At 36.1% G+C, this 72,089-nt stretch overlaps 5 protein-coding genes and 1 long non-coding RNA gene across 7 annotated transcripts; 3 read left to right on the forward strand and 3 right to left on the reverse strand.

Moving 5' to 3' along the window:
* Positions 1–33,925: 33,925 nt before the first annotated feature.
* Positions 33,926–35,923, forward strand: LOC113321560. Its single transcript, XR_003346753.1, has 3 exons — positions 33,926–34,021; positions 34,976–35,087; positions 35,606–35,923. It is a non-coding gene; the product is annotated as an uncharacterized LOC113321560 (long non-coding RNA).
* Positions 35,924–36,486: 563 nt separating this feature from the next.
* Positions 36,487–39,222, forward strand: LOC113323601 (mitochondrial import inner membrane translocase subunit TIM14-1-like). The gene is made up of 3 exons (XM_026571918.1): positions 36,487–36,641; positions 38,216–38,394; positions 38,496–39,222. The coding sequence occupies exons 1-3, from the start codon at positions 36,615–36,617 to the stop codon at positions 38,650–38,652; spliced, it is 363 nt and encodes a 120-aa protein (XP_026427703.1). The 5' UTR covers positions 36,487–36,614; the 3' UTR covers positions 38,653–39,222.
* Positions 39,223–43,190: 3,968 nt separating this feature from the next.
* On the reverse strand, positions 43,191–47,481 carry LOC113322805. Its single transcript, XM_026570958.1, has 6 exons — positions 46,662–47,481; positions 45,385–45,576; positions 45,054–45,293; positions 44,595–44,812; positions 43,994–44,248; positions 43,191–43,828 (listed from the first exon to the last, which is right to left on the reverse strand). Exons 1-6 carry the CDS (start codon positions 47,080–47,082, stop codon positions 43,547–43,549), a joined length of 1,608 nt encoding a protein of 535 aa, XP_026426743.1. The 5' UTR covers positions 47,083–47,481; the 3' UTR covers positions 43,191–43,546.
* Positions 47,482–51,789: 4,308 nt separating this feature from the next.
* LOC113323486 lies at positions 51,790–54,156 on the reverse strand. Of its 2 annotated transcripts, none has more exons than XM_026571804.1 (3): positions 54,071–54,156; positions 53,284–53,469; positions 51,790–52,106 (listed from the first exon to the last, which is right to left on the reverse strand). In XM_026571804.1, exons 2-3 carry the CDS (start codon positions 53,404–53,406, stop codon positions 52,056–52,058), a joined length of 174 nt encoding a protein of 57 aa, XP_026427589.1. In that variant the 5' UTR covers positions 53,407–53,469; positions 54,071–54,156; the 3' UTR covers positions 51,790–52,055. The 2 variants fall into 2 exon arrangements, with proteins under 2 accessions (XP_026427589.1, XP_026427590.1); XM_026571805.1 differs by lacking the exon at positions 54,071–54,156 and adding an exon at positions 54,010–54,059.
* A 9,932-nt stretch (positions 54,157–64,088) lies between these two features.
* LOC113324634 (probable inactive receptor kinase At2g26730) lies at positions 64,089–64,625 on the reverse strand. The gene has a single exon (XM_026572931.1). It carries the CDS (start codon positions 64,623–64,625, stop codon positions 64,089–64,091), a length of 537 nt encoding a protein of 178 aa, XP_026428716.1.
* A 2,555-nt stretch (positions 64,626–67,180) lies between these two features.
* On the forward strand, positions 67,181–69,487 carry LOC113324635 (serpin-ZX-like). The gene is made up of 4 exons (XM_026572932.1): positions 67,181–67,375; positions 68,108–68,317; positions 68,663–68,756; positions 69,090–69,487. Exons 1-4 carry the CDS (start codon positions 67,181–67,183, stop codon positions 69,485–69,487), a joined length of 897 nt encoding a protein of 298 aa, XP_026428717.1.
* Positions 69,488–72,089: the final 2,602 nt, after the last annotated feature.

A 72,089-nucleotide genomic window follows, 5' to 3' on the forward strand; every position in this document is an offset into this window, starting at 1 on the left:
TAGAGACGTAAGGAGCGCAACTGTACCTTGGATCAGTGTGAAATTTATTGGGGTTCAACTACAGTCCAGAACGAAGTTAGTTTGTAGTAGGCTAGTATCTGTAGCGGCTTAATACAGTGTGTGTTCAATATGGACTAGGTCCCGTGGTTATTCTGCATTTGCAGTTTCCTCATTAACAAAATTTCTGGCGTCTATGTTATTTCTATTCCGCATTATATTTTTTTTATATAATTGAAATATCACAGGTTATGCGTTGTATCGATCAATTGTGAAATCCAACCTTTGGTTGTTGATTGGAAATTGATTGATCCTTGGATATTGGTCTTTGGTACCATCCAAGTTTATCTCTCTTAATTTTATTTAGACTCGCAGATTTCTATTTGCTTGAGTATCAAATCAAGTGATTGAGATTTTAACTCCTCGATATACGTTTTATTAAGATTGAGTATGACTGTCTAGTTGATTCTCTTAAATGTATATTGGAGTTTTTCCACACAGATTGCTAATCGAAATATTGGGTGTGGTTTTTAGACCCCCGCTTTTTCAGTTACCACATTCTCATGGTATTACTTGTGATCGGTCACACCAGTTACCAGGATCGGTTACACCAATTACCAGGACCGGTTAAACCAATTACAAGGATCGATTACACACTCTTTTTTGATCGGTCACACCACTTACTAGGATCGGTTACACCAATTACTAGGATCGGTTACACCAATTACAAATATCGATCATACCATCTTAGGTGATTACTTAGGATCGGTTACACTAATAAAAATCATATCAATACATAAGTAAGACATTGTGACTAGTTTTACCTAGATACATAACTAGTTATAATCGGTTCTACTAAATCACACATATTGGTAATCCAAATATATGCAATGAATAACAATACCAATAAGCCTAGCGATTTACCTTTCAATAGATAAAACAAATTCATGAATGTACTTCCTTTAAACTAATGTAAAACATTGTTTCCTAGGACGAAATCTTCACCCATACCCATACACATAATCACAATAGCATTCATACGATTATGTCGATGTCTTATATACGAAGTTCAAAAGATAAGCGTTATACTTCGTATTATAATTCCTTAATACTATGTCTATTAGAGTATAATCATTCACATCTTCGCAGTTATGTTTTCAATATAGCACGACTTGAAAGATACATTGGGAATGAAAAAGTTCAAGTCAAAATATTACTAACCTCAAGAGGAAGGATGATGTCGTTCGATATAGCTTGTTGCTTCTTCACATTCTTCAAGTCTTCGAGTAATACTTGTATGTCTCATCATCCTAATCTTTCTAGCCTAACCTATACGAAGTTGTCCCTAGTACATAATCAAGCGACTCTTTAATTGAGTTTTGATTCATTAAATATGACAACGAAACTTGACATACCAACGCTTGGTGGGTTTAACCGAGCTATGATCTAACATAACGAATTTGTTAGTTAATTGTTTTCTTATATAAGAAAAGCCTGTTTATATTGCATATACTTTGCTTTTGCTTAACAAAATTTGGTACAATTGATGTTTATTCCATTATGTGTGTATGGATGTGTGTGTGTGTGTGTGTGTGTGTGTGTGTGTGATTCAATTGTTTCCGATTAAGAAAGACTATTGTTTTATATCTTTCTTTATTGTTTCTTTTTGGCTTAACAAAATTTTGGTGCAATGATGCGTGTCGTAACAACAAAAAATTAATTAATATTTTTCTCACTAATTAACAAGTAATGTAGCGATAGTAAGGATCGTTCCCACGAGGAGCAAGAGGTTTTAGTTGTCTTATAATGTCACAAAAAAGGGGGGTTTTAGATTTTATAAAGTAAAAGAATAAACAAAGCAATTAAAAAGATAAAGTTGAAATCAATAAGAGAGATTAGATCAAGGAATCCTTCTTCGTTGCAAAACAATGATTCAAATTATGTTTTTCATCCACATGTTATTAGTCACAGATTATCACCAACCGTAGGTAAAGCAGCTAGCTCAGTGCTAAACCCCTAAATCCCTAGTATCACCGGATACGGAAGTTTTCGACTACCGGATTCTATTCACCAAACCACCTAGTAGTAGCTAACTCAAGATGTAATTTAGTTAAACGCATTAAGATTTATGAATTTATTAGGTTGATATTAGTAGTTAGACTCTTAGCTCAAGGTCTATTTGCTAACGTTGTTTTCACATACAATTGCTCCACAGAATCTCTCCACAAGGTCTCGTGTTTTCCACTTGTGTAAAGAGTCAAGAAACGATTACTTATCCCCCTAACTTTCACTATCTTTAGATCAATTAACAAATCAATTTAGTATGCATCCTAAACGACCTATCAATCGACCATAATGTATAAACATTCCTATTAGTAAAAACAAACGATAATCATGTGAAAACTTCAAAGTAGATTTAAAACAAAACTCAAAACATGTTAAGAACTAGGAATTCATTCTCAATCAATAAAATTAGCTACTCATGCTAAGGAGTTCACACAAAGAATAACGAAAAGAGAAGTGCTTTTTGTGTAGAATGTGTGTCAAAAAGTTATAGAGAACTCCTTTATTTATAGGCTTCAATGCTCTCCAATTCTTGTAGGAAAAGAATCCTCATTCCATAATAACACCACTTTCCCAATTTGAGCCTAATTCCAATTTTAAGTCCTATACTCCAAATCTTCCAAGTTTCCATCCAACTTCCAAATCTAAGTATTCACATCCATGAGAAGAATCCACATAAAAAGCTATAATTTTTGGGTCGCCGGAAAATTCCTCGGGATCACCGAAAATCGGCCTGGAAAGTCGTCGCCGGTCACTGGAAATACTTCTCCGTCGACGGAATATTCCGTCACGATGCCGTTTAAGTTAACAGTCAAACTAACGGTCATCGTCAATCAATCGAGTCAAAGGAAGGGATGTCATCCGAGTCAGTTATCGAGTCAGCTTCTAACTCGGCTGACTGGTCTAAGACAAGTGAGCGGGATCGATCGTTGGACTCGCAGTCAACACGCCGGAGTGGAAAATCGGCTGAGTTTTGGCTGTTTATTGAGCATTTCTCAGGACAAATTCTTCTCCCTGCGACAATCCTAAACATACATCTAACATTCATTCTCCATCATAGCTTCACTGCAGCTGCAACATTACTATCCATTACTTCTTCCCTTGTTATCTTAGATCAACTCTCTGCAAACACCAACACAAAACCCATCTTCCTATAGAACTTGATTTCAATTCCATCTACAATTGCATATCGATAACAGACTTGTTCTTCTTCGTTAACAGCAACAGGTCTTCATATCTTTGGCCCCATTCTTTGTATCATCCAATCTTTGAATTGAGACTAAACCCCATTGCAAAACCACCATGTCTGAGCATCAAACCTCACATCTTGTCTTGACCTCCATCTCAACCCATTTCATCTTCACAGCATCACTAATTCTTTCATCTGGTTTCAAATCTGTCTCCAACCCAATTTTGTTCTTCAATTGCAGAAACAATCGAAACCCTTATAAACCATAGATTCAAGACCCATCTGTTGAGCAGCGACAAGAGCTTCAAGTCATCACCAATTATAGACTCAAAATCCATATTTCTTCATCTGAAACTGCTTCTCGATCTCATCATCTCAATCTTTCGATTTAACAGTTGCAGCTTCTTCTCTTCAATTCCTCTGCCTATTTCTCTCTCGGTCTCACAACAAACCCATCCATAATTATCTCAAAATCCCATTCAATCTCAGATTACATTGAACCCATCATCAATTTCTGAGTTCAACAGCAAACCCATAATCAACATCAACAACTTCAATTTAGATTTCTTCTCTTCCTATCTCGATTCACAGATCCACCATGATCATCATTTACGGCCACCAGATTCTCATCAGCAGCTCTATCTCTTAATCCTTCTCTATGAATCGATCATATTGATTCAATTTCAGAACCGAAAGCAAAAACCCCCAATTCCTTCAAACCCTATAAGTTTAAGAAAACCAATATCTCATCAATCTTCCTCTGCAATTCGAGTACACAACATTTCTTCTTGTTGATTCAAAGCATGACAGCATCATCAATTTCTTCTCTTTATTTCTCGATCCAGATATCTCTCGGTTCAACGGCAGTCACAGCTGCTTTTCTTCTTTCTCAATTTCATTTAATTTAGGGGATGGAATAAATGAGAGACATACCTCTCGATTTTAGGGTTAGGTAATAGACTAGAGTAGGATATGTACACCCCAGTCACGTTGATAAGGGTTACCCCTCTGGCAGCCCCCTTAACCTCAGCTGGCATGTCTATAGTGCTCCTCCAAAAGAGTTGGCCCTTAACATTGACTGGGATCTAGATAGGGTTCGCCCATGAAATGGTACATTTGCCATTTTTACTCAAATTGAGTGATTTCTTCTTTTTTTTCTCCGTATGACTCCAGGGTACCTAATAACTCAAAAACACGCGTAAAATACATAATTTACAAGAAAACATAGCAAAGAAAGCATAACTACTACATAGTAAATTAGGTGTTTTAGACACCTTTCAAATTCCCTCATACTTAGACTTTGCTAGTCCTCGAGCAAATCAAACTAAAACTTACAACTTCAAAGCGTTCCAGCGTCCCAAGCATCCAAAGAGTTATGAGGACATATAATTTTTGTATGCTAGTAATAAGAAGTTAGAAATACCAAAGAACATGTTCTCATTCTTAAATGTTGAGTGAGAAATAACCACACCATAATGAGAGAACGCATGTTTGAAAGCGATCAATAAGCATTTCGCCTCGACTTCTGCCTCACCAAAAAGGGTTTTATGAAATTGCACTCAAAGGACGTACTTTTATGGTTCTCACATGTGTGTAGGTAGGAATGAAGAGAGAATTCCTGCAACACGCTGAATGGTGGGAAGGGGAACTTCCGAAATATTTTAAAAACCCACATCTTTTAACGTTTTGAAAAACCATTTTTCTGACGATCTCTAAGAAAGGAAATCAACCACTATCATCGAGGATGAGATTACTTACTCACCTTCACATCCGATCGCCAATGATGATAATACCACTCTCACGGTATCTAATAGAAACGTCTTCGACTCCTCGTTTTCATCTTCTTGGTCTTCGTCTTCGGCTTCAACTATTGATGATAAACTTTTGAACTTCATAGATCCTTGAAAATTTGTAACTCCTTACCTTAAATCCTTGTCGCTTGAAACTTCCTTATAGATTTTTCTTCCCCACGGCTTATTAAATAAAAGATAAAAACAAAAATTTCTCTTGCCATCATTTTTTTTCTTCTTTTCTTTTTCATTTTTTTTTTTACTTTTTTTTTAGAGACAAAAGAAATAAAATACAAAAAAAAGTGAAAATAAAAACAAACCATAGCCGTGGGAAAAATACTTTACCGCTTGATTCTTCACAACTTGTATCGTCACGAAATCATAAACTTCAATAATTCTCACCTTTTTCTTTTCCTTGCTCTTGTAAATAAGTCTTCAACTTGGATATAAAATTATGCTCATTGCTATGTAAGTCTTCAACATGTATATATAAAAATCCGCTCATTTTATGTTGCTTTACTTGGATATGAAATTTACTCTTTTCTTGTTCCGTTGCTTGTAAACCTTGAACTTTTTCAACTTTCCTTGTAGATTTTGATGTCGCTCCCATGTCGATGATGATGGTGTTTCTATGGATCCGTTGTTGTCGAGATAGAGAATGGTTCTAACTGCAAATCGAACTACAAGAAGGAGGCTTTCATCTATAGACGTCACCCTCATGATTGACAAAATTAACACTCAAGAGATCAAAGAGTAGTGCTTTTATTGGTGGGAGGTTGGGTAGCTCACCATTCTACCCGGAATTAACGTACGGTGGCACACACTCAAAAGAAAGCTCTTTAGTTATTTATAAATAAATCTGGTCGGTGCCTCACATGATATAAATAGGGTAGTCTCCACTAATGATTGATCAGCAACTCTAATAATGCATGTCTCCCTGCTCCTAATCTGCATCACCGGCATGATTAAATCCATTATTTAACACTCTAACAAGCAAGAAATCCGAATGTAGTTCCCTAACACTTCCAAGTTCAGTTATGTCGGTCAGAATTCTCTATGTAAACATACCTAGAAGTATGCTAGTGACTCTAAAATATCTACAAGTTGGAGGTTTTATGCAAAATTTTTTTTAAATAAATGCTTAATCACTCCCCCACACTTAAACCTTACATTGTCCTCAATGTAATTGAATCGTCCAAGTAAAGTAAAGGTGGGAAACCCTAACATGATATGGAACAAGAAAAAATAAATAAACATAACAAAAAACAAAAGGATAAGAAATACAAAACCTATGGGTTGCCTCCCATTGAGTGCTTGTTTTAAAGTCGACGGCCCGACTTGGCTCTTGTAAGATTCACTCCTCATACACTAACAATCGGAAAATTTGGGGATCCACCCATACTACCTTTTTTGCAAACAATAAATCCATACAAATGTTAGAACAGGAAAATAATAATAATGTTATCTCTCGATAGAAATTTCCCCCACACTTAGTCTTGTCCACACTCGGAAGTGCATAAAAAATATAGAATTTGGGAACTTCCATGTATTCCTCTTGGCAAACCTGCATAGTGTTAGCATCAAGTGTTTCCAATGGTGGATATCTAGAAACAAAATCATCCAAAAATACTTTCGAAACACATACATTCAAACCAATAAGAGGTAAAGGAGAAGAATCAATATGCAAATGGTTTGACAAACCTTGCACAATTTCTTGTATAACGGAATCCTCTTCATCCTTAAAAAATTCAAGTGAATTACTTACCTCTTGTATATCGTGGTCCTCTATCAAACCTTGCAACCATTATTCGTCGTTTTCTACCTTAACCAAAGTATCGGCATCATTAAAATCATTGGCAAGTTCAATTGGGTCTTCCACAAAATCAATGAATTTGGTTTCATCCTCTAGCATCATCTCTTCAACATTCTCATCATCGGAATCGGGCCATTCACTAAAATGATTTTCAATTGTATAAATTGTAAGATCTTGTGAGGGTGTTACACCGTTTATAACAATAGGTAAGTCACACCCAATCTCCTCTTTTTGAATAAGTGAAGGATCGTTATTATGATCCGGAGTTGGAATAACTTCCTCATTGTTGCAACGCTCATACACTACCGCGGACTCATTTCTTTCCCTAAGGAATTTTTTAAAAGCACTAACTGCATCTTCCTCAAGCTCTACCTTCTGAATAGGTGATTGATAATTATTAAGATCAAGGCTCGAGTAGGCTGCACTAGCGTCATCAAAAGTATCCAAAGGTTGGTCCTTTTCAACACAATCATCTTCACTTTCAGACTCACCATAATAAGAATCTTCATCGGTTTCATAACCTTTATCCAGACGTCGTTTAAGTTCCATATGAATGGTCCTACTAATTTCTGCGACAAGCTCTTCCGAGGTTCCATCATCTTCCAACATTTATAATTTCTGTGCAAGTTTCTTGACGTTCACACGCTTACCACCGTTTGCTACAATAGGTTCTCTTTCCCATGACTCTTCCCTTTGAATGGGTGAATGATCATAACTACGATCCAGAGTCGGATAAGAAAAAGTGTTGCAGAAATTGGTTTGTGCGACGTTCTTTTTATCACAGTCAAGTTGGTCTAGTATTTGTCTCATATCTTGCAATTCTTTCATAATCTGCATACAACTCGAATGAAGCCATTTAGAAATAGACTTATCCCACCTTGGTGCTTGACTTACATACCTACTACAAGGTTGTTGATATGTATGAGAATATCCATAAGGTTTTTTAGGAAATTGATCATAGACAAAAGATTGGTTTTGATTGTATCCTAAAGATGGTTGGAAGTTGCCATAATGTTGAGGTTGAAAACCGTATTGATTGTTGTAATATGCTTGCTCTTGTCCACCGTACATGGAAAACGGGTACCTGAAATAAAAAAATCTAGAAAACAAAGTTAAAAACAAAAATAAAACGAAAATAAAAACAACTAAAGTTGCTCCGCTGCTCCCCGGCAACGGCGCCAAAATTTGATGCTTGTCGTAACCACAACAAATTAATTAATATGTTTCTCACTAATTAACAAGTAATGTAGCGATAGTAAGGATCATTCCCACGAGGACCAAGAGGTTTTAGTTGTCTTATAATGTCACAAAAAAGGGGAGTTTTAGATTTTATAAAGTAAAAGAATAAACAAAGCAATTAAAAAGATAAAGTTGAAATCAATAAGAGAGATTAGATCAAGGAATCCTTCTTCGTTGCAAAACAATGATTTAAATTATGTTTTTCATCCACATGTTATTAGTCACAGATTATCACCAACCGTGGGTAAAGCAGCTAGCTCAGTGCTAAACCCCTAAATCCCAAGTATCACCGGATACGGAAGTTCTCGACTACCGGATTCTATTCATCAAACCACCTAGTAGTAGCTCACTCAAGATGTAATTTAGTTAAACGCATTAAGATTTATGAATTTATTAGGTTGATATTAGTAGTTAGACTCTTAGCTCAAGGTCTACTTGCTAACGTTGTTTTCACACACAATTGCTCCACGGAATCTCTACGCAAGGTCTCGTGTTTGCCACTTGTGTAAAGAGTCAAGAAACAATTACTTATCCCATAAATTTCACTAGCTTTAGATCAATTAACAAATCAATTTAGTATGCATCCTAAACGACCTATCAATAAACCATGAATATATAAACATTCCTATAAGTAAAAACAAACGATAATCATGTGAAAACTTCAAAGTAGATTTAAAACAAAACTCAAAACATGTTAAGAACTAGGAATTCATTCTCAATCAATAAAATTAGCTACTCATGCTAAGGAGTTCACACAAAGAATAAAGAAAAGAGAAGTGTTGTGTGTGTAGAAGGTGTGTCAAAAAGTTATAGAGAACTCCTTTATTTATAGGTTTCAATACTATCCAATTCTTGTAGGAAAAGAATCCTCATTCCATAATAACACCACTTTCCCAATTTGAGCCTAATTCCAATTTTAAGTCCAATTCTCCAAATCTTCCAAGTTTCCATCCAACTTCCAAATCTAAGTATTCACATCCATGAGAAGAATCCACACAAAAAGCTATAATTTTTGGGTCGCCGGAAAAGTCCTCGGGATCACCGAAAATCGGCCTGGAAAGTCGCCGCCGGTCACTGGATATACTTCTCCGTTGACGGAATATTCCGTCACGGTGCCGTTTAAGTTAACAGTCAAACTAACGGTCATCGTCAGTCAATCGAGTCAAAGGAAGGGATGTCAGCCGAGTCAGTTATCGAGTCAGCTTCTAACTCGGCTGACTGGTCTGAGACAAGTGAGCTGGATCGATCGTTGGACTCGCAGTCAACACGCCGGAGTGGAAAACCGGCCGAGTTTCGGCTGTTTATTGAGCATTTCTCAGGACAAATTCTTCTCCCTGCGACAATCCTAAAAATACATCTAACAATTCATTCTCCATCAGAGCTTCACTGCAGCTGCAACATTACTATCTATTACTTCTTCCCTTGTTATCTCAGCTCAGCTCTCTGCAGACACCAACACAACACCCATTTTCATGTAGAACTTGATTTCAATTCCATCCACAATTGCATATCGATAACAGCCTTGTTCTTCTTCGTCAACAGCAACAGGTCTTCATATCTTTGGCCCCATTCTTTGTATCATCCAATCTTTGAATTGAGACTAAACCCCATTGCAAAACCACCATGTCTGAGCATCAAACCTCACATCTTGTCTTGACCTCCATCTCAACCCATTTCATCTTCACAGCATCACTAATTCTTTCCTCTGGTTTCAAATCTGTCTCCAACCCAATTCTGTTCTTCAATTGCAGAAATAATCGAAACCCTTATAAACCACAGATTCAAGACCCATCTTTTGAGCAGCGACAAGAGCTTCAAGTCATCACCAATTATAGACTCAAACTCCATATTTCTTCATCTGAGCTTCTTCTCGATCTCATCATCTCAATCTTTCGATTTAACAGTTGCAGCTTCTTCTCTTCAATTCCTCTGCCTATTTCTCTCTCGGTCTCACAACAAACCCATCCATCATTATCCCAAAATCCCATTCAATCTCAAATTACCTTGAACCCATCATCAATTTCTGAGTTCAACAGCAAACCCATAATCAACAGCAACAACTTCAATTTAGATTTCTTCTCTTCCTATCTCGATTCACAGATCCACCATGATCATCATTTACGGCCACCAGATTCTCATCAGCAGCTCTATCTCTTAATCCTTCTCTATGAATCGATCATATTGATTCAATTTCAGAACCGAAAGCAAAAACCCCCAATTCCTTCAAACCCTATCAGTTTAAGAACACCAATATCTCATAAATCTTCCTCTGCAATTCGAGTACACAACATTTCTTCTTGCTGATTTAAAACATGACAGCAGCATCAATTTCTCTGTATTTCTCGATCCAGATATCTCTCGGTTCAACGGCAGTCACAGCTACTTTTCTTCTTTCTCTTTCATTTAATTTAGGGGATGGAATAAATGAGAGACATACCTCTCGATTTTAGGGTTAGGTAATAGACTAGAGTAGGATATGTACACCCCAGTCACGTTGATAAAGGTTACCCCTCTGGCAGCCCCCTTAACCTCAGCTGGCATGTCTATAGTGCTCCTCCAAAAGAGTTGGCCCTTAACATTGACTGGGATCCAGATAGTGTTCGCCCATGAAATGGTACATTTGACATTTTTACTCAAATTGGGTGATTTCTTCTTCTTTTTCTCCGTATGACTCCAGAGTACCTAATAACTCAAAAACATGCGTAAAATACATAATTTGCAAGAAAACATAGTAAAGAAAGCATAACTACTACATAGTAAATTAGGTGTTTTAGACACCTATCATGCAATTGCGGTGCTATAATGTCTATGTTTGTTTCAATTTCTTCCGGTTAAGATAAATAATTGTGCAAGTCAATTTATTTGGTTTGTATGTACTGTTTATGGCTTAACAAATACGGGATCATTTTCTAGTCCAATTCGATTCCGGATAAGAGAAACTAAGTTAATTCTGATCTTAGTTAGACTTATCAAAGTAAAGGATTCGGTTATTCAAATCTAATCAAATGCCTTGACAAAAATACTAGTTAACTAACCTAGTACTTGTCTTGTCTAAAGTGAAAGGTCAAAGTTATTGTCTGAATAATTAGAGCCTGATGAGGAAAATAAAGTTAATTCTGATCTTTATTTTGGTCTTATCGAAATAAGCGATTGTATTTGTGCAATCGGTTTAGCAAGGGAACTAAGTTTCTTAGTCAATTTCTTAAACTAATAGGGAAAATTGCTTCGGGAAATTATTTCCTTGATAACATATTAACCAAATTACTTGTAGTTTTGGTTTTGATATTGGTTATCTAAAATGGTATGTGAAACCTTCGTGCTTAACTCTTATAAGTTGTACAAGTCTTTTAGATTTGTAAGATCCTTTCGGTTTGACCTTTATTTGCTCAAACCTTTGTCATTTTGTGACAAAAAAAGGGAGAAATATATGGAGTAAACAAGTGATTTGTAATCTAAAGAAAGGACAATTGTGCTTAAACGTTATATCTAACGAAAGAGTAAAGCATTGACTAAGAGGGGGGGGGGGGCAACATATCATATTGATATTGTAGTTATCTTGACTACAAAAGGGGAATAACAAAGATGTTCGGATTGAAAATCTACCTATCTTACCTTTAGGGGGAGTATTAGCTTTGTTATTTAAATGTCAACAACGACATTTATGGATTGAATATATGCAGGTTATTGTGCTGTTGAAACTTGGAATCAAGCGTATGTGTAATGAATTCTTGTAATTTGTTTATCCATGTGTATTAAGAGTTTTGTCACTAAAATTGACAAATGGGGAGATTGTTAGAGCATATCTCGGTTGAACACACTAAGCGTTGGTATGTCAAGTTTGGTAATCATATTTTAGTGAATCAAAACTCATCTAAAGAGTCGTTTGATTATGTACTAGAGACAACTTCGTATAGCTTATACTAGAAAGTCTAGGATTTTGAGACATACAAGTATTACTCGAAGACTTGAAGAATGTGAAGAAGTAAGAATCTACAATGACGACATCATCCTTCCTCTTGAGGTTGGTAATATTTTGACTTGAACTGTTTCAATCCTAACGTATCTTTCAAGTCGTGCTATATTGAAAACATAAATGCGAAGCTGTGAATGATTATACTCTAGTAATGAGACATGATCACATGATCATAGTGTTAAGGAATTAGGATACGAAGTATAACGTTTATCTTTTGAACTTCGTATATAAGACATCGACATAATCGTATGAATGATATTGTGATTATGTGTATGGGTAAAGGTGAATATTTCATCATATGAAACAATGTTTACATTTGTTTAAAGGAAGTACAGTCATGAACTTGTTTTATGAATCGAAAAGAAAATCGCTAGGATTATTGGTATTTTTATTCATTGCATATCTTTGGATTACCAATATGTGTGAGTTGGTAAAACCGATCATAAATTGTTATGTATTTTGGTAAAACTAGTCACAGTGCCTTACTTATGTATTGGTATGACTTTTATTAGTGCAACCGATCCTAAGTAATCACCCAAGATGGTATGATCGATATTTGTAATTGGTGTGACCGATCCTAGTAATTGGTGTGACCGATCACAAAAGAGTTTTGTAATCGATCCTTGTAATTTGCGTAACCGGTCCTAGTAATTGGTGTAACCAATCCTAGTGACTTTTGTAACCGACCACAAGTAATACCCTGAGTATATGGTAACTGGTCCTGGTAATTGACGTAACCGGTCCTGGTAACTGATGTAACCGGTCCTGATAACCATACTAAGGTAGAACCGATCCTTGTATTTCGTAGAACTGTAAACCCATGATTAGTGAGTTGATATTTGATCAATCACATAGTTGTCTTGGAATATAGATGAACCAATTCTAAACTTGTTTGTAAGTAATCGATTCCAAGATTGTAAATATGAAAGAGGATTTACAAAGAAAAGGTGTCGACATACTTTGAACATGATCAGTAACACTTATCTTTTATTGTTCAAAGATATTCCTTAATAACTCAAGGAGATCCCGGACCGAAATAAATTAAGAATCTTTTAATTAAGGTTATTAGTTTTATATGCTTTAATTACCAGCAATTAAATGCATATCTCTAGAAAATAAAAATTGGTAATATGCATTTACTAATTGGAGATTTTCTAGTGAGATTTCAGAAATATTGGACAAAGCATTTCTAGGAATTATGAAAACTGATTTGGGCATTTATTGCATATCTTGAGAATATTCGGTTTTGGAAATTCCTTGGTGTCCAAACATCCTTGGTCTATAAATACCCAAGTTTGCATTTCGAGCAAACTATCCTAAGTGTCAGGCAAACTTCATCTTCTTGTTGTTTCTGGTGGAGCCGTCTATCCGGAGAGGAAAGTACCCTAATTAGGCGATATCTCTTACGACTTCTCGTGTAAAGACTTCTGCGGGATCAAGAAGCTCTACGAGTACCGTTACTAGATAATTTCAATTTATTTTAGTTTTCGATTGATTTGATTGACTAACGGCTGTTGAACTTTGATTGCACCTAGTTTGTTTATTCTTGAGAATCATCTCTTCTGATATAAGATTCACTCAAACTAGATCTAAGTGTCGACGAGATTTTTAGAACTCTTTGTAGATCCAAAGAAATCTTGTGATAATCCATTGTTAACAGACTCTGTTCTGTGCGTGATTGATCACAAGAGATTCAAGTGGTGTTGTGCAGGTGTTTATTGAAGATTAAAGAAGATTTGAAGGCAGAGAAGATTTCTGATTTGGTTTCTGTATCTTTGGGTGTGCACAAACCTTGATCGGCTGGGATCCAACTAGAATCGGATTTATTCGACTGATTAGTTTTATAAGATCGACATCACCTTATAGTTTCTTGTTTGATTCTATATTGATTGATTACAAATCTAAACTCTGATACTTCGGCAGTTATTGGATATATTGATCTGACCAAGCAGAAGAGTTTATTGGTTAAACGGAAGAGCCTTTGTATATGACGTGAGATATCTTCATCTGAAAGAATCAAGAGAGTAGTTACCAAACATATTTGTTGTTCCTTTACTGTTTGGAATACGATCCAAAGGAATTGTTCTAGTGCATGCACTTATTGAATGTCGGAAGCGCAGGGATACTGAATAAACTAAGTGAACTATAACTTTAGTTGCTTGATATCAACTAAACAAAGTTGGTTTAGAATTTGTATAGCGTCTTAATTCTAAGAGTATTCAATTCTGGACTAGGTCCCGGGGTTTTTCTGCATTTGCGATTTCCTCGTTAACAAAATATTTTTGTGTCTTTTACTTTTCTATTTCCTCAATTATAATTGTTTTATTATAATTAGAAGTAAAATACACAAACGTTAACTTCGTACATACTTGATAGTGATTCTATAGAGTTTGGTTAAGTCTGAACCTATTATCAAGTATCATACTTCGTTGTTGTATTGTCTTGATCTTATATCCATACTCAATCTCACAAGTTATCTTGTTGTTGTATTGTCTCGATCTCGTATCCATAGACGATCACACGAATTGTGAACCGATTCTTGCATTGTCTCGACTCTGTCCATAGACAATCACTTTCGGTAGAGGACTTATAGGTGGATAAATAAAAGATTGTGGTGTATTTGGGTACCCTCGTCTTTTCACGTAGATCAATGAATTAGAGAATCCAACCTTTGGTTATGATTATATTGATTGACTCTCGAACATTGGTCTTTGGTACCGTTCAAGTTGTTTCACATAATAATCAGGCTCACGGATTTCTATCTGTTTGATTTGCTGATTACATTATGAAACAGCGATACAACTCTTGGATATATTTCCATTGATTGAGTATGACTGTCTAGTTGATTCTCTTGGAATTATATTGAAGTTTGTCCATACAGATTTCTAAGTGAATTATTGGATGTGGTTGGTTTACCCCCGCTTTTTCAGTTGGATCTACAACAAAAATTTATTCAACTGGCATACCTTTGTTTCTTTATCTCTTCCAGTTCCGGAGCTTCACCATTAACGACAGTTCGTGTACTAAGTAAGTTCTTCACCTTTTTTGTTTTTTCCCGCTCAATAATAGAATCTAGGAAGATATTGAGTTGTGGTGAGAGTTTGGGTGCTAATGCTAGTGCCGAAACTTATTATGATTCAAGTTTGAGAATTAGGTTTGTTAGCAAAGAGGCTCGTGACTACTATTTGGAATATAACAAGAAACTACCTATCATGAAGAGATACTATCATGCTTCTAAAATTAGTGTAGAACATATCTCTAGGTTTTTTAGAGGTTTTGAATGGGGCATAATTCATCAACCCATGGAAACTGCTCATGTGGAAATGACTGCCCAGTTTTATGCAAATTTACCTGAACCGGACTCTGTTAACTGCATATTTAAGACCATTGTAGGAATTTAATTTTTTTCGGTGAATCGTCAAGTTATTAATGATATTTTGAACTTAACCCGGTTTGGTAACATCCAATTTCCACCCCCTGAGCATGAAAGGATATCTCCAAATGTGTTGTCAAACGTCTCCTTAATAAAGATGTTGCCTGGAAAGACGGAAAGATCGATGTTCATGGTGCTGAGTTATTTCTTAAAGTTGCTGGAAAATAGGTCGTGACTAACATGATGTCGAGTACAATTGACAAAATTTTATGGACCAGATCTCTTGCTGAATTGGTCTGTTACATTTTTGAAGGGAGAGACATTGATTTTTGTAGTCTTATTATTCGTCAGATGATAAGTGTAAAACAAACTTTGAATAAGACTACGGGCATTCCTTATTTAATTCAAGGATTTGAAGTCATTTTGGAATAGTTGCTTTTGGAACTAATCTTGGAGGACCAAAAGTCTTGACCATGGAAAGCATCGAAAAGATGAAGAAAGCTGCAACTAGAACCTCGGCAAGAGCTTCAACAGTCTCAAATACTGAGATTACTCATCTTCGACAAGAGGTGGAGTGCTTGAAAGAGCAGTTGGAGTATGCTTATGAAGCTTATCTTGAACTGATTTAGAAGCTTGATGAAATTGTTAGGGACTATTATAAGATGGTGGGTTAAACACTGTTTATTTGTTTTGTTTGATTATGTCTCTTCTTATGGCATTTTCTGTTGAACTTCTTATGTAGAACTTATTAAAACTGTTATTTTATTTTAATGGTTGTAATAATTTTAATGGTATTTTATCCTTGAATGATTCTATCCTTCAATTAAATTGCTAACTGTGTTAAATCCATAAGAAGTTTAGCCGAATATACGTCATAAGTTAAGTCTATCGTGTCACTATGCAAATATTAATGAAAATAGAATGAACTTTTGATTTTTATGTCAAAGATTAAGTCTATGATATCATTATGAAAATTTTGATGAAAGATAGAACGAATCTTTGTATATTCCGCAGTATTTATCTTTCCCTGATCCACTTCTATATGAAAGTATTGTATGGCTCCGTAAGTTTTCTTATGTTGAGCATTTCCGATTAAATTAATCATTGAGGTTCCTTTGTCGTTAATTGATTTTTCTGGATACAAATTCATGTTTCATGTGATTTGTCAATGTCCAAAGAAATCCTTCTTTTCTTGTAAAAGTAAGGTCGCTCTTGTTGTTCTTTCGGGAATCATATTTTATGGGGGAGAGTTCTTAATTTAACTTGTGTTTAATTTACAAATCTTTGTGGGGAGTGCGCGGTTGTGGAGTATTGCAGGAGTTATCTTGTATCTTTATAAACTCCTTGATGAATACACTAAGTTTCGACTATGTGAAATCATCGAAACAAAGTTGATATGTTCTCTTTGAGTCATGAAGTATCTTTGAGAGTTTCATTTTGATCCCGCTAGTTTTCGTACCTTTGCTAATTTATGTTGACAAAAAGGGGAGAATTATTTTGTAGTTCACAATACATATACATATGGTTTACGGATCATTATGTAAGGGCAAGTGGTTTTCATTGTGAGATGAAGTATTAACTAAGGGGGAGTGATACATATCACCGTGGTATTATTGTCAAAGTTGTGATACAATTGAACTTTGATGCTGTGTAATAATAAGATGACACTGTATAACAATAAAAAAACAATCTTGTGAAATTATTGTTATGGCTACGGATCTTCAACAACTATGATGCTGAGTTGAACACATTCAAAATCACTGGAGTACTTGGAGTGACAAAGAATTCAAGGAATATTGAAGAACCAAGGAAATAAAGCATTTGGATGAGAAGCTACGAAGTTTATTTATTTTGTAATCCACATGTATTGATAGTTTTGTCACTAAAATTAACAAAGGGGGAGATTGTTAGAGCATTGTTCGGTCGAACTCGCAAGCGTTGCTATTTCAAGCTTATTTGTCAAGTTTAGTTGTCAAAAGTATAAGTCTTGATTTCTAGTCTACTTATAGCTATGTCTCGGATTAGGATAGAATGTGTAGTTGAGATTTAAACTTCACGGCGTTCATCGATTGAAGATGAAGAACTACTAAGGGGAGATTTTGGAACTTCATCAACAAAAGGTATGTGGAGACTTGAACTCATCTATCACTCAGAAGTCTAATCTATTCTAGATCCTATTGAGATAAAGTCGTATAGCTATATAGACTTTCCATTATACACATTTGATATTTCGAGCTTTTTGCTTTAACAACGTTCATCATTATTCTTGACGAAAGTAAAAAGATGATCATGTGAAAATCACCTGGTAACATCTTACATAATTTGTGTGAGACAATCATTTGATGTTATTAGAGCACTTCTCGGTCGAACTCGCAAGCATTGCTATCTCAAGCTTTTTTTTCAATTTTAGTGATCAAAACTATAAGTCTTGAATTCTAGTCTACTTATAGATTCTCGAACTAGGATATATTGTGTAGTTGAGCATTAGACTTCACATCGTTCATCATTGAAGACGAAGAAATACTAAAGAGAGCTTGTGGAACTTCATCAACAAAAAGGTATGTGTAGACTGAAACTCATATATTACTTGGAAGTCTATTTCAACTCTATATCTTATATCGAGACATAAGTCGTGTTGCGATATAGTTTTCTATTATACACATTTGAGATTTCGAGCTTAGTTTAACTCGCTTACATATTTCTCGGAATATGTGTTGGAAAGCTTTCACTTCGACCAAGTTCATCTTAGATTCTTGAAGAAAGTCAAAAGATGATCGTGAGAAAATAGCCGAGTAATATCCTACATGGTTTGTGTGATACAATCATTTGGTGTAGACTTGGAATGTTTCGTTATGATTATTTCAATAACTTGAAAATTGCTTTGATGCTAATAGTGTGTAAAAATGGCTATTGTCATCCTCTAAGAATGTTTCAATGATTGAAATAAGAGTTTAGAAAACTTAACCATTATTGGATTGTGATATGTTGTGTACTCTTGCACATATGTATTACATGTCCAGGAACCATAGTATGCGTATCCGTAGGCGTACCTGTTGGTTTGAGAAGTCTGGGAACCTAAGCATGCGTACTGGCGTAAGGTTCATGTCCGAGATTTTCTGCTGGGATTGGAGGTATGCGTACCCATTCGCATACTGGCGAAACCCAAACTCAGTCCGGGTATTTCAAGTATGCGTACTCGTTTGCATACTTGAAGGTTAAATTTCTAAAATAGGTTATGTACATGAACTAATACATTTATATAATAAGGAATGCATTCTTTGGAAACCGTGTCTATAATATTCATGAATTGATTCGAGTGAATCAAACCGATATTTCTTCAATTGTGTTCTTGTATACTTCTATGAGAATATAGCAATTGAACAACTCTTTAACTAGTTTCATTTGAGTCATTTGAACTAGTTATGGTTAAGATGAATAAGGTTGATATGAGAGTTTTCATCTATCTAACCTCGGTTAACTACGGTTGAGCCAATATGGTGTACACGTTTAGGTACGTCTACATAAACTTAAATGAAGGTACATTTCATTTGTGTGTAACAAGCTAAGTTAGATCTAATGGTTGAAAGATATTAGCTTGAATCTAATCAGGTTTTCATATAACGGTGAATATTGCATACTTTGTTACCAAGGTAACTTAGATTGCAAACCCTGATTTGAAAACTATATAAAGGAGAACTCTAACAACTGGGAAACCTAATCCCTACACCTTCTGTGTGATACGAGTTTCATAAGATAGAGTCGATTCTTCTTTAACCTTAGGTTTTTCACGAAACCCTGTAGGTTAACGACTTGAAGACTTCATTGGGATTGTGAAGCCATACCCAACTATTTTCTATGTAGTTGTGTGATCTGATCTTGCTGTTTCTATCGTGTTTGAGTACTATCTTCTTTAAGATTGGCTCAAGATTTAATCTCCGATGGGAAAGATAAAAAGTAGTCACAAACATCTTCGTCTCATCATTTTTGATTCCACAATATCTTGTTTCGCTACCATACGATTAAGATTATTGTGAGGTGATTGATAATACTAGGCCGTTCTTCAGGAATATAAGTCTGGTTTATCAATTGGTTCCTGTTCACCTTGATTGATCAAAAGACGGAAAAAAACTCGTAGGTATTTCTGTGGGAGACAAATTTATCTATTCCAATAGACTTTTCTGTGTGAGACAGCTTTGTTTATCAAGTCTTCGACTTTGGTCGTAGAAACTCTTAGTTGTGGGTGTGATCAGCTAAGGGAATCAAGTGCGTAGTATCCTGCTGGGATCAGAGACGTAAGGAGCGCAACTGTACCTTGAATCAGTGTGAGATTGATTAGGGTTCAACTATAGTCCATTCTGAAGTTCATTGGTAGTAGGATAGTGTCTGTAGCGTCTTAATACAGTGTGGTATTCAAATCTGGACTAGGTCCCTGGGTTTTTATGCATTTGCGGTTTTCCTCGTTAACAAAATTCTGGTGTCTGTGTTATTTCTTTTCCGCATTATATTTTGTTATATAATTGAAATATCACAGGTTATGCGTTGAATCGATCAATTGGGAAATCCAACCTTTGGTTGTTAATTGATCCTTGAACATTGGTCTTTGGTACCGTTCAAGTTACTTCTCGTATATTCAATCGCGCTCGCAAATCCTATTTTTTGATTGCAAATTGAATTGAGAAAAAGAGATACAAAATTCTTGGATATACTTTTCTCTAAATTGAATCTGACTGTGTAGTTGATTATTTTTAAAGTATATTGGAGTTTGTCTATTCACATTGCCAAATGAAATATTGGGTGTGCTTGTTGTACCTCCGTTTTTCCAGATGTAGGTTCTGAATATTTTGTATTGATCATTCGATCAATTGAAAATTTCTTATAAGCTAATAGTTTGTGTGAGACAGTTATTGTCGTCTTCTAAGAATGTTTCAATGATTGAAATGAGAGTTAAGAGCTAAAACCCATGTCTGGATACATTAGGGTTTGTGTACTTAGTGTACGAACTATTTTGACAGAATTCAGGACCAGAAGTTTGCGTACCCGTTTGCAAACTGATTTAACTGTTGAAGCTCGGAAACCAAGTTTGCGTACCCTTTCGCATACAGTTTCAACTGAGTTCGGTCCGGAGCTAAAGTTTGCGTACCCGTTTGCAAACTGTCGGCTTGTGGACAATGTCCGGAACTTAAGTTCACGTACCCGTTTTCAAACTTAAGTGGTTCAAGTTCTTAAATCGGTTAAGTATGATTTCATACTCATAAACAAATATATTTACATATTAAGGAATGCAATCTTTACAAACCGTGGCTAAAATGTTCATGAACTGATTCTTTTGAATTAATCTGACTTTGCTTCAATTGTGTCTTGTATACTTCTATGAGAATATAAACAATTGAACAACTCTATGAGTAACAATTAGGATCGAGAAGTGTTAAGATGAACATGGTTAAGAAAAAAAGTGTTCATATGACTAACTTCGGTTAACTGTTATTGAGACAACTTAATATACACGTTTAGGTACGGTTACCCATATCTAAGTCTAACCCCTACGGGCTAGATTGAACTGCTAGATTGGACAAAAAGTGTTGCAAATCAAGAAAAAAGTGTGGGAAAAAAATTAACACTACTTCTTGATACTTCTCTCTCCTAACAGTTGCTCGAAGTCCAACTATCAGCGAGATTGAAACGCTGAATCATTCAGCGCTGAAAAAGTGACATAACGCTGAACCATTCAGCGCTTTATATTTTTTATTAAATTTTTAGAGAGAATGTGATGGAGAGAGAGGGGGGAAAAGAGGGAGAACGTGGTGGAGAGAGGAAAAAAATGGAGAGAGAGGAAAAAGAGGGAGAGAGAAAGGAAAAAGAATGAGAGATAAATGGTAATAATTAGTTTTTTGGAAAATAAATTCATGTGACATTGAACCATTCAGCGTTCAATGTTGTTTTATTCAACATTTCGCTGTTAGATTGGCAATACCATAGGACTTAGGAGGTTGCACTAGCTGACGTGGATGGTCAATCTAGTTGCTAGATATCTAGCCCATAGGGGTTAGCCTAAATGAAGTTATATTTCATTTGTGTATAACAAGCTAAGACTATCTAGCGGGTGAAACATATTAGCTTGAATCTTAAATCAGGTTTCATCTAACGGTGATTTTTGATTGCTTTGTTCCAAAGTTATCAAACCCTGATTTGAAGACTATATAAGGGAGAACTCTAGCAACTGGGAAACCTAATCCCCGCACCTCATGTGTGATACTAGTTGCGACTAGAGTCAATTTTCCTTTAACTTAGGTTTTTCCTAAAACCATTATAGATTAATGACTTAAAGACTTCATTGGGATTCTGAAGCTAGACCCAACTATTTTCTCTGTAGTTGCGTGTTCTGATCTTACTTTGTTTTATCGTATTGTACTATCTTCTCTAAGATTTGCTCGAGATTTATCTCCGATAGGTAAGATATAAAAAAGTAATCACAAAGTTCTTCGTCTCATTCTTTGTGATTCCACAATAACTTGTTCTACTGCCATATAGTTAAGTTATTGTGAGGTGATTGATATTTCTAGGATGTTCTTCAGGAATATAATACCGGAATATCAATTGGTTCCTATTCAACTTGATTTATCAAAAGATGGAACAAAACTTCGTAGGTATTTTTGTGGGACACATATTTATCTATTCAAATAGACTTTTCTGTGGGAGACAGATTTGTTTATCAAGTCTTCGTCTTTAGGTCGTAGAAACTCTTAGTTGTGGGTGAGACCAGCTAAAGGAATCAAGTGCGTAGAGTCCCGCTGGGATTCAGAGGCTTAAGGAACGCGACTGTACCTTAATCAGTGTGAGATTGGTTAGGCTCAACTACATTCCAGTCTGAAGTTAACTTGTAGTAGGCTAGAGTCTGTAGCGGCTTAATACAATGTAGTGTTCAAACCTGGACTAGGTCCCAGTGTTTTTCTGCATTTGCGGTTTCCTCGTTAACAAAACTTCAGGTATCTGTGATATTTCTTTTCCGCATTATATTTGTCTATATAATTGAAATATCAGAGGTTGCGTGTAGTTCAATCAATTGGTATATCCAATCTTTGGTTGTTGATTGACACTTGAACATTGGTCTATGGTACTGTTCAAGTTGTTTCTCATAATAATCAGGCTCACGGATTTCTATCTGTTTGATTTGTTGATTACATTGACAAACAAAGATTTAACTCTTGGATATATTTTCCTTGATTGAGTCTGACTGTCTAGTTGATTCTCTTGGAATTATATTGGAGGTAGTCCATACAGATTACCTAAACGAAATATTGGGTGTGGTTGTTAGACCCCCGCTTTTTCACCTGACTCTTAGCATAGTTTGCTAGAAATGCAAACTTATGTATTTATAGACCAAGGATGTTTGGACACAACGAATTTCCAAAATCGAAAATATTCTCAAGATATGCAATGAATAACAAAATTTGGTTTTCCTAATTCCAATAAATGCTTGTCCAAAATTTCCAAAATATCTCAATAGAAAATCTCCAATTAGTAAATGCACATTACTAATTTTTATTCTCCAGAGATATGCATTTAATTGCTGATAATTAAAGCATATAAAACCAAAAACCTCAATCAAAAGATTCTCAATTTATTTCAGCACAGGATCTCCTTGAGTAGTAAGGAATATCTTTGAACAATAAATGCTAATATTTATTGTACGTGTTCAAAGTATATTGATATCTCTTCAATGTAAATCCTTATTCATATATACATGGATTTACATTCTTGGAATCAGTTATACCACACTTCCAAACAAGTTTAGAATTGGTTCACTTGTATTCCAAGATAACTATGTAATTGATCAAATATCAAATCACATACATGGGTTCAATCGGTTCTAACAATCACTAGGATCGGTTATACCTCAATATGGAAATACCTGTGATCGGTCACACAAGTTACCAGAACCGGTTACATCAGTTAACAGGACCGATTACCATATTCCCATGGTATTGCTTGTGATCGGTCAAACCAGTTATCAGGATCGGTTACACCAATTACCAGGACCAGTTACCAACTACAAGGATCGATTACCTCTGTGATCAGTCACCCCAATTAGTAGGATCGGTCACACTAATTACAAATATCGATCATGCCATCTCATGTAATTACTTAGGATCAGTTACACCAATGAATAAAAACTAGTCATACCAAATCATAAGTCAGGCATTGTGATTAGTTATACCAAGATACATAACATAGTTGCGATCGGTTCTACCATCTCACACATATTGGTAATCCAAAGATTTGCAATGAATAGCCGTACCAATAAGCCTAATGATTTCCCTTTCGATTCATAAAACAAGTTCATGAATATACTTTCTTTAAATGAATGTAAAAAATTGTTTCCTTTGATGAAATCTTCACCATAACCCATTCACATAATCATAACAGTATATACAAGATTATATTGATGTCATATCTACGAAGTTCAAAAGATAAGAGTTATACTTCGTAGTCTAATTCCCTAATACTATGAACATACAAAAATGACTATGTCACATCACTAGAGTATTATACAATTAGTACAGTATATACAGCTTCGCAGTTATGTTTTCAATACAACATGACTTGAAAGATACATCAGGAATAAAACAGTTTAAGTCAATATTACTAACCTCGAGCGGAAGGATGATGTCGTCGTTGTAGTTCGTTACTTCTTCACATTCTTCAGGTCTTCGGAGTAATACTTGTATGTCTCAACATTCCTAAAGTTTCTAGTATAACCTAAATGAAGCTGACTCTAGTATATAATCAAGCGACTTTAGATGAGTTTTGACACATTAAAACATGACAACCAAACTTGACATACCAACGCTTGATGAGTTCAACCGAGCTATGATCTAACAAATTTTTATATGCAATTTGATACAACCTCCCCATGGGCTGCAACTTACAATATCCAAATATGTTTATATCTAATACAAATCAAAATAAAATTATGAAAAACCATAGTGTTAAAAAAATTATACGTTTATATGTAACTTTGTATATGTGTGTAAAAAATACACCTTAAGGATTTAACCTACGGATACTATTCATTAACTTATCACACAATATTTTATAAATTTCTTGAGTATCGTATGGCCAAAAACTAGTGTTCGTGAACTTCTCTATCTTTCAGAAACACTCTAACTGTGTTTGTATAATTAACAACTTTTGGATGAAGCAAATTTCAAGAAAAGTGTTGACTGCTAGCCATTCTCGAGTCCTTACTTTTCTTTCCCAGTCTAAAAAAAATCTCCAATTGAAAATTCAATATCGTGCAAATATATTTGACTCTTAGAAAATGGTAAAATTCACGTTCGTTTCATTTTGTGAAAGTTTTAAATTCGACATATCTCGTTACAAGCTCAGTATTCTATAAGTTTTACGTATCCAAAAAACTTCCCGAAACCATAAAATGAACTAATCCCTGCGTAGCATACATTTAGACGGAGTGTATCTCTTGGATTAAAATTTTCTTTGACTTCATTATATTCATTATCTTTCCTATTTTAACCTTTATTATACTTCCAACATTGGAAACGTTATCCTAAATATCGTCATGCCTATATACTAGTATATCCGCTGTCACGGTAGGAGGGCCGATCGAAGAAGAATTTGAAGATGGTGTTTGTCTGCGACTACTTTCGCCCCATTTCAGAAAAAGTGATACTTTTTCTCAGTTTCAGAAAAAATGATACTTTCGTCTCGTTTCAGAAAAAGTGATACTTTGGCTCCGAAAATTAGTCGATCCATAAATCAAAATATGGTTGCATGATGTGTTATGCATCCTTTATGGTGGTTTGCATAATGGCTATGCATTCAATTTTCGAAAATTGTGCCTAAAGTGAAAGTATCACTTTTCTTGAAACGGAAGGAGTACATACTTTTTTTTTGACGCATGTAACATACGTTTTATTAGTTGCAATGGAAAATTAGGTTATGCATAAACCAAAATATGCTACATAAAAGTATTATGTATCCTTTGTGGTGGTTTGCACAATAGATGTATATTTAATTTTCTAAAATTACGCCTAAATGATAAATACCTCCGAGTTTCTCGTAAAAGTTCTAAATTTGATATTGTTGTTTATACTTGCTGCTTAGATTTTTTTATAAGCTTTCCAACGAGATAAAATTTGTAAAATTCCAAGGCACGAATTTTTAGATATGTTATATTAAAGTTTACATTCCGATTATCAATCGGTAGTTTCGTGATGTTTGTTACCTACCGATTGTGGTAGTAGCCCCAAATTCAAAATTTTCAAAAATCAATGGAATTTTGGATTTTCCTATTTTCACTATCGGTAGTTTCATGATGTTTATTGCCTACCGTTTGTACAATCGGTAGTTGCATTATGTTCATTATCTACCGATTATGGTAGTAACCCCAAATTCAAATTTTTCAACAACCAATGGAATTTTGGATTTCTCTATTTTCACAATCGGTAGTTTCATGATGTTTATTTCCTACCGATTGACAATCGGTAGTTTCATGATGTTTAAGGCCTACCGATTGACAATAGGTAGTTTCATGATGTTCATTACCTACCGATTGTGGTAGTAGTCCCAAATTTAATTGTTTCAAAACAAAGTTAGGAAGAAAAGAACATAGTCACAATCCGTAGACAATTTTTTTCTTTCTAAACTACCGATTAATAAAGGACATATAAATATTCTTAACCTATTTTATTTTTTGTGTCGTTCCTGATTCTTTTGGAGTCGCCCCTAATGACGCCAGGCTATTTAATGAGATCACCAAAATCCGAAATCGAGCCTTTATATGTCATAGAAATTAACGAAACACCCCACCTCCAAACAAAGTAGAAATCATTTTTTAGTGGGCTTTGAATAGTTTAGTCCTAGCCTTTAAGGCCTGGTACTCACTAATCCTAATTTACAAATTCACATACAATTTAGTCCATATTTAAACGAGTTAGTCCAAATTTCGGCCGATCTAGAAAACACTTCCTTTTCTTATTTCCTTAATTATGCTTTAGATGTTTCAATTTTCTGAGAGACGTAGAAAGTGATTTACAGAGAAGACATGTATAGAAAGAAGAACAATATCTTAACTCCATTGAAACGGAACCAAAAATCTTAACCTTCTCTTAATCTCTTACCTAAAGTGAATGAGCATCATTTGTTGATGCAGTAATTTTAAAGAAAACCATATAAATCAGGTGAAGGTATTAGATAATATTATGCTTAAAATGTTCTCGATCTCCAACTTCGACAGAAATCTCATTTTTTGGATCGTCTTGAAGTTGAGCATACTCAATTCTAAAGATAATAACCGAATCGACTTCTCTTTTTAACATCACATCCTAAAACTAATTTGACTTTTTTTCGTCAAACTAAGTTCCTTTAGCTCAATTGTTTGGGTTTGAGTTAGGTTTAGGTAATTTTACTTGTTCTATACTGAATTCGATGTCGGTTTTTATCTTGCTGAATTAGTTAAAGATGTGTCGAATCAAAGATACGTGAATTAGTCAATTTCCCATCACATCTGATCACGGCCGACCAAACAGTATCGAGTGAAAAATGAAAAATTGAATCGAAATAGAGGGCCAGGTTATAAAGGAACCTTGGATTGAAATTTCAAGGAGCCAAACAGGACCTTAGTAAGTGGTATAGTATACTGTTCAAGATTGGTGAACAATTTGTTTCTCTTCTGCGTGTCATGGGGCATATAAATAAAAAATGATGTACTAATTGAGGTCTTGTTTCCCCGTAAGTAATGCAAAACATGGTTGCCAAGTGGCTCTGAGTTTTTATAACTTATCAAGGGCAATGTCGTCATGTGGTTTCATGTTCAAAACCCCAAACAAAAGTGACAGAAAATACATCATCATCATCGTAAACCGAAGATACTTGACACACCAAGAATTGAGTTTCTAGTTCAAGGCTTCAAGCTAACTCTTAAATTTAATAATTTTCAGAAATAATTAGGTTTATCTCTAATGGCTAATACAACAAAATTTTATCCATCCCAACCTTTCCCTATTGTTTCTTATTTTTTGATTTTATGTTCCCCGATTTTTTTCTTACAAATCTAGGTGGTAAATGCTGGTTGAATATGAGTTATCACTGGGTCGGCCCAGTGGATACCACATTCATCTTCCTCACCCGCTTTTCTTTTCAATTTCTGCTATTGCAAGTGATCAAATTTGATCAAAAATTTTCTGATATGGAACCTTCGAATGTTGTATGTATATGAAATTGAAGTGGAAATTACATTTATCAGCTGAATTTGATAGAATATTGAAAGATTTGAAAATCATTTTTCAACTGTGAATGGGTATGATGAAGAAATTGATCGATTAAGATCGATCTAATGGCTATCTTGAAGAAGTTTTAACAGCGAATTTGTTTGTTTGGTTGTATTTGATTGAAATTTATAATCAGTTTGTTTGATTCGTGATTTCAAAAATACCAGTTTGATTTTCTTTTGTACATTTGTTGTGACTGACAGAGGTTACATATTGCCATCACATTATCGTAATAATCACCTAAAAAAGCCATTAACTGTGTACTCAGCTGAGAAGATTTTGTAAATCTAGTTTTGCAGCACAACAGGATTAGGAAATTGAAAAGTTTCTCACAGATCTTATATATTTAAGCTTTTATTGTACTGATTTGGAGTGAAAATGAGGAATAAGTAGTAGATTTTTGATAATTACAAATCAGAGAGCTTAATGAATTTACCTTTGCTGAAGATAAGCGGAGAGAGTTCTATTACTAATGAGAAATATGATATTAGGTTAGTTAGATTGATAAGGGTTTTAAAATATTAGTTTCATTCAGATTTCAAGGCCGTAGTCGCAATTACACAAATGCAAGCATGTGATCTTTGAAATTCAATAGAGGACATTTTTCCAGCAGTGCATGGTTTGCAGAGTTGCGGATTTAGCTTGACACGGTATCTTGGCAGTCAGGTTACAGTCTTATAAGTGTACGTAATTGTGCACCTGTAATACAAGTATACATATTGGTGCACCTGTAATGTGGTGGTTTATAGGAGGATTTGAAGTGGTTTCAGCTTAGTATAAATAAGCTAAGAGCATCCTTAGAAATAGTAGTGCAGTTGCAACTACTAGTATAGTAATCAGAGACTTTCATGTCTTTGACACAGGCTTTGGTCGTTCCGCCGAGCTGATGGCCTTTCTCACCTGGAAGGATAGTTAGGGGAGGATTGTTTAGAATTCTTAGGTCTGCATTTTTAGAATTTATTGCTTCTAAGCTTTTTATACGCATGTTCTTTCGCGTCTGCCTGATCTCTTTTCTGCAAAATTATTGCTTTCCAGTGGTGGTAGTATATATCTACACATTCTGGGTCTTCTTGATTCATATTGTACTAGTGTAGAGACAGAAAAATGTAGAGTGTACTTTGTATATTAGTATAAATTTTTGTATCCAAATTTATACGATTATCTAACTATACTAGATGGTAGAGTTGTTGGTGCATACATAGCCTTATTAGGTATTTAAATTTCACATAATGGTGTGCACTATCCTGTTTGATACGATTTTGAAGTACTGTGTCTAGAACAAGTTAATAAGGCTACGACATTTATATGACAGACTACAACAAGATGGAGTTTTCAGTTTCAATGCTCACTCATTAGAGGAGGGCCAACTGGTGCTGGACTTGCTGGTGAGCTTGATGTTAATTGGGGGAGGGCAAAATGGTGTTAGACTTGCTGGTGAGATTGCATTTTCTACAAGATAGGTGTATTTTCTCGTATACCAGTTATACGCGGTGCACATAAAAGTGCACTGTTTCTTTTGTGCTTGATATACGAGGAGTATATGCTTGTACACCAATTTGTATTGGATAATTATGATTGGTAAGATTCATTAGTATTTTTAAAATTATAATGTGGTACCTGAATTCTATTTGAGGTTTGTTAGGACATTTTTTTTTGTTTGATTTGGTTTAATAAGGGAGATGCTTATAAAGGTACCGCTTTTCTTACAGATAAATGTGACTATATATGCCCTGCTTAGCCAGCATTAAGCTAGCCATTGGCTTGAAAAACTATCTCTTTTCTGTTCTGCTTATTTTGAGCTCAAGATTAGCTTCTAGAAAAGAAGGATGTGTCATATTAATTAGATGCCATTGTTCATCATTTGTCTCTAAAATCATGTTTTCAATAACAATATTTATGGATTTTTTGCTACTGCAGCGAGTTGACTGTTGAGTCTCAGATATACAGACCTCGTCATTATGCTACATGGACGATTAATTCGAAGAAGACGTTCATCTACAGTTCCTGCTCAACTATCTTATGCTTAGGATGCTTTTCTGACCATGACCCTTCCTGAAGGTAAGTACTACTTAAAAGATACCACAGGAATTTCATTTGAATGTAAGGGTTGTTGAGTTGGCACTGCTCATACATTTCATATGGTTGCGGATATAGAATTTGTTTCATTTTTCCTTTTTTCTTTATGTGTTTTTGTCCTTTTGGTGACATTAATTATTTTTGTACATGAACTATAATATCCAGAACGAAATGAATTAATGCGTGGAAAATCAACAGTTGGTATAACTTATTCAGATTTAAGTAATGAGTACATAGTTAATGGTAGCATGAAATATTAAGCTGCTGCTATTACATTTTGATATTGATTGTTAATGTGTACTTAGTTGTACACATGTAATTCTTAATGTTTACATATTGTACACATGTTGATTAGGTGGAATTTATTTAAGCACTTATTATTATTTTCAATTAGCTGGTATTTTATTTATCGTTAGCTCAGTTTCTGATATAGAACATACTTCTTGGCAGATAGTACATATATTTTTTTGTTTTTTTTGAGATTTTATATCTTTGGTAAGTGTTTTCAATCTTGCATTTATACTGATCGACCATGAATCTCTGAGCTTTTTTACGTTTGTGCACGGAACTTGTCAGTAAAATATTGAGCTGCAGTGATGTATCAAATTCTCATCTGTGCATCACTCAATACTACTGTATTATATACACAAATGTTTTATGGGGAGGGTGAACGGATTAGACGTCTATGACGTGATTTAGAACTCAGAAGAATTGATCATATCCCTTACCATAAAGTTGAAATGGGTGTATCCAGTAACCGTAAGAAACCATTAAATGTTTTACTTATAAATGTACATTGGTTTGAGTAGGCAGTTAATTGTGCTAGCGACATTTGTTCTTATATGTACATTGGTCTCCTAGGCTCCTAACCTTTTAATTTTTTTGGTAGAAAAGGTATTGTTTAAGCTTTCGGTGATCATGTTCTTTAAGTTGGTTCTTGTTCTCATTAGTTTTTCTTTGCGGTGTCATGTTATTTTCAATAACAATCACTTGGTGATTTATTCATTTCGTGGATGGATTTTTATCTCCAGTCTATGCTCGTCTGTCAATTTATTTGGGTTATTTTACTTTTGTCAGTTTTGAATTTTTCTCATGGAGTGGGTTTTCATGTGTACATAATTATACACATGTTTATTGTTACTGTGTACATAGTTGTACATCTGAAATGAATTTTGTAATTCAACTTCAAAAAAAATATCAGTCTGGAGACTGAAATGAATTTTATAGTTGCACCTAGTAAGTTTCAGACGGACATGTGTTCAGCTCAGATCTTTCGGTTTGTTCTCTAACTTTTAAACTGACTGATCTTTTTTCGTACATTCTAGGTTGCTTGTTGGGAAATCCAAATGAATATTGGTTGCCAGGGTAAGTGGTGGGCCCGGAGATGTGTGAAAATTAAGCGCAATAAAAACGGGCCTACAGTAATACCGCAAGTGCACGGTCGTCGGTTGTAGCTCGTGCAAGTACGGGTCGATCCACAGAGACTGGGTATGTTTGGAGTTTCTAACTATTTTGGGTTTCTAAATTGCTAATGGGCTTTGAGTACCAAAGGGTTTTGAATATCAATGGGCTTTGAATAACTTTGAAGCTTTTGCTTTCACAATAAGAGCAAGATGGGCTTTGATTAACTGTGAAGCAGTTTGGGCCTTTGATGGACTGAACTGGGCTAGGTAACCTAGTAATGAGCTGGGCTTTGAGATTAACTGTGAAGCCTTTGGGCTTGTAGTGAACTGGGCCTTGGATATGAACTAAACTTTGGTCTTAGCTGAGCCAAGCTCAGTTGCAACAGCAGCAGTGCAAAGGGCAGGTGCTCAGCAGGGAAAGGGAGAGCAGGAGCTGTGCAGGCAGACAAGGTAAAGCAGGCTCTAGGCAGACAGGGCACTAAGTCATACAGGGCCAAGGATGGCATTTACAATGACATGTACAAAGAAAAAGTGACAATGGTATATACATGGAAGCAACACAGGGCAAAAGGATGCAAATTTACAATGGCATGGCAGTGATAAATCAAAGGCAATGGCCAAGGGCCAAAGGCAAAGGAAGAACAGGGCACAAAACAGTTATAAAAACAGCTATAAAAACAGTGATAAGAAGCCACAAAAACAGATAGATAACAAAGAAGAACAGGAAAGATGCTAGGCAGTGGCTGTTTTTTGGTTAAATCCTTGTCCCTAATGGAGCTAGGTGGAGGTTCTAGCCTGCCTATGTTCCAGGGCATACATAAATGGAATGGAAGGAGAAGAAGCTTGTCCAACTGTTTTACTCCTAGCATTGACTGTCTTTTAACAGCACAATCAATCACAAGCAACAATGGACACTAAATTCCTCCATTTCTCAATCAGCTCAATTTACATGAATTCTAACCTAAACTTCCACCACTAACAGTGAACAAACTTAACATTTGAGGAACTAAACATTAAACACTAAACATAACAGTGAACTATTGAGAAAACAGCAATGAAGGGAGACAGTAAACAAGAGTGATGAAAGAACACTAGGATGTTGAATCCACCATTAACCTAAGGGATATTCTACTCACAGCTAAGATAATTACCAAAGTGCTAACTGTCTGATTAAAGCACAACTAGTCTAAGGGCTTAGCAACACTGAACATGAGCTGCACATGATGAAGACTATCTCAGCTGGTTCATAATTTCATCTAGTCCTAGCATTTGGGATTCAGAACATACATAACAGAAACAGTACAGAACATGATACAAATATTACAGAAACATAACATAACAGGAGACATGAAACATAACATGGATAGCAACAGCACATTACATCAAATGGAGAAACTGAACAATACACAGAACATGGAAAAACATGGATAGCAAAACAGTGAAGAACAAAGGATAAAAACAGAGCATAAAATGGAATTTTTTACAGAACTCACAGTTCTGGACACACTGGCTAATCCAGGCATACCCAACAACACTTACATCAGTTCTATTTATACCCAAAAATCCCAATTTGGGTTCAGACCCTGTTTTCCCCAAATTCCCGAAATACACAGTGGACCTAGGGTTTCGACAAATTAGGGGAATGGTTTAATTACTTACCCTATTTCACTCACTCTCCTCCTCCCAATTCTCTCTCAACAGAATTAGGGTCCATATACAAAAAAACCCCAAATTGACAGTAGACTAGGGTTTTGATTTTCGAACTTACCAAACGTGATAAGACGAGTCCGTCTTCAACCCATGCTTCTTCTCCCTTCTCTGATCCTTCCCATGCCTTCAATTTCTCTTTCTAGCTCGACATATTTCACTAATCTCTCCTCTAGGGTTTCTGAAAAGGAAGAGAGAATGGTGAAATAGGTAGGTAGAAGGGTAGGATAATGATGGGTTTCGATTGGTGAGAGCCATGATGGCTTTTGGTGGTTGTGGCAGAGGTATGGTGGTGCTAATGGAACTGGCGAGGGAGAAGGTGTTTCTGCAGAGGAATGGGGGAGAAGAAGTCGATGGGAATGATGGAGGGTATGTTTGGTTAAGGTATAGGCATTAGGTACTAGAGTGTTGGTCGTGTGTAGCGGATTTTGATGTTTGTGAGGGGAATCCGTAGGATGATAGGATGAGGGAAAGATCCAATGACGTGATGTGAATGGATGTGGAGCGACCGTCGGATGCCTGATACAACAAAACTGACGGCTCAAGATGGAGTTAGGTGCTGTAGTGTTGGTCAGGAATTTCAGACTTTGATGTACTGGCGATGCTGCGACCGTAGGATGCTGAGATGATCCAATCTGACGGCTAGAAAGGGAAAACGGGTATGGATTTTGGGTGAGGGTTTTGGGACTTGGGTATGCCAAGCCCATATCTTCTTTAAGAACAATTCTTCCTCTTCAAGCCCACTTGTAGCCTTTTGGTCTTGTGCACAACATTCTTCGCGGCTTCCTTGTGTAATTCCTCCCGGCTTTTCACTACTTTTCTGCTCTTTTCTCTCCGCTATTCATCCAAACTTTATTTATTACCTAAAAATGCAAAATTAATTAATAAAAATATTTATTCTTGAAAACAATGAAAATACAGAATATGGGATAAAATGTAGAATTAATGCACAAAAGATGAGTTAAATGCCAAGAAAAATATATAGAAATATGCACTTTTTAGCACTCATCAGTAAGCAAGCTAATGAATTGAGATGAATATCTACAATGATCTCCCCATAAGCTGTCATCTGATCCTAACCTCGATGAAGCTGCTCAAGGTCTGCTTTTGGTGAGTTGAACTCAAATTGTGATTGCACGTTGTGACAAATATCACATGATATTCTAATCATGTACCTAAACTTTGTATGTGTAAACAACAAAATAAAATGCCACTTGAATTGGTTTAGCAAATCATGTATACCAGGTTAGTGCTCAACAGCTATTTAAGAGTCGCCGACTGTTTGTTGTCACAGAAATTACATGTGTACATATTGGTACACATGTAATATAAGTGTACATTGTTGTACACGTGTGACAGAAATACATGTGTAGATAATATCCCTCCTTAGGACTCCTAATCAAATTTTAGTGAATAATCTCATTTCTTGGATGTCGAATCAATGGTGCTATGAGTTTTTGAATGTTGGTTATGTTAGAAATTACATGTAATACACCTACAATATAAGTGTACATTGTGGTACACATGTGACAGAAATTACATATGTACGTAATAGTACACCTTAATGAACATAATGTTACTCATCATTTCTTGTAATGTAAATCTAGGAACACAATGTGTTTGTTAAAAATTTTAAGGGCTGTAAATTGCAAGGAGAGACATGTAGTCCAGAGGTAGTGGTGAAAGGCCTAGTATTTGTTGAGAAGGTACTCTCTCTCTCACACGCACAATCTAGCTCATAAGGATGATTAGCATTTTAAACGTGAAAATATGGTACAACCAAATATCATTGTAAAAGTGTTAACCATACTTGTATCGTTTTAGAATTTCTCATATATGATTGGTTTCGTATCATTTGTGCATTTTTATTCACTAATTCTTCTTTCTCGAAGCCAAAATATTGAAGCAGCATATTTTGCCAAGGCTCAGTAGTGTTTGCATGGCTGTACGTTTAGAACATTATGTCTCTAGCACTTCTGTATGTTGTTTTATTACTACCGTTATGGACTCCGATGCTTGTTTTTCTTTTAATTTTTGTTTGATGAACTCTTTTGTTACTCACAGGCTGTATGCACAGAAAGATCATAGAATATCAAGATGTTTGTTTTAAGTAAAAGGAGGAAGATTTTGAGATGTTGGCGGCCAAGGTAATGAAGAAGGAAACATACAAGAACAGGTCAGTCTTACATAATACTCAGAAGAATTATACTGTGTAAGCCTAGTGAGCTTCTTAAATCCAATAATGGATGCTTTTCTAGCAGTACATTGTTTGCAGAGTTGCCGATTTAGCTTGATGTTGTCTCTTGGCATTCAGGTTACCATCATTCTATAAGTGTACATACTGTTGCACCTGTAACAAGATGAGTGCAGGTGGATTTCACTGCCATTCTCATCCTAGAAACAAGCCTTTTTTAGGATGGTGGATTTCGCTGCCATTCCCATCCTAGAAACAAGCCTATTTTATTTTTCCTTGACCAAACCCAAGATAAACATACCTATCATTTTTACTAAACTCTAAATAAAAAATATCCTATCTTTGTGAAATAGATGAGTACCTAGTTCTATAAGAGCGTGCAACTAGTATTATGAAGGTGCCTTTGTATGGTGAAATTGTTAACATAACTTTGGCCTTTGGGTTTCTTCTGCATTTTTTATATTATGGGACTAATCTGATTGCCTTTATTTGTTATGAAGAGGGAAGAAATATCATAACTGGTTCAGTGGGCTAGGATGTCTCATTTGGAACAACTGCAAACACATCGAATTTTCCATGATTAGACTAAGTAATTCATGCGAAGGTGGCAGCAGAGTTGGAGCTGCAATTGTTTTTGGGGATGCACATGCTAAATTATCAGGTGCACTTGAGACACTGGCAACAGATACAACTGATGATTTCAGTGTGCATCAGGATGAGCCTTATTAGAGTACACCAATGGGTGGATTCGCTTACTTATATGAGGCTAAGATTTTGCTTAGGTGGGCGATTTAAGTTGCATGTTGTGTACAAACCGGTGCATTTTGTCTACTCTTTGGATTTTCTAGATTTTTGTAGATGTGTACATATTTGTACACTAGTGTAAACTAAGATTTAAAAAAAACAAAATGAAATTTATATAGTCATGTGGGTATACTTTTTGTAGATCTCGGAAAAAACTTTCCAAATATATAAAATTTGTGAATTTTGGATGAGTTGTTCAAAAGATAAATTGGATTTTAATCATGAGTCATTTTGCACTAAATTGTAAATCACTAAGGATATTTGTGTATTTTTCATATTTTAAATTATTTTTGGACTAATCTGTATCTAGTTAACTCGGCCAAGACTAAATTGTATTTTTTGACTCGTTTTTGGACTAAACGGTATTTTTTTCCCAGACAAATTGATAGCTATTGCAGCAGCCATGAGATATTAGGACAAAGTCAGCTGTCTATATAGAGGAAGTGTGTTTTGGTGGTCTCCCAACAGAGATTTTTGAACAGTGAGGATCAAAAGTTGGTGACATCATCCATTTAGGATGTATGGTCACCAATAAGCCTTACATGTCACATCTTTATATATACTCATCACCCACCTTCTTTGTTCATTTCTGGTATTCTGGTTCTGTGAAAAACAAAATTAAACAAAACCACAGAAACCCTAAAAATAAATAAATGAGATTTTCATTTTGATTCGATAAACCCTGATAAAACCCTTGATCAGTGGATGCCAGTTTCACAGGAGAACAACATGGTAAGTTTCAATTCATTCATTTCTTATTGTTATTCATTTCCCATGTATTTTTCTTTTTAGTTTATAGCTAAGGTTGTTTGATTGATTTGAGAGTACAGTATTAGTTTTTGATAATAAATGAAAAAAGGGTGAGATTTTTAGGTGATTTTCAGGTTTGATTCTTGAGGGTAATTAGGGATTATGGATTTAATCTTCATTAGGAATTTAATGATGGAACCCATATAGTTGATTAATTGATTTTAGTATATGTTAAAATGAACTTGATTTTCACTAATATTTTGGGGAATAGTTAATTCTTGTTGCAAAGAAATGAAACGATGAAAAAGGGTGAAAATTTTAGGTGTTTTGAAGTTTAGGGATTCAGGGTCATTGATTGATTTTTTTTTTTTGGGAGACTTAAATCATGAACCTTGTGCCTAGTTGGATCTGATTATGTTTTGGCATGTATACTCTTTATGGGTCTTTAGGGATTTATTTTTTTTTGGGTAAATGAAAATCGGTTTGATTGTATATGTGGAGAATCAATGCTAGGTTAAGTTTCGAATGTTCGCCACTTAATTCAAATAGAAGTTATCGGCATGAACTTGCTCTGGTCAGCTCTCTCTGAAAATGTTGATGAACTTCATTTTGAAGTTTATCTTTTGAAACTAGGTGCAAGAAATTATATAGCTGATTGATATCTTTGTCTACATTAGCTACAGCTGAGTTTTAGTGGTGCATGAAGCCATGAGGGAGTATTCTGTTTCTGTTTCCTTCAAATCGAGCAAAATTAGGGAATAAAAAGTTTATGTTTACTTCAATATCTCAAAAGATCCTAGTGAGCATGCAATTCCTAAAGGAGACGCACCTGCAATTCCTAATCTTATCTGTTAGTGGTATAATCCATAAATCATGAAAATCGGATTGGTATGGAAGAGATGGCAGATGATATCCCCGAGAGTGTTTCACCACGTGTTTAGGACCAGATGCTTTAGATGAAGGAGTTGTATCGTGCAGTTTTAGTAAACTACCTGATAACACTTTCTGAAACGATATAGTGGACTGGGGGTTACCTGAACACACCAGAATAATATGCTTACGTTGTGAAAAGCTCTTTATTCAGCTCAAAATAGTAATTGAATGCAAGTTTGATTTTCATCGTTTAGTTTTTTGGTTTCCTTCACGACCTGGGACATGATACTTTGTTTTATTTAGTAGCAGGAGTTAAGGTTTGATTAACCCAACCCGGAAATGTATTAGTGATTCAAGCAAGAGAAAACTTGGATGCAAACAAAAAGAGAAAAGCAAAACCTTTAGATTCCTTGATATTGCTGACTGTCTTTTCAGGACTGCTAAAGGCCGGAACCAGTTTTGCTAGGGCTGGTACCAATCCAAATTCCAATGGCCAGGATTCTGTTGTTTTATATGGATTGGTATCAGCCCTAGCAAAACTGGTACCCGCCTTTAGCAATTGTGGTCTTTTTACTCTATTTTAGTTGGTTTTTGTCCGTGGTTCTTCTTTGTTTTGGTGGATGCTTTTTATGAATCTGTTTTCTCTTCTTTTTGGTGTGGGTTAACTTTTGATGTTGGAACAGGCTACACCGTTTATTGCAGGACTTACTGTAGCTGCTGCTGCTCTTGCTGGTAGATATGGTGTTCAAGCTTGGCACGCGTTCAAAACACGACCAGCAACAGCTAGAATGCGGAAATTCTACGATGGTGGTTTTCAACCGACAATGACGAAGAGAGAAGCAGCTCTTATTCTTGGCCTCAGGTAAACACCAAACTAGACAGGATTTCTAATAGGACAAACAGGAAAGGATTGATCTTGTAATTTCATATATGGACTTGTCATGAGTTGTACGGTTTTGGCAGGGAGAGTGCACCTCCAGATAAAGTTAAGGAAGCACATAGAAAAGTGATGGTGGCTAATCATCCAGATGCTGGAGGAAGCCATTATCTTGCTTCCAAAATTAACGAAGCTAAAGATATGATGCTTGGAAAGACAAAGAACAGTGGATCGGCATTTTGATACGACCAAAGTTTCTGCAAGTTTACCTTTATCAAATTTTAATTTTAAAAAGAGAGTTTTATTTTAGTTTGTGTTTTGTTGTTACCCATTAAAAGTTTATGGTGTTGATTATCATGGAAATAGTAACTCAAGTGTACCCCTTATTGAATCTTTGTAAAACCCAGAGATTCTGATGGAGAGTCCATGCGTTCGAGTTAGGATGGAAAGTGTTTCACACCCTCTTTGAAGAATTAAAGTGAAGCTCCTACCACTAGATCGTGGCGAAAGGTGCATTTGGGTTGGTGGATAAAGCTTCAGCGGGTGTTGACAGGGGTGAAAGAAGCTCATTTGTTTCAAGTATGATGAACACAAATGATAGTTTCTTGCTTTATTACTTCCACTCCTAGAAATTGTATTCGTGTTGCTCTTGCTTTATTACTTCCACTTCTAGAAATTGTATTCGTGTTGCTCTTGGTTCCAGTTTGCTTGTAATTTTCTTATCTGCAGAAACTGTAGACTGATTTGTGCAGCCAGTAAAGCTTGGCTCTGCTTATTAATGGTAATTGTCAGTAAAAATGAGCTTGAGAAATATTTGTATGTATCGATAATCGCTGTTGTGATGAGCAATGCAATGCTGCATGCAAATGCAGTTTGGCAAGCCCAGTAATGAAAAAGACTTTAGAAAATCCTGTCCTTTCTGATCCTATTTACAAGGAGTAACAAATTGAAAAGGAGCTTTTCAAACAAAAGAGAGCAAGACTTGGTGATCAATGGTGTCGTAGCAGTCCTGGTGTTGTAGCATTAGATACTGGAACAAGAAAGGGAACTCGAATGTTATCATCATCATCAAACCACTGCAACAGGAAATAATAGAGGAAATGGGTTTGATCCAGTTTTGCAAGGTGTTATTATGCAAACAGTAATGGCGGCCGACTCTCATCGCCACCATCACCATCACCACCATGGTGGTGCTACACAATCAATAGTGTCCAACTCGCATCACCACCATCACCATCACCATCATACTGTTGCTACCTAGCGGAGGTGGCTGCTGATAATTGAAAGGAAGAATAGAAGAGAATTGCTGCATGCACCAGCCAGGAATCGAACCCTGGTCTGTAACTTTACTGCCAGCAAGTCTCAACATAAGCCCAACTTGGCTATGCTTATATTTAGTTTATTTTCCACTCTGCCTTGTTTAATTTTCATTTTCCATCTTTCCCCATTTCTTCAGAAACCCTAAGGAGAATTTGTGTCTTTCTGTCTGTAAAGATTCAAAAGGGGGTTTCATCATAATTCATGGATTATTTCAGTATTCTCCCTCTGGAGATCACAACAAACATTTTGACTCGTTTGCCAACAGAATCAGTTTTGGAGAGCAAATCAGTATGTACCATGTGGAGGAATCTTGTTTCTCGCTGTCCATCATTCATCAAAACGCACTTAGATCATCTTAATCGTCATGATTCTGGTAAATTGGGTTTTGTTGCTGGAACTTTTAAGAAAATTGTTTACTATTTTGAATACAGTGAGAATCTTGAGTCAATTGAGAGAATCAAAAGGATTGTTGTAGCCCCTCCCTCTGTTCAATAGATCTGCCTTTTTTGGTTCATGTAATGGTCTCATATGTCTTTCTCGATTCTCATGTCCTACTCTAGAAATCTGTATTTGTAACATCATCAGAAAAGAATATGTTATGCTACCTCAAATTAAGGGAGATTGTGAGTGTTATCGTTGGACTAGCGGATTTGGTTATGTTTCTATCACCAATGAGTACAAAGTTGTAGGAATATGTGTGTTACACAGCAATGTGGAAGTGTACATGTATACTCTAGGCAGTGGCAATGGATGGAGAAGCCTTGGGAAGTTTGATTATAGATTCGGCAGATCTGCAGATCGTTGGGGATAAGGTATCTTTGCCAATGGAGCTCTTTATTGGACAGAAATCAAATTAGAAGTGATTGTTTCCTTGGATTTGGCTGATGAAAAGTTTTGTGAACATCTTTCACTCCCCCCTGCTTCACCAGAGTATAATTGGACATATGAAAGTTTAGGGGTACTGGATGGGCTTTTGTGTCTTGTTGTTTATGTAACAGTGGAAAAAACCCAATGCCATGACATATGGCTATTAAAAAAGAAGAATGATAATCATGACATGGAAGATGGAGAAGAACATCAGTCATGGGTTTGGAGTAGAGAGTATAGGGTTGACAAATTCAAAAGACGATTAGCAGCCGTTACGAAGAGTGGCGGTGTTCTAACCTACTTTCTTCGTGATCTCTAATTTTACGACCCAAAAGCTTCAACCTCGAAAAAGCTTATGGAGTTTAAGGAAGCACTTCTTGCAGTATTTCCTCATAAAAACACCTTAGTTTCCTTGAGAGAATTAGGGGAGGAAGATGTCAAGATAATGGAGTCAGTTGAAATCGAGGAGATTGAAAGCCATGAGTAGCCTTTCAACAAGTTGTAGGAGGATGTGACGCTGGGTACCTACTTATAAAATGGTCAGGTATTCTTTTTTGAGTTTGATTTGAAATTTATTTGTGTGAACTTAAATGCTATTGACATTGTCTTAGTGAGTAATATATCGGAACTACTGTTATTCTGTCATTATATCATCTATTTAACTTTATGGGAGTGTTTTTGACTGTCTTATTTAAGCTTGAGCTATATTTCTTTGTAGACTCTGCATTTTGTTAGTGACTTGACCTTATATCAATGGGTGGATATGATGCGTACTTTAAAGACTTATTTCGTTATACATGGGAAGTTGAATAGGTATATGCAGGCAAAATCAAGGAAGATGAGAGTTTTTCTAGTAGTATCTAGGAATATGTTTTCGTCTTACTTCACATTATCCGGTAGATAATTTTTGGAATCCAAACTTATTGTTTTGATTCTGCTTATGTCAGTGTTGTAATTTTTCAGTTTACAGAAAATGATAGTTAGACTAGGAAACTGCACTGTTGATTTATCTTCATTCATCAATCAATCTCACAAGAGCAGTAGAGTCATGTTACGCAGAATTCTCTGTGATAAATAACATGCTACATGTTTCCATTTTGTCGTTAACCACAACCAACCTGGTTGGGTTGTCTTCGTATAATGCTACTTTTAGCAAGGAACCTTGCAGACGGCTAGTGTCATTCAGAAATGATTCCGTTGGCAGTGTAGATTTTGATTTCTTCAATCATTTGGTATCTCTTCCAAAAAACTAGCTTAGTTCAGGCATTATTGTTCACTTCAATACCTTGTCGAAGTCGACTTCACCTTGCAAGTAGTTCCTATAATAGAGTGAAAATTATTTTGAAGAATACATAGTGAGACTATTTCAAGGTATGGTTAGTGTACTTCATATAGGTGTTTGTCTTTATCTTTCACAGTGGGATAAAGTGAAATCTAAGTAAGCTATAATTGAATCTTTGGTTACCTGTGCATCATATGGGCTTTACTCCTCCAGTTAGCGATTTGTCAGGACTCAGGAGGAGAAACTATCTGTCAAGGCCTCCTCATATTGAGCTTGCCACTATTCATCTTGCTTGTGAAATCCCTGCAAGGATTTGTGGCTTTGTTTCATCATTAGTCGTGTCTGGTACATTTCAAAGTTGTTCTTTGAAGCAGAACACTGTACTGGCTCACAGTTGTTAGTGTCCAAACATGAAGACGGAACTTGGACCAAGTTAGCTTAGAATGTTCACTGTTAGTACACTTTAAATGCACAAAATTACATCTCGAGTATTTTAGCTGAAAGTTAACAAGATCATGTTGAATTTTTATTTCTTGTTCCACATTCTAAAAACACACGAGTTCTTTATTAATTCAGAACTTCGTCTTCCAGAGAAGGGTTTCTAAGGTTAGTTCTTTCAGAACTTGAGTAAGTATTTAGAATTTTGTCTTCAAGGAAAGGTTTCTAAGGTTAGTTCTCTCAGAACTTGAGAAAGTTCAAAGAACATGAAAAGCGAAGGAGTGCCATATGAACCTTCACAAGATAAGATCATATTCCGTGTGTAACTCGGATAGTTTTTTGGAATTCGGATTGCTTGATCACAATTTCCTGAGTTGTAATACCGTGTGTCGTATCCTGGCATAGCCCAGATATAGCGGTCGAAATTCGCTGCTATGGGGCACTTGAACTCGCAGGCATAGGCCTGCAAAACAAGATACTTGAGTTGCGCATTAGCTTGTCTTCTGAATGAAGGAACTTCTAAAAGGTGCATGGGAACTTGGGAACTTATTCCCTTTCAAAAGAAGGGATATGTAGGCAATTGCAATGGTGGCGACAGCGGCAATCCGTTTTTCATAGAGGTCCTCAAATAAAGAATACTTATTTTTCGAAGTTTCTGTGATTTTTTTTTAACTTAAAAGAATTACTGCTGCAGATTTTTTAACTTAAAAGAATTACTGCTGCAAATAATGGGTGGTCCTCCCCTCGGACCAAGCCAAAATATAGCAACTAAACAGAATATTGAAAACATAGAAAAGTTATATAACTGCTACCTGACATTCCTTAGGGAGATTTAAGCAGTCCTCTATATCTACATATAGAATCAGATAGAATATAAACAACAGTACTATCATGTCAGGAAGAATTTACTTATCAAAGAAATGCAATACCAATTCACATTTGTAAAGAAAAGAAAGAAAAGGGAAGGTGCAAAACAGACTTATCACCTTTCTGAGTAAGAAGTAAAAAAAAGAGAAAGAAAAATGAGAACTATTAAACCTTCTGCGCAAATCCTAGTTTAATCTTCTAACTTTGCAATCGAAAAATGTGGACTCCACCCCTCATCTGCCCCATCAAAATCAAGAAGTTGGAAGTAATATTTTCTAAGCTTGTCCTTGCTCCACAAGAAATGGAGTGGAATATGGAACTATGGTCTGTACATTACTTTTCTCTATTAAGCTATAGTACTTTTCACTCTGTGATAAAATCTGTCAGATATACCTCTTCTTCTAGGTTTGTTTGAGTTGAATTGTGGTCCAAGTTCTCTTCAGTTGAAGGTTGCTCTGGCTCTGGAATAATGATAGGACCTTGTGGAGTCCCAAAAAGAGTAGAGAATATCTGTCTGTGGCATTCATCGCAGAAATAGAAAAAAGAGAAGTGGCCTTCAATTGGGAGTTTATGAATTGTGGCCCCTGGTAACAGTCGGTGAACAAACTCGGTTGTTGATGGTGACACCACTTGATCATCCATTCCCTGTTTAGCATTCAAAAATTAAAAAAAATAACAACATTCAGAGTCAAGGATTTTTGTTTTGACCCTTGGGAAATCAAAGTGACTTTTAAAAAGATGTGCCACTGATATTCAATTAACTTCCTGAAAGCGGAAACAAACAGTTTGAAAAAGAATATCGATGCACACCTGCCAAATATGTATTGGATTAAGAAACCCAGTCCACTCAGTTTCAGCTTTCCCATAGATGGACTTGAGCCAAGGGAGGATGCCTTTTCCTTGGAGCTTCTTCTGATACTGAATGTCAGCTAGGCTAAAACCCCAATTAGACACCTGCAACACAGCCTCTTCCTTGAATGGTTTTGGGTTTCCTTGCCGAACTGATTCCTCCACATCTCTCTGCCAGAATTCTTCAAATCTCGACTGCTCTAACAGTGTCCTGTCCTGAAAGAAACAAGATTAAATAACGTCACAGACAATAACAAGTACCAAAATGCGTTGCTCATGCAACTTTAACTGAATTACTTTTCTCTACTGCCACACAATGTTAGCTTCTTTTTCCAAGTCCTAGGACAAAGATTAGGCGTAAACGATTGGATGTCTGATTCTGAGCATAATCTACTAACACCGGCTAAAGAATATTTAGATACATTGCATGTTCATGTTGCCTTCTGGAACTTGGCAGAGTATAGAACTTTTGGATCATAATTTTTTCATTCTGGCAACGGAACATGTAAGTTTTTTAAACATTATACTCTCGTAAAGGCAGAATAAATGGAACTAAGGTCACCTTTTCTCCAAGCGATAGTGATAACCATTTATCAAGCTGTCCATGTTTTCCAGATAAGAAGCTTCGGCGGTAGAAGTAACTAAGAAAGGAAGGAAATCTCCGAGCCAAAAAGTACATTAATTTCCTTCTGGAAGTCCATCTTTCCCAGGTTTTGTATCTCTCTTCCTTGGACATACTTGAATCATATGGGTTAACAACTGGAGCAAACATCGCAGCACCTGCAGGGTATTTAAGTGGTCATATAAAAATGTCAGTTTCTTTATTTATGAGTGACAACAGCTTGCATTTTCTCCAATAGCAGAGTCACGTGCTGTGTTTTGAATAATTCAGCTACAAGTATTTGGGTTTGTGTTCTACACTTACAAAAGCACATAACATGTAAATGACCATGGGGGGACTATTGTTTAAAAATAAGTAAGTTTAAGCAACGATTATAGAGGCAACAGAAATGGGACATACCTGCAAGTCTGTCAGGAATGTATCTTAGGGCAGCCCAAGCATGCATTGCCCCACCTGAGAACCCCACTACCCAGAATTTGTCCTTCATAGACACAGCATCTGCTAGATCTAAGATATCCAGTGCAGATGAGTTAAGACTCCTTCCTGGATGAGGATCACTCTCCCCAAAACCAGGAAGGTCGTATGTCACCAAGCGAACACCAAACTCCTCGAGTAGTGAGTCTTTAACTCCAGGAATTCCTGATGGAAATAACGTTTTAACATCTGACAGTTCTAAAACACTAAAATCGAGAATGTAAATCACTTCTACATTGAATCAGTCGCTTCTTACCTGCAAGTCTGGAAGAAAGGAACGAATGTGGCGCAATAAGGGAGAATCTGGCTCTGTCTGCTGGAACACCTTGTTCATGATATGCCAAGTGTCTTCCATCTGGAAGCTGGACACGACTAGCACTAGGAGGATGCAAGTAGACTTCCTTCGGGGGTATCTTTGGAATTCGAGGTTCGGTATGTACAAGTAACACTGCGCATCTTCACTTGAGTTAGGATATGATAAACAGATACATACAACAGAGAATATACAATATAGAAATTTAAAAATGAGAAAAAGAGTTGCATGTATTATTGGCAATTCAGTCATTATCCAAGATATTTCAACTATTCCAGCGCAATAGGGTAAGAAAATCCTATCAAAAACAAAAGAGAAAAAGAAACTAAACCATACTGATATTTTCTTCTTTCAAAAAGCAACTCATAATGTATACCCGCAATAACAAGCAGTAGATGAGAAGCCTGTTGCAATTGTCATTTTCAACTGAATTCTGGATGATATCTTATCTGTGTCATAATGCAAGTGGCTTCATATCAAACTAAAATGCAAGTGGTTATCTCTTAAAATAGTTTCTCAAGTCTCTCAAAACTCACTTCCTATCTACTTCTTACTTCCCATTCACAGTGTCACTGTCTTCATCTAACGCAAAGCTGTGTTAATGTTTTTCTTTCTAATCGAAGGTTACACATAGTTGCATGTTAAAAATTTGTTAATCCTACAATATCTTTAGTTGTGAGGAAGGCATTGCATACTCAACGATAGCAATTAAAAAACAATGTTCAAAACCTGTATAATTCAATGCAGTTTTAACAAAAAGCTATGAATAAGAACCAATCCACATCTAGATACAGTATGAAATCGATAAAAGAAATTGCCTATCCAAATAAGACTAGTTGTCCTTCTCATCAACAAGATCATAGTGGGACCTTTCCTTTGCAACACCCAATATTTTGAGTAAGAAATTACAGCTGAAAATTACTTATCCAATCAATTTCTACACAAAAGTCACAACAACAACTACCAGAGAGTCAACAAAGAAATTTTTTCTGACAATTCATTGGATGAATCACTACCACTGAGAATATATTATTATCCAAACATAACAATAAACCCTAACTTTAACAATAAAATTGGTAGAACTAATTAGACCAATTCATCATCCAATCAAAATGAAAATCTAATGCAATCAATACAGATTGACTTTCAAGTTCATCACAAAATTCAAGAAATCCAATAAAATTCAATAAAAAAAAATCATAATCAAAACGAAGATTTACCTGAGAGTGCTATGAAGAAGACGAAGAAGACAATAGGCCAAGCCTGAGCAGGATCTCGATCTTCAGGCAAATAATCATTCATAAAACTCAACTTCCCTGAAACTTTATCCCAATTATCTTCACATTTCTTCACAACAAATTTAACCTCATCACCAAAACTCTGTTGAACTATATCTCTACAACCTTTCCCTAATTCAAGCACCATTTCTCCTGAAGCTTTTAAAAACTCTTTAACCTGATCTTTAAACGGTTCTTCAACCACAACGCCTTCATCTCCAACAACAACAAATTCATCTATCCTAGTCTTATTCATCTCTATCGCATCGTCATCTCCTCCTCCATTCGTATAATAATGATTAATCCCTGTATCATCAACCAAACTCGCCAAATCTTCTTTCCATGTCTTCGTCGTCACCGTCATTTTTACAAAATCCAAAACCAAAACAAAAAAAAAAAAGAAATCCCCAAATTCCTTTTTAAGAATTTTTCAAAAAGAATCTTTAGTATGTGTAACCTTTAAGCTTGTTTTTTGTGAACCCTAAATTGAGTCAACTATTAAGACAAAGAGTGAGTTAAAAGACAAGTAGAAGAAGAAGAAAAAGGCATTTCGTTTGTGATCCTTTTAACTTTTTTGGGTTTTTTTTTAAATGTTGATGAGAAAAAGACTTGTGTAGATTGAAATCGTCGCCACAAGTTTGTCGAATGATATCAGTACAGCTCTAACCGACTCCATTAATGGCAGTTTTTTCAAGCTTTTTGAAAGAGATTTCTACAGAGAGGAGAGAGAGAGAGTGTGGATGGAAGCAGTGAGTTAGTGAGAGTATGGGTCGGTGGTTGTAATATTTGAATGATATTTTAATGGGTTTCCTGAGGTTTTATTTTTTGACGGTTGAGATTCGTACACGTATCTGACTGAGTTTGTGCAATTTGCCGGTTACAGGTAATAAAAGGTAAGAATGTAGCGTAACTTTACCTGATATTGGCGGTTCCTTTTTCTTTTGTACAGTTTGTTAATTATTTACAGTTTACTGACGTGTATCCGTAGTGAGTGTCTGACTTTTTGCGTGGAAGGGAGAGAGAGGGAGGTGCGGAGAGAAATGTGGGTGACGGCATGTGATGGGGGAATGTCTTTTAACATTTTTTTAACATGCAACGGCAGTAGAAGAAGAATGGTAGATGAGTGTGCTAAAATGATGATGATGGGTTGCTTGGAAAATGTGCAAAATAATTCTTTTGTGTTTTTCTATTAGTTCACTGTACTAGCAAGCTTCTAGGTATAAGTATGACACGAACTGAGTCCGATTTTGTGCAAAATTTTAATTTTGTCTATTGATTTAATTTTAAGAAGGGTATGCACAAGAATGGATAAAATTCATCCAGCTAGAGAAGTGGTAAAACTAGTTGTTAGCAGCAGTATAAATTACTACATCATATCCATTTTTATGGCTTTTTTTTTTGTCGTGGATATCGGAAGATTCTATGTATAATGAAATTATAAGATTTAATACCAACTTATTGTCAAACAAGTGCGTAAATGACATGACATAAGATTTCCCCAAAGAGTAGGCTGCAACGGGTAGTTGCCTTGTCTATGTGTTTGAGTCTTTAAAAGGGAAAAAGGAAACTGCCTATGTCACTAACGGGGCAGTTAGAGTGGAATACAGAGATTTCCCCACACTACAATCCTAACTACTGGTCGTCAAACTATTGTCCCTTGCTTGCACATAGGATTAGCTCACAGTTGCAATGTTAAAGCTAATTGCGCAACTCTTTACTGATTGGTAGGTTATGGATAGGCCCTGTCTATGAAGTACTTGCTAGCAGCTACACTCTGCAAACCTTCTTCCTTGAAAAAACAACAACTCTGCAGAAAAATAACAACTTTTGTTGGTTTTTGGAAGTGTCTTTGTGTGGCACAGCACCGAAAGACTGTTCAACTTGTTTGGTAGTGTCCCGATTTTGGCCCGCTAAGATTGCAACACCATATTCCTGGTTAAAAACTTAAAATCGAAGGGTTCATCATGGTGTGCACTGGACTTGAATGTTGATGTAGCTGGAATTGATCTTATTGTGTCTGTCTGTACAGATCTTTCTTTATTAGGAACTAATCTACTATTAGCATTTAACCAATGATAAATAAAGGGAAAAATAAGTGAGTTAGTTGGAGTAATGATTATGGAATTGATTCTCTTACAACCTGGTCCTAATAATAATATTAACCATTTTTGGAGATTATTTGTATAGTGCTAGGTGGTGCTGGCTTTTGGGATCATTCATGATATCTCCATTTCTATCTTATTAGATTGATTATTATTAAAGAATGGAAGGAAGGAAGGAATATGAATAGAAATAGAATAATATTTAGAAGGAATCGTAGGTAAAGTGATCATGGAACCTCATATTTAGGGAACCTCTGTCACCCATGATGCTGCTGCTATCCCCAATCCAATTATATCCCATATCTTACTTTCATCGATTCACCATTTTTGTATCAATTTTCCCTCGTGGCATTTATTTACGACTAAAACTTCTACATATTCTTGTCAAACGCACTGTGTCCCATGGATTGTTTGTGTAAAGAATTTGCAGATTAAAGAAATGAGTAAGGTTTTTGGTTAGAGGTATAATCGGTTGATTTATGCACAGTGACCGAAAAAAGAAGAGAAAGAAAGGAAGCTAAATTCGCCATTGTCCCATGTTCTTTAAAGCTGGAGTCCTTGGACCGAGCAAACTAAACAAGAAATTGCAAACATTAAGTAAAAGAAGAAAAATCATTTAGAAGAGAACTGTGATTTTAGGCATACCAAAAAATTTCACCTCATACAAAATAATTTTTCCATCCTAGGTGACTTTATAAGGAGTGTTTATTGAGTAGTTCAATTACCTATATATCCTTGAACCTAAAATCAAAAAATAAACTATCCTAAACATCTCTTCTTCTTCCTCCAGCTAAACCACCTTCCTTTTCTTTCAGATTTTTTTCTCATCACTTTAATTAATTATCGATTCGTGTAAATTCGATCATCGGTTAAATTGAACTATATAATGGATCGTACAAAGAAAAAAAGCAAACTTCAGGTGTTCTAAATCCTCTTCCAATCCATGAATTAAAAAGAAGAAGAACCTATTGAAGATGAAGGTGTAAAAACTATAATTGAACCGGAAATTGAATCGTAAATTCAACCATTTGAAGCTCCAAATACTGAAATGAGGATAAGAAGGTATTCCCTACAAACCCAATCTTTTATTTGTTGTTTTTCATGGGTTAAATTGCTAAAAACTTAGAGTTTTTGACGGTTACAGTAGCGGGTTCGGCTGATAATTGAGTTGAGTTTTGAGCCGAACTGTTCTTGAAATTTCACCCTGAAAGTGTCTATGAACAGTTCGGCTAAACCGTAAATGTCAATTTTTATTCGAACCCCAAAATGTGTATTGAATACGTCCCAGAACAGTGTCAGGTTCGGCTAATACCTTGCAAATCTTCCCGGCCGAACCTGAGAAGTGAAATTTACCCCAGGTGGTTGTCAGGTTCGGCTGACTCGATTAGATCACTTTCAACCCGAACCTCTCCCTGTAAACACTTCGAAAATATTGATTTGCAGGCTCTAGGTTCGGCTAGCTCGTGTTGTTGAGTTATCAGCCGACCCTTCTCTTTGCACACTCAAGTTTTTCGATCTTGTTTTGGCCATAACGTTTTCGTCCGATGTCGGAATGACCTCATTCTTTTTGCGTTGTGTTTTTCTTTTCATTCTCTTGAAGTTGAAAATAAGATCTAATTGATTTTGATGAGTTTAATATGGACCTTGGTATTCTCCATCATTAGACTTCACTTTCTTAACACTTTTAGTAATTTCCACTTTTTTTGTTTGGTTCATCCTATGAAAAGGCTGCACAATAGAAAACATATGTAATAAAAAGCCTAACCCCTAAATGTGTATGAATTTAAGTGTTTCATGGAAAATCAGTATCATGTTTGGCTGATGTGATTTTTTGAATATGAGCCGAACTTGGAAAAATATATAGTTCGGCTGATACGATATTTAGAGTGAGAACCAAACCTAACTCTCGGGAATAAGTTCGGCTTGTTATTAGACTTTAATATTAGCCGAACTAGGATCTTGCAAATAGGTTGGAAGTTGGAAAATGAAAGTTCGGCGTATAGCGTTAACAAATTCAGTTAGCCGAACTGTTCATCAATTTAGTGGGTTCGGCTTATATTTTTAAGCCGATAATAGTCCTGGTTCGCCGAACCATGATGAAAAATACAATTTTTTGATGATTTCAAGCTACAAAAGTGAGATTAAACATAAAATAGAAGTGTACATGTGTGTTAGAAGCATTGGGTTGCTCATCCATGTATTCATCATATGGATTTGGCTCATAAAAATCATCATCTTGAGTTTGAGTTTGAGTTTGTGTAAAATCATGTTCACAATCTAAGAAATCAGCCATTTCTGGATCATTGCTGTAGTTGATATGTTTTCCTAGGTTTTTTAGATGAAGAATGACCCTCCTCATCCTCCATTGAATCAAGAAGAAAAATTTTCTCATTTTCTCCTTCTCAATAAAAACTTTGATTTTTCTTTCCCCAAATTTTTTCATCTACACAAACCTTTATAATTCTGAAAATTATCTTAACCACTAAACAAAAGTTTTAATCACTAATCTAGATTACTAACACTAATACGTAAAAAGTAGATTTGCCGTTAAAAAATATTGGTTAAGGGGATTTCTGATTTTGTTATTTCACATCATTTTTTTTCTTTATTCAGTAGTATGCCTAATCATTTTTTTTCTTTATTCAGTAGTATGCCTAATAAGATTTCAGTATGCCCAAAATCATAGTTATTAGAAGAAGTTCTCAATAAAAAAGAAAAGAAAAAAGATTATGCTTGTTGCTCAACTCTTGGTTAAACGAAGCCCAAGACTCTTGTGGAAGACTATGGGACAACAAAGCCCAAGACTCTTCTTAGAGAAAATGACTATTTAGATGGTGGGCATTTGTTTGATTACAGAATTTGATCAATGCAAGTTTCACTTCATCATCTACTGATTTTATCATCTGGAAAACAAGAAACAGAGAAAAAACGAACATTCCGAAAGAGATTGATTGACAACAGGGTTGGAGTTCGGGGAAATGCATATCAACTTAATGGTGAGAAGATATATAAGAAGTTTATCTCTATGGCACTATTCAAGGTGAAATTTACCAACTATGTTAAAGTACTAGAACCAAACTGACATTTAAGTTTTAAGTGCAGCTGAAGAATATGTAGAAACAACCCTTCAAAGGTAACTTCTTGCTACCAAGAAAAGTTACAAACCAATCGTCCAAATTGAAGTGCAGCTGCTTCGTCCCTCATACATTAAATGTCAGAACATACTTCAAGCCTATTACGATTCCTTTGCCAAAGCACCCTCCCTTTCAATACGGCGTCTTTCTCTCTGCACCAAGTCAATATTAGCAGACTTTCACCAGGACGAGAATTCAAACAACAAATCACATATAAATAATGTACAAAATGAACAACAATTGAAAAAAAAAATGGTACGAAGTATGATAATTTGATTGGCAATGGTACAAGCACCTCTTTCATAGAAACCTTCAAATACTCTTGTGTTGATTTCTGGGTTTCTTTTCTAATGAGCAATTCAACGAATGGGTCCGAAGCTACAAGTAGGTTTTCATAATGTCAAAAACCGTGCTTCTAATCTGAGGCAGCCTTTTTTCTTTTCTGATTGTAAGGCTGGCAGTAATGTATAAAGTTTCTATTTCAAGAAAACAAGAAACCAACTTTGTAATCCGAAAACCACATAACAAAATTCTTTCTTGATCACATAAGTAGATGTGCTAAATATGAGACCATTACATTACTACCAAATTGAACCGACTCCCAATAGAAAATAGATTTAACTTAAGTGGTTGAAGCTATCTAGAGAAGTCAAAGTTCCGACCATGTATAACTTGATGACTTGCTTTCAGAACAAGCCTAGGAGCAATGGAATAGCAACATACATAACCGCATCTGATCTGAAGGCTAATTATCAATAGAGTAACCAAGCACTTCAATCTATATAATTGGAACTCCTTACTAGCCCAAGACCTCCTATATCTGTATGGAAGTCTGGCCAAAATGCACCGCCATTCACTTCCATGGAGTATTGGACGTTCTCCATTTTTCAGTTTCAGCCCACACACCCTTCCTATATATTTCAACTTTCACATCTAAGCCTAATGTGGAGAACATTACATTTCACAAGCATATATACAATAATATGAAAATCATGATGATAAGAGTTAAAATACTCAAGCTTCAACTGCCTATTTGCATAAACTTATTACCATTCCAGGTTAGATGCTTTATCATCGACTAACACAACAATAAGATAGTGTACTGGACACAACGAGACAAGTCAGTGAGCAGGGAATACGTCTATGGCTTCATTCAATGAATCCCATGTTACTAAGATAGCTGGGAAAGGCTAGACTAAGCAAATAATTTTGTTGAGAATTGGAGCAATTTGTAAACAAAATAGGCCTAGATGTGTGTTATTGTGTAGCAGAAGTAAATCACAGTGTATAACAAAAGAAATAGATATAAAACAAGAACACAAGTCTTACCCTTCTATCCCAGTAAGGTAGGAAGCAGACGAAATCATACACCGGAGAGATCGTTGACAGTAAAACTGCATTGACCCCTAGAAATACCAACATCCCTGTCATGGGCCTCGTTCTATGTGGCATTTTCTCCCCTCTTTATACCACTAGCATGTAATCAAAAGTTTCTAATCAACAAGAACAAGAACACTGCAGAAAGAAAGATACAAAAATTAATAGGTGAAACTCAAGGGAAATCAAGAAATAAATAACTACAGATTATGATCTCAACACTAACAAACCAAACGGGCAGTAAAAGAACTAAGCATATACAAGGTTTAGTTTGACCAACATAACCCCTAAAGCAAACAAAGCATGACATGGATAAATTATAAAGCCTGCAGAACACATATAGAGATGATAATGATTGGTCTTCTTCAATTGTTTCCAGGAAGAACAATGTCTCCAAATTATCACAAAGAAACTTTTGGTTCAAACTTTTTATCAAACAGGTAAAGTGCATTTGTTATCCATGTTCATTAACAACATAAAAATTCTTTATTATTTAAGAATCAATCTCTCCCGAGCTTCATGAATCACGGTGACAAAAAAAAACTAAACACAAAGAACTAAAATAACACAATACAATGCCATAGTGTGCATAACGGAAAAAAACAACAACTTCCATTCGTATCATATATACGTAAAAAAAAGAGAGGAGAAGAAACAGGGAGATGCAGATGAAAGTACATCGTCGATAATCAATATATGAGCATAATCAAACGAAGATAACGGATAACTGAGACTTCACCTTTTCAAGCTCATCTTCTGCTTCAAATTATTTGTTTCTGACCTAATTTTCACCATCAGAAATGGAAGGGTACAAATTGATTGGTGGGGTGGAAATAACACCATGCCGTATTTTTGACATTTTATCCGCATTTAAATGATTTTTTTTTTGATGAGAACGGAAAATATATTAACTAAGCAATAAAAGTACAGAAGGTCTCCAATTTTAATTTTATTAAAAATATTAGAGCTAATACTATCTTTTTGCATCCGCTGATTCAGGTAGAAAGATTTGTGGTGTAGTTTTCTGATCCTTGCTTCATTAGCCACTGAGTCCGCTGCTGCGGTGTGGTCTCTGCTAATGAATTTAACCTCTGCTTGTGGGAGATCCTCTATAATTGAAGTTATTTCCTTTAAAGTGGTCTCTGCTGCCCAAGAAGAATTAACTCATATTTTGTTGATGTAGTCCGCCAATACTTTATAATCTGTAGCAAAGATAACACTAGATAGAATATTAGCTTGTAACCATTTTACCGCTAGTAAAAGCGCTTTTGCTTCTGCGTGTATCGCTGAAGAGGACCAATCTGAACCTGCAGAAATATGCAAGAACGCCTCTTGATCTACCGAATAAAGAATGAAAGCATATCCCATGGATACGTTATCCTTATTATAATATGCATCTGTGAAAATTATCCAGTCCGTCTTGAAGCTATTCCACGAGGGTTTAGACGACTTCTGTTCCTGGACTTCTTTCTTTCTATGATATTTGGAGGGAGAGGAGGATTGGATGAAATTCTTGATTTGTTGAATCAGAGATGCTGGGTCAGGGATGATTTTCCTAAAAACTACTTCGCATTTATATTTCCAAATAAACCAAAGTATGTCTGATCACTGATATCCGAAAATTTTGGGCCTGTTATCCATTTTTAAACCCATTTTATGATAGAGACAGTGTCAATATTTTTATTGATCGCGTCCAAGGAGCAGCCAAACCATATTGATCTAGCGAAAGGGCATTTTCTGAACATATGATCTTCATTTTCTATAGCTTGGTGATTGCACATAGGACACTCGGGATTGATCTACGGGTTGTGGGATGCTAGTCTGTTATTGGTTGGAAGCGCTTTTTGGACCAGTTTCCAAATAAAGAGTCTAATTCGAGGAATTGCCTGTAATTTCCATAGTTTTTTCCAAGGGAATTCCACATTTTCATCATTTTGGTTGATGAGATAAGTGTAGATGTTTTTTGCTGTGAAGTCCCCAGATTCATGGTGTTTCCATCTGATCCTGGATTCATCATCTGTATTCGGAGTAATAGCTAATATTTTTTCTTTTTATTCCCGACGAGAAGAATTCATCTAATTTTTCAGAATCACGGGTTCCTTCGATATTTATTAGCACTTGCACTTTTTGCGGCAAAGGATCCAATCAATCAGTTGGTTTAATAATGTTTTCCGAATTAGGTATCCAATCGTCTTCCCGTATCCTCGTCCTAGCTCCATTTTTCATTTTCCAAATAAAATTTCCTCTAATGATATTGAGTCCTTTTTGAATGTTTGTTCATATCCAAGAGAGCTCATAGTTTCTCGTAGGTTCAAAAGGGCTAGAATTATGGTAATATTTCGCTTCTAGAAGTTTAACCCACAGTTGTTTTTTTTCCCGATATGACTCTACTGGCAAGCTTCGTTAGAAGCGCTATATTGAAATTATGAGGATTCTTTATTCCCAATCCTCCTTGTGATTTTGGTTTACACATGCCTTTCCAGGCTTTTATATAACCACCTTTTCCTTTATCCCTATCTTTATTCCACCATAAATCTCTTTGAATCTTGCCTAATTTATCTAATGTATCTTTGGGGAGAGCCAACATTTGCATTTGGTATGTTGGGTAAGATTGTAGGATAGACTGGGTTAACACTGTTCTTCCTGCTTGAGATAGCAATTTCGCTCTCCACCCTTGTAGAGTATTATAATACCTTTGAAGAAGCGGCTCAAAATTCTCTTTTCTGTTTTGATCGAAAAAGAGTGGGGTTCCTAGGTATCTATCTTGTTTTGTCAAAAGTGACACCTTTAGGATTTTTGCTATGATTTTGCCATGTTTGGGATGGATTTTGGGGCTGAAATAGATTCCTGATTTTTGAAAATTAACCATTTGTCCCGTAATTTCCCCAAACTTAGAGAGAATATCTAATAAGTTTTTCGCTTCCCCAAGGTCCGCTTTGGTGAACAAAAAACAGTCATCAGCGAAAAAAAGGTGGGATATTGTAGGGTCGTGTTTGTTTATTTTCATCCCTAAGATTTTATTTTCTCTTGTAGCTTTGTCGAGGAGTATGGAGAGAACCTCCATGCAAATTAGGAAGAGATATGGGGATAGATGGTCACCCTATCTTAAACCCCTAGAATTAGTGAAAGTTGGTCCTGGAGATCCATTTAGGAGAATGGAAAAGGATGTGGTGGAAATGCACTGAGCAATGAGGTTAACCCAATTATCACAAAACCCAAAGGAAGATAGAGCTTTTTTTAGGAAGGACCACTCGACTCTATCAAACGCCTTTGAAAGATCAATCTTGAGAGCAAAAAAGCCTTTCTTCTTTTTGGAAGTTCTCATAGAGTGTATGAGCTCATGAGCTATGATAATATTATCCGTGATTTGTCGACTTGGTAAAAAGGCAGATTGGTTTGGAGAAATGATCCTATTTAAGATGGGTTTTAATCTATTGGCCAGGATTTTGTAAATAAGCTTATAAATTGTATTACTGAGGCTAATAGGTCTAAAATCTTCCGGAGTTTGAGGTGTTGAGATTTTCGGTATCATCGTAATATAAGAGTGATTGAAGTCTTGTTCCATGATCCCGGTTCTAAAAAATTCTTGTGTGTAGTTTATTATATCTGGACCCAATATATCCCAATTAGCTTTGAAAAACCCCGGTTAAAAGTCGTCCGGTCTTGGAGCACCCCAAGGGTTCATGTTGGATAAAGTCAACCAAATTTCTTCTTTCGAAGGGATTTTGGTTAGAATAGAATTTTCCAAGTCTGAAATGCAAGGTAGGATTATTTCTGAGAGGTCAACATTGTAGTTGGACGCTTCAGAGGTTCCAATTTGGGTGAAATGGTTGATTAATAGGGAATTGATTTGGTCTCTATCAGAAATCCAGAGACCTGATGGTTCCCTAAGCGAATGAATAACATTGATTTTTTTCCTATTTGAGGCAACGACATGAAAATATTCTGTGTTTTGATCATATTCCTTAAAGAATTTATCCCTTGAGAGTTGATGATAAAAGTCATTTTTTATTTCGTACCATTTCCCCAGTTCAACTTGTAGGTTTTTGAGGATATCTATCTTCGAAGAGATATTCCCAGATTTGTGAATATTCTCTATTTTTTTATTTAGAGTTTTTATATTTTTATGGATATTTCCGAAAACATCTGAATTCCAACGAGCCAAGTCCAAGGAAAGAGATTTCAGGTTGGATGCCAAGTTTCTGTCAGGAGACCTACGGGAGTTTAGTTTCCAGGATGCCTCTACTACAGTTGATAAAGTAGGATGCGAGAGCCAGGATCTAAGACATGTAAAGGGTTTTTGAAGATTTTTTATTTCCGGATTGGAGTATAGAAGTATAGGAGTATGTTCCGAGCCAACTCTAGGTAGGTGACTTACCTTAGTATTCTGGAACATCTGAATCCATTGATATGAGATTAAAGCTCTATCAATTCTTTCACAAATATTAGCATCTCCGCTTCTGTTATTCGACCACGTAAAAGGAGCGCCTTCATATCCCGCATCTTGAAGCCCCATTGCATCTATTGTCTGAATGACAAAAGTTTTACTACTTGAACTTGTGATGTTGCCACCTTGTTTTTCTCCCGAGTCTAGAATGATATTTAAGTCTCCGATTAGAACCCATGGTTTTTGAACTTGTTTCGATAAATCCAAAATATGAGACCATTGGGAAATTTTATCCTCTTCTTCCACTGCTCCATAAACACATGTAATCTCTATTTATTTGTCGCCAATTCTTGATTCAAAATGGCAAACATTTAAATATGCCGAGACTAGGTTTAACTCCACATTATTATGCCACGCGATCGCCAACCCTGTAGCTATCCCAACTGACGGGATTATGAATCAATCATCAAAGACAAATTTTTTCAATAAGAGGTTCATTTTTTCGAATGGGCCGGGCCTTTGTCTCAGATAAAAATACAATATCTGGTTTATAATAATGGCACAGGTGATTAAGATGGTCTTTAGTAATAGGCGTCCCAATTCCTTGGACGTTCCACGAAAGAAGTTTCATTGAAGAAAACTAAAGGGCTAAAGGGTTATAGAACAAGAAAAAAAGAGATAAAAATGAAGGTAATGAGACAGCAGCCCAAAATAGCAAAATGAAAACAACGGTCCAAAAGGAGGTAATGAGACAGCGGCCTAAAACAGCAAAAGAAAACAGAAGGTTGAAAAATAAAGCCCACATGTACACAGAAAGGGAAAGGAGCACCACCGGAATAAAGGTAAAACAGGGACAAGAAGCCTTGAAACACCCTAAGGAGGAATAGAATGAGACCTAAACAAAGAAAAAAACTGTTCAACGAAAATCACAGGTTCCAAAAGACCACAAGACTACACCTGTATGAGCACATCTCAACAACAAAAGGAGATCCAAAGGCCAAAAGAGAACCTAGAAAGCTAATTAAAGCCAGGCAGAAAGGCAAATATAAACCCCCAAAAAAGAGAGGAAAATATGGAAGGGACGGGAAAATTTAAACTGACATGCACAAAACAGGGGAAAGCAATCTAAAATTAAACTCGCAGAGTATAGAAAGAACAAAGGAGGAAGGTACTTACAATTTCAACTATTACTGCTACAAGGATGATTACAGGGAGGAAAACAAGAGAGAAAAAACTAAGGAAATAAAATAGATAGTTCTATAGCTACAGGCAGCAAAAAAGAAAATCTACAAGCAACAAGCAAAGCAAAAAATACAGAAAAGGGGCTCATAGGCTCTGATGGCATTTTACATGAATAATACTGAAATCCAGGGTAGCTGCTTTTCATGAGATATAGATCTAGCTGGTTGTATCTTCCAAATTATCACCTTGACAGTTAACCCCACGACCACCAGAAGAATTTGAGGAAGATTCACCATTAAACCGTTGGTGTGGGTATTCCTTGAAAGATCTTGCATGTTCAAGAACTTCCACCACACGTGCTTCTGTCTGACTATCAATGCTCAGTAAGAGGTTCAAAATAATTTTGCATCAGGGCCCAATTTCTAGCATATGCAGTACTATTCAGGCTTGTGTTATGCTGTGATGAGGAAGACTCCCCCCAAAGACCAGAAACAAAGTTAAACGGGTTACCAGGTCTGTCTCTTTTTGGCATATTCTTCCACATATAAGTGCCCTTGTTAAATTTATTTTCCAATACATTTCTTGGAGACCCATTAAACCAAGTAGCAGGAGGATAATCAACAGAAGCAGATAAGTTGCGAGATTCATAAACTGTAGAGTTTTCATTTTCACTATCAATCCGATTTAAATAATCAGTAAAGGTTACCTCCGAAGCAGCACGTTCAGTTGTGGAACTACTCAGACTATCTTCTGAGAGCTCCATACCATCCTGCACCATCGCAGGCACCATCAGCTCTTGCTGGTTCACAACTTCTTGCTGCATTACAATTAGGACTGCATCGGCCTGAGCTTGCTGAACTTCAGCCTGGTATTGCGCCATGTGAAAGTGCATATAGTCTTGGGTTTTATGAACAATTAATTCACAGAAGTCACAGAAGTTAAGAAGGAAATTGTGAAACTGAAAATAAACAGTGTTGACCAGCCCCAATTCATTTTTAGCTTTGACACTGAACCTTATCCTCTGTCGGAACCTAATACTTGCTCTTACTGTGATTGAAAGGCTTCCATTAGAGTGTCTCACTGGATAAGAGAAGGAAAGTATCTCTCCCATGTAGGCTAAGTATCTTCGAAGCCTGTCACTTGTTACTTGTGCTGGAGCAAGGTTTTTGACAGTAATAAAGAACAACTCCTCTGTAGGAAACCAATTCTTCAAGTCATCAGAAGCTTCCCATTTTTTGATGCTGAAAAGATCTCCAAATACTCTTCTAGTAGCAAGATTTAAAACTCTATGCATCTCATAGTCATGTTCAAACCTAATAAGGTAAACCCACTCACTAGCTTTTCTCACAGAAATCCCCCCATGAATCTCCCATTGAAACAACAAAGCATTTTTACATCCCAGCAGTTCCTTTCTACTGGCCCAGTAAAAATTCCTATCAGACAGTTAGTCCATGGCATATGAGTGTTTTGGTATCTAGTAGGTATGACTTCATTAAGGTTGAACTGTCTCCCATTACTCAGATTCAGGGGTTGTTGTAATTGATTTGTTATCTGGGACACATCACCATGCCAGACTGCATACATGGTGATACACTGATGAACAGCTGAAAAGCTACAAGGTGAAGAATGATAGCTAGGTATTGAAATTGGGTTATTACAGGGAATAAACTGGATGAGACGCACAACTTAGGTATAACAAACAACTTCATCATCAAGAGTATTTATAGTAAAACTATTGAATTGGGAACCCAACAGACTAAAAGAAAATTAGAAATTCATGACAGAGAATTGTTAAACCAGCGTGCAAGAGGAATATGCAGAGGTAGGCTTGGAAACAGGGAAAGCAAATAACCATTTGTGGGGGATTAACCAGTGATTCTTCCAAATGTCAGTAAAGAACTCTCTAAGGTTCCAATTGCAGATAAAAAATTCAAATCCTCTGAAAAAACTAATTAAAAAACCCAATCTTGATAATTGATGAGGAACAATACCTGACTTTGGTGGCTGTAATCAGAAGAAGGCCAAGAGATCGAGAAGAATAGAATAAAAAACAAATCCATCTAAAGAACTTTTCCTGAACCGCCGAAATTTTCAGAATACCGAAACCCTTTTTCTCTTTTGTGAAATCTCAATCAAATCTTCAATTAAATAATCAAATCTTCGTTTGTATCGAATCTATATCTCAGAATTAAGCAGTACCCCAAATTATTCATGTATCAGATACCATCAGAGCCCATGAATGGCCGATTAGCCGCTCATAGAGACGAAATCAGAAGAAGAATTTTTAGAAAATAGGGTTCTATGGTGTGAAAGCGTCTGATCTCCATCCATTTAAATGAATTCAGTGTCGCTTCCTGAGTCGCTGTTGTACGGATCATAGAAGGAGCTCGAATCAACATACACGTTCTGCATGCTGGGATCATTCGGGCCGTACTTCACTTTATCAGGAACATTATGTTTATCCCAAGGAAAATCGAAATCCCCTTTGTCATTCTGATATAAGTCCCTAGAGATGTTTCATCACTCATATCATTCATACCAGCGCCGCCGGTTGCAAAAGGGGATCCTATCCCCAGCTGACAATAATAAACTGATGGATCCATGAAGCCGATTCAAATATGTTTCTACATGAAAGAGATATTTTGCTAGTCATGACTCATGATTCATAGTCTTCCATTTCTTCTTTGGATTGCTTATTATTAAAGAATGGACGGAAGGAATATGAAACAGAAATAGAATAATACAGTATTTAGAAGGATTGGTAAAGTGATCCTAGAACCTCATATTTAGAGAACCTCTGTCACCCATGATGCTGCTATCCCAATTATATCCCATGTGACCCATATCCCTCGTGGCATTTGTTTATTTACGAGTAAAACTACATATTCTTGCCACACCGTGTCCCATGGATTCTTTGTGTAAAAATTTGCAGATTAAAGAAATGAGTAAGGTTAGTTGTTAGTCCTATTTCTATGCACATGCCAAAATAAAAAAATGTTGTTTGGCAGGTGGCATGGCAAATCAATTGCGGAACTATGGGAAAATCACTGAGCGGTAGACTTTATAACGAGCGATATTATAAATAAGGCCAGGGATAATCACTTTATCGCTAGCAGTAAAGTCTTCATCGCCAGTGTTATTAACTCTAGCGCCAACGGCTAGTTCTTTATCGCTATAAATATGTAACTTTCAAACTCAAAACTTACCCGAAGTTTTTTACACAAAAAAATTTCTCTTTTTTTCAATCTATTCTCTACTTGATTCGGCAACGCAACTTGATTTTTCTGGAGTAGTGCTTGAAGGTGCCCTTAAGAAGATATGTGATAATTATAAAAGAAATTGGTAAGAAGCAAAGAAGTCTTCAAGTTTTGTGAAATGAAGAAGATGAAGAACATTGTCCCAAATTTTTATTTTTAAAGTCTTTCCAATTATCGCCTATTTTTATGTCTTGTAAAATGACTATTAATGATTATATCGAAGTTTAATGAATTTGAAAATTTGACGAATATTGTTGAAATTTAATATTAATTATATACTTAATCCAATCTTACAATTAATAATTTAAACAAATATTAAAACTTAATATTTAAGTGGATAATTGAGAAATTACAACATAAATGTTGGACAATATTTGGCCAAATATCTTAAAATCTCGAAACAACTTTCAAAGTTGCGACGATATTCCGCATGACACCTTCGTTGAAGTTCCATCGTGGTTTCACCACTTCTCAAGTTTGGACCTTCTTGCTGAAGTAAAGCAACATACCTAGTAACTTCCTGCTTAATTATAGTGAAGCGCTGAATCAACTCAAACACATCACGATTGTACAGGTTCATTGTTTGTTCTTGAAATTTCTCAAAAAAAAAACTTTTCCATAATGGTTGGAGATGAAATGATGGATCCTCAGTAAAATAAATATAATTCCTGCAAATACATTCATCTTCCGCAGTAGTGAATTTTGGTTTTCGCCTCATAAATTGACGTCTCCTAATTTGCTTTTTCCTAATTTCACTCTCTACATTGGCACGATCAACAACTCTTTGATTTTCGGTAGCATGTTGGTTTACTACGAACTCAGTGAACTCAGCAATGTTCATATTATCAGCCATTCTCTCTGAGGAATTGGAAAAGTGATGAAAAGAATTGGAGATTGATAAATTCTAAAGAGATTTAGAAATTCTGGTGTCAATTGAAATGAGATTGAAATTAGGTATTTATAAAGGGAAAAAATAGTGGCCGTTGGATGAAGATCTGATAAGCATTGATCAAACCAGCGAGCGACACAATAACTACAACTGACGATTTATTGACCAGCGAGCGATGTCTTGACCATCGAGCGATAGACACTCTATCGCTCGCTGGAAAGTCTGTCGTGTATGCCTATATGTTATTCCTGACATATAGGTATATGAGTTTGGCAGTTTAGCATACCCATAGTGAGTGGATATATGCCAAATATAATTTTTTGGCATGTACACATGTTAGAGGTATAATCAGTTGATTTATGCACAGTGACCGAAAAAAGAAGAGAAAAAAAGGAAGCTAAATTCGCCATTGTCCCATGTTCTTTCAACTAAACAGGAAATTGCAAACATTTAAAAGAAGAAAAATCATTTAGAAATTCTCAATAAAAAAGAAAAAAAAATAAAAATAAGTAAAGAAAAAAAGATGATGCTTGTTGCTCAACTCTTGGTTAAACTGACACTACAACCTGCTGTGAGAGCATAAAACTCTTTTAGGCCAAAACAATATGAACTTGGGAACAAACCAACAGCCCAAGACTGGGCTTATAAGTACAACAAACCCATAAATAACCTAGTTTGAGGCCAGACTAGCCTGACACCCAGAAGCAGCAAAAATGCAAGCAGCGCAAAAGGAGCACGTTGCAGGTCAAAGAACAACTACAAGGGACATCGGCAGGAGCATCATCACCACCGGTAGAAAAAAATCAAGCAAGAAAGAGCCTAAAACCACCACAACTCAGACACCCTCCACCATAACTGTAACCGGCCATCAAAACAACTCCAACTTCACACCACCATCTATTTGATCAATCACCAGCAACCGAAAAGCATCAGCACCACAAAGGACCACCACCACAACAACAACAAAAACACCAGCCACACAAAAACCACCTTAGCGGAAACTGGATAAGATGGTAAAAGGAAGCTGTCTACTTAAAAAGGACTATTTCGATGGTGGGCATTTGTTTGGTAACGGATATCCGCACAAACCTGGATTTCCTAACAAGCTGTCTACCGAAAAACGACCTTTAAGGTCTGGAACTGGTCCAGTAAAATAGTTGAATGAAACATTAAAAGAAATGATATTCTCAAAATCAAACTGTGGTATCTTTCCAGTAAGTGAATTGTTCTGAACAAGAAATGATACCAGCCCGGCGGATATAATCGTGAAATCTGGTAATGCACCGGAGAAAAAATTATCAGAGATATCCAACCTTTTTAGATTGTTTAAGTGAGACAGAGAAACAGGAAAACTGCCAGAGAGCTTGTTGCCACTCAAATAAAGGTGAGTCAACTGTGTACAGTTTCCCGTCTCTTGTGGTATTTCTCCAGTGATAGTATTGTTGGTGAGGCTCAGAACTGTAAGTGACTTAGCGGCACAGAGAGAAACTGCATCAAAAGTTCCTGGAAGTAACAGGTTATCTAGAATGACTTTCTTCACGGAAGTTAATTTGGAATTACAACCCACACCTTGGTGCATGGATCGGTATTCATATCCCAGCCAAGGGTGGGATTGCAACTACCCCCAGAAAGTTGATTACAGAACTTAATCAATTCAAGTTTCACATCATCTTTTTCTGAGTGTATCATCTGGAAGACAAGAAAAAGAGAAAAGACGAACATTCCGAAGAGATTCGCCTCATTTTGATTGAGAACAGGGTTGGAGTTCGAGCCAATGCGTATGAACTTAATGGTGAGCAGAATTAGAGAAGATAAGAAGTAATGTTAGAGTAGTCGGGAATGTACAAGGAGGAACATTGCAGAGCTAACTGCTGACGTGACATTTAAAATCAGATGCAAGTGCTATTCGGCTGAGTTTACTAAGGGATTTTGTAAGTTTATCTATGGCACTATTCAAGGTAAAATTTACGAACTATGTTAAAGTACTAGAACTAATCTGACATTTAAGTTTTAAGTGCCGGCCATTAGGATAAAACAATTGTTTATGACTTTTTCCGCTTCAATTCTTCGAAGAATCCATATAGAAAACATTTGATGGTAAGTACTGCTCATACAGTGTAATAACAATGGTACTTTGCAAAAATTACTAGACTTTGTCCATAGTTAACTGAATTCAGTGTCACTTCCTGAGTCGCTGTCAGGATCATAGACAAAGCTTGAATTAGCATACACGATCCCTATACAGGGATCGTTTGGGTCATACTTCACTTTATCAACAACATTGTGTTTATCCCAAGGAACATCGAACTCCCCTTTGTCATTCTTGATTGAAGTCCCTGGAGATGTTTCATCGATCATATCGTTCATACCAGCACCACCAGTTGTAAAAGCATCTCCTAGCATGTAAGTAATTTCTGACAATGTTTTGTGCATGGCTACAAACTCAACTAGGATCCTGTACCCAGCTGACAATAATAAACTCATTGATCCATGAAGCCGATTCAAGTATGTCTCCACACGAAAGAGTACACTGTGGTGTATGTTTTTGTCAGTGCTATCTAACAGTTTAACCCTGAGTTTGATTGTCTTCCCGTACTTTTTACGTATACGATCCAACCGATGATTAACTAGGGATGATTCAAAATAAGACTCTCCAGTATGTGACATTTCCAATGGGTGAGCCTCCGCCGGTAACAGAAGAAAACATAACTGAATTCAGTTTTTCGACTGCTTCGTTTATCAGCTCCAATGTTTCCTCCGCAGCATTCGAATGCGCATCTTGAAGGGTAGATGAGATGTCCCTAGACAAATTCCTCCACTCTGCACCGGGTTCATCTATTGTAATTTTAGCCTTACTAACTACATCTCTAAAACATTCAAGCAGTGCTCCTGGGACATATTCTCGGCTATCACCAGGCAGCCTCTCTGAGACAGTTTTTTTGCCAATACCTTGCTCTTGGAGATGCTTTATATGTCTTTCAAATTCATCAAAAACTCCTTTATTTTATAGAGCCATTCTCATCATTTTTTGTGCATCAAAGGGATGACACCCATCTAGAGACTGATCCAATAATTCCTTGCATTTCTTAAATTTCGAAATAGACAACATAATGATTTCAAGAATCTTGTGGGACGCCTCGGCAAGTGAGGGACTAATGGAATGGGAAGCCTCGAGTTTCCTCAACAACTAAGTCGATTCCCCTGACATGATATACAGACTATCAAACATGTGCTTTTGATGCCGCATGTAGTAGTCCCAGGAGTAGTTGAAAAAGATAAAAGGACCCTTGTCCGCATCTCCATCACCATCCACACCATTGGTAGAAAATGAGGCTGCGACAGACTTTCGCAACTGCTCCAGACGCTCGGAAAAACCGCATGCAGTGACCCGCTGCTCCTGTTGCATCTTGATGAGGTGATCGAGGAAAGAGGCTAATAGTCCAGCCTGCTCTCGGCTGCAATCATCGCCAGATTCTGAATGAATTCTTTGCAAAAGTTGCATCAGTGACAAGCTTTTGTCGTAGTATTTATTTGCCATAACCCAGTTTGAATCAGAAGCTAAACTTAGATACGATGGCGCTCAACATACTTGTGCCAATCCAGGTCAGAAGTTTGTAACAACCATAGAAAAGTATAGAACGACCTCCTGTCATCAAACCTTGTATTCACATCAATCCACATTTCTGCAATAAATGTCACCATTCGGAGAAGCATCTCAAGTGATACTGTTAAATCCATCGATTCTTCACAGTTTAGGAAGCCTCGACGATTATATTGCTGTTGCCAGTTGAATATATGTTTTTCAGTGGGATTCTTAGGAGCTGAATATGTATTTCCATCACTAAAAGTTTCGGATTCGTCCACCCATTCATCCATGGCAGCTCAAACATTTGTGTCAGAATGTTGCAAGTTAAACTGATTCTTTGGCTAATTGTTGATCCTTTTTATAGCTACAGAATACGGATCTTCAAAGGATTCTAAAACTAGGACCGGACACAGCTTGACTTAAACCGTCCCAGTCTCGGCAGACCTTTTTTAGTTTCCAAATCCCGACTTTCGTTAACTTGGGCAACAAGTTTGGGACCTCCTTGTATATGTAAAGGAGAGATTGATACAGTGTAGGGGTTTCTGATCATGACCATCGAAAAGAAACTAAAAGTAAAGCCTCCCTCATTCAAAACTCATGGATCAGCAACAAGGAAAACTGTGAAGGCAGAAACTAGTAACAAAAGCACCGCCAATTCATGCATGAAACTAGTCAAGGATGTCCGGTTAAAAGAATCGAAGAACAAGAATTTTGTATTCTCTCCATTCTCAATAGACACTGTGGTGGGATATATGTTTTAAAATAATTCTTTTATACATTTATATCAATAATTCGAGCTTGGCCCAGTGGTTAAACATTTTGGGCCTGGAGGGTTAGCTCTCAGGATCGAATCCCCTCCCCCTACTGATTGTGCATATATATATATGACATTAGTCCGGGAGCGGGGTCTTAGGAGGTTTCTTGGATTTTTTTTTAAAAGATTTTTTCAAACCGTTTTTTTTTACTGCACTTAATTATGTTTTAATTGCGCTAATTATGACATGATTTATTTGCCCGTTTTTTGACTGTTTGGAATGAAATTTTAATTGCAGCAATTAATCCAATTTATTCTCCATTAATCTGCATTGACTGCCTGGTTATAAAAATAGTTTTGAGAACAGAAAGAAAAAAAACAAGTTTTTACACTATTGTTTTTTTGAGAATCAAGAGACCAAAAATACTGAGCAAGAATAGAGAGAGTAAAAGTGATCGATTTCTCATTGTGTGCTTGAGAGATCGAAAGAGAGTTTTTTTCGGCTGTTTTATCCTGGGGGCGTTGTGACGGAAAAGAACTGCTTGCACAAAATTCAAGGCAGAGCCACGAAACGTCCTAAAGAGAGCGACCTGGTCATGACTCAGCCGTCACTTTGTTTTGTGTCTTAATCTCTGTTTTGCAGGTGTGAAATCGGCAATTGTTCCAACACACTGCTCTAGGTTTACTTGCATCTGGAGTAAGTGGTGAAACCTTGAAACAGATATTAGGCTTACTCAACTCTGAAAGCCTCGACAATCTAAATTGTGGTAATTCTAAACTCATTGACTCATGCGGAAAACGGAAGGAACCCAAACTTTGTTTTGTTGGTGGTGTTTGGACTGAAAAATCTTGTCCCATTAAACCTTCATACAAAAGAGTTACCGCCGCAGTATATAAAGCAGAAGCCAAAGCTGTGGATTTCAAAAATCAGGTAAGCTAGAAAATTCTTAATTTATTATTTCATTTTAACTCGCAGCCTCTTTATATTGATCTGACTCAAAATCTGAATCTGACTCGGCTCGAGTCAGAACTTATATATTTGTCCAGATTCGAAAGTTTTTAAAGGATAACCCTGATATTTAAGAATTTTTGAGTTAGGTGAGGTGTAATTTTCAGATATAATTTGTCAGATAAACGAGTCAGTTGGAGTTACAGAAAAATATGTACCTTGCATGTTAGTGTTTTTGTCAAGTTTTTAGTGATGTTGAAATTACGGCTTGCCTAGCTAGAACTACTCCTTTTTACTGTTTTAATGATTTTAATCTATTTTCATTAGAGCAATAAGGTGCTGAACGAGGTGAATAACTGGGTTGAAAACAAAACCAATGGATTAATCAAAAATCTTATTCCCAACAGAGCAGTCAATGAAGGTACACGATTCGTATTGGCGAATGCATTCTATTTCAAAGGATGTTGGAAAGACTGTGATCAATTTGATTCATCGCTAACCAAGAAATCGGAGTTCTATCTCTTGGATGGAGAAAAAACACTACAAGTTCCCTTCATGTCGTCAAGAACAAAACAATATATTACTTGTTACGATAGGTTCAAAGTACTTAAACTCCCATACAAATGTTCAGAAAATGCTCGTGGTCCAAGTTTTTCTATGTATATAATTTTACCAGAGCAATGAAATGGGCTTGGTGAACTTATAGCTAAGGTGAGTTCTAATCCGGCTCGTTTTTTGCAAAAATATGTCCCAGACAATCAAAGTTTGGTTCTGACGGGAGAATTCAAGGTTCCGAAGTTCAAAATCCTTTTTGATTTTGATGCATCAAGAGTACTCAAGGTATTGGGCGTAGTTTTGCCTTTTGATCCATCCAAAGCAGGGCTGACAGAGATGGTTAATATTGATGGTACCTGTAAGCTTCATGCTGAGAAAGTTTTTCACAAGTGTTTTGTTGAAGTTGATGAAAAAGGAACCGAGGCTGCTGCTTCTACTGCTGTTTGCGGCATGTATGTATCTGCTCGTCGTACTGGTCGTGCTAAACCTCGTGTCGATTTTGTGGCCGATCATCCTTTCATGTTCATTATACGAGAGGAGCAAAGTGGCATGGTGTTGTTCATGGGACATGTCCTCAACCCATTGTTAAAATTTTGATGCCGGTATGGATTATCTACCTGCTAGCTCTTTTTTTAGTTTCATTCAGTGCGCAACTTTAAACATCTCACTTTTCCTCTCTGACTTGAGTTTTTGATTTTTGAAGTCATCACTTTTTATCAATAATTTTTGTCAACTGAATATATATTTATTCATTTAGTTTTGATCTATGTTCTGTTTCATTTTTAACTTTCTTTATCCTACACATGCAAATCCACGGCGGGTTCAAGAATCCAATAGCTAGAAGGAGACTTGTATGAATAAGCATCTGGCAACTCTACACGAAATTTTCACCCTCCACCAGAAGTGGAGTTAGGAATCCAGTTACCGGAAGGCAGGAAAAAGTATTAAGGTAGTGAAGATGGTAAAAATGGGCTTTTCAGCTCGTATTATCGGAAAATTTTAGGCTTGGAGTCAGCCCATCAGATTAATGAGAGAAAATCGAAGAAACTATTGACGACTTTGTAGTTTGTGCATGAATAAGTGTGATATATACACATGAGAAATATTGTATGTCCATTGAAATTTCTTCTCAAGCCTTTGAATCACGGAGTCGACTTTGTACATGAATTAGTGTGATATACACGTGAGAAATAATGTACTGTATGTCAATTGTAGAATGTTGGAGCAAGAACATTAGTAGAAAACAGTTTGAGGTATGCTTTCTCATTTGTTTACGCTTATGAATCCTGTAGTTCTTCAATCCCTATGGAGAACTCCCTGTTTTTTCAGTGTTGAGTTTGTTTAGAATTAAAGGAATTTTTTCCCAACCGCCAGTATAGTTTTTAGCTCGCAATTAGTTTTAAATTTTGAATTGTTGGTGGTGTCCTGTGTTTGTTGTTGTTCTTTCCCATGCCTTGGTTGTCCCTTGGTGAGTATTGCAATGTTTTCTAAATTTTATCTTAAGTTTTTATTCGGTCTGATTGCTAGGATTCATCTTTCTTTCGTAGTTGAGTTGTTCAAGGAGTTTGTATTATCCCTGGAACTGTTTATTTATGATGAGTGTTAGGTCTCTTAGAAGCTTTCCGTTTTGTGGTTGATTCATGTTTAATTTGAAGTTTCTTGTTTTGTGCTTTGACCTGAGCAATCAAAGCAAATAGCAGTCCTTTTCCCTGTCTGCACATCTTATCACCTGCACCAAATTTGAGCCAAAATCAAGCCGCAATCAATACCTTCCCACCTTGATCCTCTATTAGATTTCAAAATCAACTACTGTCTTGGCCAGGGGATAGAGTTACCACAGCTAGCAGCATAAATTCTTGTCTCCTCAGGTTGAATCCATGGGTACTGAAATCTCATAAATATCGCAACTTTAATTTAATCCTTACAACAGCAGCAAGTAATATCCTAATTGATATATGAATGGGCCGGTGAACTCGACACCTTTACTTCTCAAGTCTCAAGTTTTTGAATTTCCTGCATTTTACATTTTAAGTGCACTTGTATTCTTAGTTTAATATAGTTGAGTCTGTAATTCCTATTGCATCTTTAATTCAGTCTTTAGTAACATTTGTATTAGTAGTATCAGCTCTGTTAGCACTAGGTCCTCTAGGCCAGAGATTGGACTATACTACAAGACTCAATCAAAGCTAGAGCCTCAATTTCAAATGATGGATCAAGCTGAAAATCAAAGAAGTATTCGGATTTTAATCATCGCAACAACAAGATACTAAGACTTGGCTAACATCTTCATTCAATTGCATCGAACACCTCTAACTCCATCTAAGTTTCTATGGACACTGTTGTGTCTATCAAACGTACAACTTTTCTTGTGGAAAGCACTAACCGAAGACCTTTTGACCTTCGACTCCAACATTTTCCCTCGATGCAACTTCGATTTGAAGACAATTATCCTACTCCAATATCATGATGCTGCTGACTCTTGGTTTACCATTCAATTTGTATTTGATGAATCTTGTATAACAATATCTTAATAGCTTAATGAATTTCATGCTTTAAAAAAAAAAAAAAAAAAAAAAACAGTTTGAGTTTACAGAGAACAAGCTTGCTCCACCACCACCAATATTTATCTGTCTCTAATTACCAGGAGCTCTGTATGAGCAACTTTAACAGTAGCTCATACATCTCCACACTACTTCCGCAATATATTGAGAGTCAAGATCATACAAAATCCAACATGGTATCAGAGCCACTTCCATCCATATCGGCGTGAAAGTCTTCCGTATGATCGAAAAGAAAACAAAAAGAACAAGAACAAGAAACAATCACTTCCTAATAAGTGATCAAAGAGAAGCTCAAGGAGATAAGAATCAAATTGTTGAAGTACTACCGAAGATGCAAACCCTAATAGAAGACATCAACCAATGCAAGTGTCAAAGAACAAGATGGAAAAGAATATGACAAAAGAAGAAAGAAAAAAAAATGCTACTGAAGTTCTAATGGTCTCCATGAAAAAAAAAATGAAAAGAGGAAAAAGAAACAATAAAGAAGATAAGAAGAATTGCTACATAAAACTGAAATCAAGTGGAAGTAGACTTGGAAAAAGAAAAGCATCTACATGAAGATGAAGAAAAAGGAAAAGAAGAAAAATCACTGAAATCAAGTAGAAGTAGACTTAGAAAAAGAAAAGCATCTACATGAA

Source organism: Papaver somniferum, chromosome 11, assembly GCF_003573695.1.
Source record: "Papaver somniferum cultivar HN1 chromosome 11, ASM357369v1, whole genome shotgun sequence".
In the NCBI taxonomy this organism is placed as follows: Eukaryota; Viridiplantae; Streptophyta; class Magnoliopsida; order Ranunculales; family Papaveraceae; genus Papaver; species Papaver somniferum.

Coding starts and splice junctions, on each gene's coding strand:
- LOC113324635 (XM_026572932.1), top strand. CDS start 67,181: ATGACCATCGAAAAGAAACTAAAAGTAAAGCCTCCCTCATTCAAAACT. Junction 68,318..68,662: donor CTGTGGATTTCAAAAATCAG/GTAAGCTAGAAA, acceptor TATTTTCATTAG/AGCAATAAGGTGCTGAACGA. Junction 68,757..69,089: donor CAACAGAGCAGTCAATGAAG/GTACACGATTCG, acceptor AATATGTCCCAG/ACAATCAAAGTTTGGTTCTG.
- LOC113323601 (XM_026571918.1), top strand. CDS start 36,615: ATGCCAGTTTCACAGGAGAACAACATG. Junction 36,642..38,215: donor TTTCACAGGAGAACAACATG/GTAAGTTTCAAT, acceptor ATGTTGGAACAG/GCTACACCGTTTATTGCAGG. Junction 38,395..38,495: donor GCTCTTATTCTTGGCCTCAG/GTAAACACCAAA, acceptor CGGTTTTGGCAG/GGAGAGTGCACCTCCAGATA.
- LOC113322805 (XM_026570958.1), bottom strand. CDS start 47,082: ATGACGGTGACGACGAAGACATGGAAAGAAGATTTGGCGAGTTTGGTT. Junction 44,813..45,053: donor CATTCCTGACAGACTTGCAG/GTATGTCCCATT, acceptor AATACCCTGCAG/GTGCTGCGATGTTTGCTCCA. Junction 44,249..44,594: donor CACTATCGCTTGGAGAAAAG/GTGACCTTAGTT, acceptor TGTTTCTTTCAG/GACAGGACACTGTTAGAGCA.
- LOC113323486 (XM_026571804.1), bottom strand. CDS start 53,406: ATGCCACATAGAACGAGGCCCATGACAGGGATGTTGGTATTTCTAGGG. Junction 52,107..53,283: donor TACCTTACTGGGATAGAAGG/GTAAGACTTGTG, acceptor GACTTGGTGCAG/AGAGAAAGACGCCGTATTGA.
- LOC113324634 (XM_026572931.1), bottom strand. CDS start 64,625: ATGCACCAAGGTGTGGGTTGTAATTCCAAATTAACTTCCGTGAAGAAA.